Below are 72089 nucleotides of genomic sequence, written 5' to 3' on the forward strand. Positions count from 1 at the left end.
GTGGGGGTGGGGGTGGGGGTGGGGGTAGGGGTGGGGGTGGGGGTGGGGGTGGGGGTGGGGGTGGGGGTGGGGGTGGGGGTGGGGGTGGGTTGAGTTACCACATTAGGGTCACAGATAGGGACCACGAGGAGAAGGAGAAAAGAGAAAGGCAGAGAAGGAGCTCAGAGGAGGAGAAGACAGAAGAACAGGTCTCCATTACTCATGATGGAGCAGCAGCATGGGCCAGAGTGAAATGCCCCCAGTCCGCTGGGCAGACTGCTGGAGTAGACATAACCCAGAGAATTGCAAACAGCAAGTATTTGGGGTAGTAGCAGAGAGGCTTCAGAGATTTAAATTAGGGGTAAATCCTCCAGTAATTGTGCACTAATAAATAAATAAAACTATAGTTGGAGAGTTGTTCATTTGAAGCTAGACAGGGGTTAAGTTTAGTTGACAATATTTTACACTGGCGCCAAAAATGCTAAAGTAAATTTTATTCTGCTTTCTCCCTTCCACACACACACTTAGCCCGTATAGTTCCCAAATAAAACACGCAAAACCTCTAGTTTATAATAAGCCTTAAAGCATTAGCGCTGGGCAGTCCTCTAAGCTATTTTGTCTACTGCCCTTACTCGCCAGGTTCTGCCTGGGCTGCTCCTACCCCAACAGGCCAGTTCTTATGGGCAGGCTCACCATCTACCTCTTCCATGGCGACTTCCTCCTCTCTCTTCATGGTCCCTGCCTGAGACTCCATCCAGGAAACTTCATTCTGCCCCTTCTCTTAGGCCCAGCCCAGGCTGCAAGCATCTTTTTTTTTTTTTTTTAACCAATCAGGGATAACATGGGGGCAAAGTTTAAGAAGCATCATTTGGTGTACATGAGAATCTCCTCACAGGACCAACCAGATATTGGGGGCCAGCATTGAGTATTTGAACACAAAGCAGCACCAGACCAACCCCCTACAGAGGAGAATTTCTGGAAGCGCCCAGGTAAGTTAGCTTAGAGGAGGCAGTCTTACACAAAAGACTCTGCCTCAAAAAGCTGGAAAATGAAGCTTGACATCTGAAGTTGTCCTCTTGACTTTGTAAGCATGCTGTGACACACACACACACACACACACACACACACACACACACACACACATGTAAATGTAATTTAAAACTTTTTTTTAAAGATTCTGGTGTTTATTCTGGTGTTTGGGGACATATTTATTCATTCACTCATGTATTGAGACAGTGTCACTGTGTAGCTCTGGCTGTCCTGGAACTTACTGTGTAGAACAGGCTGATTAAAAGGCTTATGTCACACTTAAATATCCATCTGCCTCTGTCTCCCAAGAGTTGGAATTAAGGTATGCATCACCATGCCTGGCCTGGTACTGGAATTTTAAAATAGTTCCAGTCCATCGCCTTCACAGTTTCAAAACAGCAATTCCACTTTGAAGAGCCTCTCAGAACATTTGCATGTGCACAAGTGCAAATTCACAAGGCTCATTGAATCGCTGTGTGTCACAGAGAAAACTGAGAGATCACCTCAGTGGGAAAGACTTTCTCCAGACTGCTATAAGCATGCTCTTTTCACTGTATGGCTTCTGGAATCACACGGGTCTACACTGTGAACATGGAGACCATTTCTACTATGCGTTAAGCAAGAACACAAGCTGGTGGGCATGGCACAAATCCACCCCTGATTTCCTAAACTCTACCAATTTTATATTTCTTAGCGGTCTTCTCTGAGAAAGCCTGGAATTAAAGCTCGTACACCAGTTCCCAGCACCCCTCACACGTACATGGTGGCACCTAAGTGTCATTTTTCATGACAAGGGAAAGGGGCCCTGAGTCTGACCTACCCAGAACCTAAGGCACAAAGGGGCTGAGGTGGGCTCCTGCATCCCGGGTGCTAGGAAGTTAGGAAACTTAGTGACTTTGTGTTTCAAAAGGTTAGGATGCTTGCTGCCAATGAGGGGATCTGAGTTTGATTCCTGGAGTCCACGTGATAGGTGAGAATTGACTCCTGTAAATGCTCCTCTGACTGTCACACACCCACCTCAGCCCCCGAGCTCTCCTACCCCTCCACACAGAATACATAATTGTAAAACAAAACTGTTTTTATGTCTGCAGAACTTGAGGTCAACCTAAGGGGCTCCTGATGGTTCAAAGAGAGAAAAATTGACTTTTAGTGATCGTGACAGCTGTAATGGATTCATCCGGAAATATAAAAACATAAAGCTTCTAAATGACCCGAAGAAAGAAAAGAAATTAGCTTCTTAATTACCTTTGGGGGTTGCTAGGATACCAAGTTGTTTTTCTTGACATCAATAGTAAAAAGAACATTTATTCTGCCTTTCCTGAACACACACTGTTTCTAAGTCATCAAACAGTTGATAAGGATAAGTTCTTTTCACGAGGACTTCAGCCCACAGTGGAGGGGGTGGGGTAAGCTGGATGTCCTCTGTGTGGCTGCATGATCATCAAGGAGAATAACAGGTGTCACAGAGACATTGAGTTACAGTGTCAGCGTGTGCTACTGAGACCCGGGCCTCTCTAGTCTCACTGCGTCTCCTGGTCTGATAATTTGGGGAGTCCTGGACCCTGGCCAACAAATTTTCTTCTCATATGGTGCGTTTATACCCAACGAGGAGTGTGATACTACTGAGGAGGAGGAGTCTGGCAACAGAGGAACATGTGGGGTGTGATTTTCAGTACACAATCAGCCAAGTTCATGTTTCAAGAAATTCTGCAGGACAAAACGCTTATGTGAAGGAAGAGAGATTTAACTATTATAGCTAGGCCAGATTAAAAGAGATTGTGATGTCCTAGACTCATCCCACTTGGCAGTTTGTGGCTACAGCTCTGGAGAGAACTTTCTTTGCAAAAAGGGTTTTTATAAAGAGCATTACATAAAATTAAGGTGACTAGGGAAGAAGACCCTGACCATACGCTCAGTGTCCTTGTAAGAGGGGAGTTTGGACCAGAGACATGGCAGGGGAGGAAGGTATGAACCAGAACACTATGCCTTCCAGAGACATTGAGGCCAACCAGCTGACCCCGTTGGTGGGACAGCGTTGTCAGAGTGCCACTATCACCCCTTGAACTTGACAATACCTTTCCAGTTGTTTGAAGCTATCTTATTTGTGGAACTCAGTTACAGCTCTCAGGAACTAACAGACTGAAGGAAGAAGATAGGTTTTTCTGCCTTCTATAGGCTTGCAGGATTGGGGAAGGTTTGCTATGACCTAGCCTGTGTGTCAGGAGTCAGGTAGGCACTGATAGGGACTAGCTATAACCAAGACCACCTTTGACAGGGCAGTGAAGGGAAGGGGACCGTAGGTGCTCGGGGAAGGGGAGGAAGATTACAGCAAGATTATATGCTACATGGCGACTCTCCACGTGAAGAGAGAGAAGTTACATAGGGGTGTGGCTTGAGTTTGAGGAGAGAGTGGCAGCTAGAGTGGCTGCAATCTGAGAGACAGTGCTTTCAGTGTGGTGAGATAACTGGGGTGCATCAGGTGGTTGGTTTATTAGACAGCTATTCTACTCAAGTTACATATTGTCTGTTCTACTGTGGTAGTTGATATTCTATGGTTTACAGGCTCTAAAATAGCCTAGGAGACAAACCTCTGGGCACATCTAGGGGCGGGCGTTTCCAGATTATATTAGGGTTCAAAGGTCTACCTCTACAGGATAGTGGGTGGCACCATCCCACGGGTGGGGTCCTGGACTAGATTAAAGAGTAGAAGACAAGGCGAGCACCAGCATCCAGAGCTCTGATTCGGACTGTGGATGCAGTGTGAACAGCTGTCTCCTGCTCCTGCTGCCACGCCCACCTGTCACGAAGGTCTGCGCCACGATCTGCAAGCTGATAAACCCTTTCTCCCTTAAGCCGCCTCTGTCAGGTGTGTTGTCATAGCAACAGGACAAGTAACTAATGCGTGTACTCTTTGGGGATATAGTAGGAAACAAAACAAAGCCAGGACAGTGAACTCTGTGTGTCATGGCTAGGCTAGGGTTCCAGTCCCTACACTGCCCACGGGCACACAGTAGGAATTCTCAAGGCGCACAGTAGGCATTCTTGGAGCTGCCGCTATGGTCTCAGTGAAGGGAAGAATGAAGAGCCCCCGGCAGAATAACAGGCTATAAATTTATATATATACATAAAGTGTCTATCTGGGAAACTTCAATGAGGAGTAAGCAGAAACGTTGCCAGGGAAGGATAAGGGAAGAAGATTACAAAGTGCAAAAGCAGCTGAAATGCTTTCAAGTGATTCGTAATCAGTCGCATCTATTCTAATGACCACCAATTAAGCCGTCTCCTGCCGGCTCTCAGAGAGAACGCGCTTGCCCCAACAGGCCAGATGAAACCGCCTTCCAACACCTTCACTACAGTGCCTGGCAGGGATGGTAATTGCTGAGAGAGAGCAGACTGCATATATGTTTCTTTTTGTTGTTGTTGTTCCATATCCTCTTTTCTCTGGAGAAATTTTCACACAATTCTTGGAATGTAGGTATGTAAAATAGGCACATGAATCAAATATCTTCTGATGATAAACCATTAGAAAATATTTTAAAACCGTTCTTTGATGTATATATGTAATTTTGCCATTGATTAAAGATAAAGGTGAATTTGTATATTAATGTAATGCATAAGCTATTTTATTTTCTACATAAAGAAATCTTTGAGCAGGGTGTGGTGGCACATGCCTTTAATTCCGTCATTTAGGAGGAGAGGTAGGTGCAATTGCTGTGAGTTCAAGGCCAGCCTGAGCTCCAGGCCAGGCAGAGCTATGGAGAGAGGCCGTGTCTCAAGAAAAAAAGAAAAAGAGAAAGGAAGGAAGGAAGGAAGGAGGGGGGGAGGGCAGAGAGAGAGAGAGAGAGAGAGAGAGAGAGAGAGAGAGGGAGAGAGAGAGAGAGAGAGAGAACAGATATGAAAGCATTAAATCATCAGACTCAAGGCCCTTGACACAGGCCAGGCTACTACTGTTCATGCCTGATACTATAGACATGACCAAGAACCTCTGGCTGGGAAACTTATCGGTCTAGGGTTGAACCTACTGTTAGCGCCATATCAAACTGTCTTCTAAATACTTGTCTTGAATTCTTCGGTTAGTGCAGCTCTTAGATGTCATCAGAGACTCTTCTTTTTGCTAAAGGTAGAGGCTCCTAAGTGGCCAAAGTGCAGAGAACAGATGATGGGATATGTACGTCACAGCTCCTCCCCCAAGGCTCTCAGACCACTTTAGGAGAGCAGACAGATCGAGAGAGCCAGATGTTAGCAGAGCTGCTACAAAAGTATCCCCTGCATCGGACAGGACCACTGCACGCAGGACCTCACAGCAGCTGTGGCACAAGGCTGGCTCAAGAGCAAGCCAATCATCATCCCAGCGGGAATGGAAGATTGGCTCCACTCCCTAGCTGAGGTGCTAGGGATGTGGATGGCTGCTGGGGAAAGAGAATCAGTTTTCTTCAGGGAGATAGGGTTGTGGCTCCTGGTAGGCCAACCATGATGGCCATTACACTCATGTGCGTACAGGCATCATTAGCTGGACTCAGTGGGTTATTTAAAAAAAAAAAAGACATGAAGTAGTGAGGTATCTGGGAGGAGTTTAAGGAGCATAGCGGGATGAGGACATGATCAAACGACATTTTGTACACGTATGATATTCTCAAAGCATAAATACAAATGTTTAAAGAAAGAACTAGATTTGAAAGCTGGGTGTGCTGGCACATGCTTTTAATCCCAGGGCTTGGGAAGTAGCTTCAGGAGAGACAGGAGTTCAAGGTTAGCCTTAGGTATGTGGCAAGTTCCAGGCTAGCCTGGGCTACTTGAACCTGTCCCAAAGTTAAATCCTATCTAAACATTTGATACCACAGGACACAGAGCATCTTCACCATTTTCAGAGTGAATAAATGTTTATAACAGTCAGTGCTGAGAAGTCCTCTTACCAGAAGTACCTAGTACAAAAGAGCAGGAGTGTGTCTAGGGCCATTTCAGAAATTGTTGGAAATTCTGTCCTAATTCCAAACTAGCATTCATTTAACAATTAAAAAAAAAAAACAAGTCAACTACTTGAACAGCAATTTTTAAAATCAAACACTCTAATACAACACAAACAAAATATATACTAATTTAATACTTACAGGCTGAGGACTGGCAGGAGGGAAATATTAAAAGTCAGTATCCTCTGTAATTAAATGTTTCTATAAGAGCAGAGGACTTTGTGCATACAGTATAAACACTACTGTTTATAATGTACAGTATCTCCGATCTGAGCTGAGGAGTCTCAGGCAGTGTTCCTTGGTGTTACATGTGTGTTAGGAACCGAGGCTGCGATAAGGTTGATGACTATAACACAGAAGGGTGCTCAGAGAAACACCCCAGGTACGTTAAGTGTTCGATTTGAATTTATTTTTGGTCACTGTTTCCAAATGTCTAGGGAAGACTATTTGCATTAGCTGACTCCATAAAGGAGTCAGCTTGCTTTTTATCTAGCATGGTGGTTCTTAGCCTTCCTAGTGCTGAGACCCTTAACATAGTTCCTTGTCTTGTGGTGACTCCCCCAACTGTAAAATTATTTTCATTGCTAATTCACAACTGTAATTTTGCTGCAGTTATGAACTGTAATGTAAATATATGACCTGCAGGATATGGGACCCATAGGAAAGGGTTGTTTGGCTCCCAAAGAGACTGGAATCCACAGGTTGAGAACAATTGGTCTATCAAGTCTCCTCCACAGGGCTATTTAATAACAACAACAACAACAACAACAACAATAACAATCATAATAATAATAAATATAATTTTTATTATTTTTGAGGCAGGGTCTTACTTACTCTGTTATCCTGGTTAACCTGGAACTAATTATGTAGACCAGGCTGGCCTCAGATTCACAGAGATCTGCCTGCCTCTGCCTCACCAGTGCACATGTCATCAGCTGAAGACTAGATGTTTCAGCAGTTAAGAGCACTAGCTGCTCTTCCAGAGGATCATAGTTTGGTTTCCAGGATCCAGAGGACACCACTCCAGTTCCATGGGATCCAATGCTTTCTTCTAAACTCTGGAGTGCATTTGCAAGAGAAACATCCATTATTCCTGTGGCTTGTCTCTCTGAGTTTCTGACTCAGGAGCAAAGGCCAGAACTCTTCTGAACCTTTTGTTAAATGCCTCTTCTCCCTCAGACATCCAGGGCTCTTTGTTCTGCTTCACAGGTGAACATGTCTGTCTCAGCAGTGTGAGACCCATAGAAACCAGTCCGCCACAATTCTGCAGTGTAAGATCTCTGAAAAAAAAAAAAGCCTAAAAGCAGGGTCTAGGCCTTCCCATTCCTCCGGCATTAAGTTCAGTTACTGATGGGCACCCGAGATGGAAAGACATTCACAACAGAAGTTTGAAAGCTGTGTCCTTACGAGCAGCCCCAGAGAGCCCATCCCTTGTTCTACTCCCACCTGTTTCCCAGCCCCGTGGCTTTTCTGAGCTGGGACGTTGTTCCAGGGCCAACTGTCTGTGGTTCCTGCCATGAGCTGCAAACTGGTGACTTTCCCAGGCTGCCCAGCCGCAACTGCCTCCTCCAGTTGCCTTAACAACCCCAAGAAGTAGCTGTCTTCTAGACACGAGAGAGGAAATGATTTTCCGTGGCCAAACCAGAAGTAGAATGTTGGAATTGGAACCTGCTTTCCCTTTTTCCCAAGAGCTCCTACTTGGCCATGGTTACATGGGACAAGCTTCATGCTTGATGGAACAAATACAGTTCTGGCCTTAGAGGACCTCGTTATTCTATGGGAAGACACAATGAATGAATGGTTCGAAGGCAGTACGGCTAGTGAAGAACTAGAAATAGTAGGTGTGTTCTGGGAATCACAGTAAAGAAGAAAAGCTCCCTCCTTAGGTTGCTTGCATTGAGAGCATATTTTTCCCCCCGAAGTGACGTGTGAGGTGATGGATGTGTGGAGTTTGTCTACAAGCACAAGGTCTGGTTATGAAGGAAGGAGCATGCCTACCTTGTGCTTTCAACACTAGGCTAAGCTCACCTCCACTTATTTCACAATCAAATGTTTTCTGAATGCTCTTTTGTCTACCAGAGCTTTTGTGGAAACAAACAAACAACAAACAAATTGACTTAATACCAGTAATCAACCCAGAGAACTTTACATAGATCCTTTTTTTTTTTTTTTTTTTTGTAGATTTTGACCCTAACGATTTTGAAATGAGCCAGGAATCTGGACTGTGCCCCAGGAGATAAGGCTGTGTGGACAGGCAGGATATATCCTGCATGGGGGACTCGGCAGAAACTCTGTACAGAGGTATCCAACCACGGAGCACTCTGGCAAATTTCTAGGGAGCTCTCTAGGTGTAAAAGTTAGCATTAGAAAGCTCTGTATACAGAGGAAGGCACAAGTCTCAGAAGGACCAGTCTATGGGATGGAGTGAAGTTCACTTGGTTTTAGACTTATAGCTATGTTAGGAGGAAAACGGGATTCTAGAAGATGTTTAGCCTTGTCCCCAAGTATTAGAACCAAAGAGTTTACGTTCTATGAGAAATGACAGAGCATTTACACTACTATGGAGTTCCCGTTATGTATTAGAGACTGGGAATCCACAGGATCCTCCAGCGAAGCCTGTGGGGGTGGGAGTGGAGATGCTACTGCTGAGCAGGGAAGCAGGATGTAGGCCAGCTCTGGGACAGGACTAGGAGTCAACCATGCTTACCACAGTCAATGGAATAGTAAATACGGAAATCCAACAAAAACACAGTGTGCTATCTTCTTCCAGGGAGCAGATTTCGTTGTATGGATAAATCTCCAGCACCACATAAACTGTGTATGAATGGCACATGCCTTAATCACGGAACTCGGGAGATACCAGCAGGGTCAGAAGCTCATCACCATCTCCAGATATACATACATATATATATGTATCTATATCTATATCTATATATATATATGTATATATGGAGTTTGAGGTCGGCCTGGGGATGTGTGAGAGAGTACAGGTAACTGGCAGGCAGATGGCATGTAAGGTGTCCCTGTCAGCACAGAGGGCCATGTGCACAGGCAAATTCCAGTGCTCCAGCATGAAGCACAGGGGCCAATGGGGAGATGGGCATCAGCTGAAGCAGGGAATGAGATGAGAACCAGACTAGGAATCAAAGAGTGAGAATAATGGAGATATTGAAGTTTCCATAGGAACGATTTCTATCTCTTGGGACCACACCAGCCACGGTATAAAGGATGGACGATAAAAAGCAGTTGTGGATGGCAGGAGTGAGTGCTGGGAACTGCTGTAGGCTTCCCAGGGATGGTGATGAGGGGCAGGGTAAGGGGGCCGGGTAGGGGAGGATTAGAGGTTGGACAGTGTGGTGGTTTGAATGAGAATTGACCCAAATAAACTCAGGTATTTGAATACTTGGTCCCTAGTCTGTTTGGGAAGATGGTGCAGCTGGCGGAAGGATGTCACTGGGGTAGGCTCTGAGAGTTCACAGCCATAACTACACAGTCAGGAAGCAGAGAGGGACAGATACTGCTGCTCATCTGTCTTGGCTTTTGTAACCATAATTTACCCAAACTTGCGATTCAAATGTCTTTCCTGGGAGCAGGCCGCACACTCTGCTTTTATTGGTCTTACGTTTTCCATATTAACATAAATAGATCTTCCCTCTGGAACCACAAACCCAAATAAACTTTCTTTTATAGGTTGCTTTGGTCATAGTATTTGTCACACAACAGAAAAGTAACTGATACACACAGGAAGGGTCAGGGCTTGAGGGAAAGGGAAAACCCACCATTCGCCCATGGGATTTTACTGGACCAATAGGTGACATTATGCTGTGAAGAGGAAGAATGGCAGAGGGGACCTCTGTGTGTTGGTTTGGAATGGTGAGGTGACGGCTAATCTCCGTTGTCAACGTAACTAGGCTTAGAATCAGGGGGCTCCCATGGGGCATGTCTGTGAGGGCATTTCCAGAGATATAGCTCAGGAGTGGAGACCCACCCTGAATGTGGGTACCACATTCCTGTGGGCTGTGTTTCTAGCATGAATGAAAACAGAAGAGAGAACAAACCAGGGGAACATCAGGGAGCAGTCATCCTTCTCTGTTTCCTGACAGCAGATGCTACGTGACCAGCCACCCCATGCCTCTCACATCACTGTGAGAAAAGAAAGAAAGAGAGAGAGAAAGAAAGAAAGAAAGAAAGAAAGAAAGAAAGAAAGAAAGAAAAAGGAAAAAAACCCTCTTCCTCCCTTAGTTGCATTTGAAACCACACACACCTGAGGATGTTTCCTGGACGTAGGTGAGTGAAGCCCGTGGGGATATTTTAGACTAGGCACACACATTTTAAAGAGATTTTGTATATATGTGATATTTAGTACCAACAGATGACACAACCTGTTCTCTTGATCTAAAATATTCTGTGTAGACATTTCTGACAACCTGCACAGAGCCCCCTTAACATTTTAGATGGCTATGTGGTATTCTTTTGAAATACACCAGTGCTTTTGACATCTAAAATTGTGAAGATTTTAAAAATACAAATATCTACAGTGTAGAGACCCACACGCCTAGGCTCAGCAGGTATACTAGTCCCGACCATGCTATTCCTGACTTGAGGGATTGGGGGGCAGCTCAGCCCCTGCTCTTTCTCTGCCCTTTTCTGTCTCCCTGCTCTTTAGTGCCGACGGATTAACATGATTTCGGGCCATACTCTTGGGTTTTCTAAGCACTATCAAAGTTGTCTCTTTAAACTGTGTGTGTTGGAAGCACAATGATCCTTGCACCCAAAGATCTCCAGGGAAATTAAGAGTGTTAGACACCCAGGGTTGTCCTTTCAAAGGGGAGGATGCATACCCTGCTTTCCCACGTAGCTGGGGGATAGGAGGTAGGTGATAGCCTGGTGATCTGCAATACCTATCGGGCCAGGCCATAGCAAGCCTCCACAACCAGGGTCAGAGGCTGCTAGTAATCTCAATGACTTTTATGGCCAGGGGATCCCCTAAGTTCCCACAACCAGGATGAGAGGTGGTTATTAGCCCCAATGGCCTCTACAGTAGTCATGTGACTGAGACCAGGCCAGATGCTTCTTTAGGCCCTTAAGCTAGCACACGTAGCTTATCTCTAGAACCCATCTTCTTGGAAGAAGTGGCATGTACTTTCAATTAGGGTTTAATATAATTATTACTTTCTTATGCACCGGGGATTATGTTAGGCCAAAAGACTGTTTTCCAAATTATATTGTGTTTAAATATACTGGCAATAAACCACTTAGCATCAGACTCTCTAGAAGTTTGATCCAGCCTGGAAGACTGAATCTAGTCAGGCTGAATGGAGTTTTTACTCTTACCTCTTCATGGATCATTTCCCTTCCTGCCAGGGTACCTGCAGGGGCCCCCCTCACATACGTAATATTATTTAATTTTTCCCATTAGGAGACTGGTAAGTGGTTCAATGGCTAAAGGCAATCCACTCTCTTCATTCGATACCACATTCACTATAGTTATCCATCTTTAAAAGAGTAAGTAGAAAGATGGCTCACAAGTTAAGCGCCTGGCTGCTCTTCCAGAGTGGGTTCAATTCCCAGCACACACACCTGTGATTCATAACTCTCTGCAACCCCAGTCCCATGGATCCGAAGCCCTCATGGCCTGGCACACACATGATGCAGACATACATGCAGGCAAATCCCCACACACATAAGTAAATCTTTTAAAAAGTAAAGTGAGTGCTCTCGTGATGAAGACTATCATCACACTGTTGATCACTGAGAACAGAGGGTGGCTTGCATGAAGAGGGCCTCAGAGATGAAGCCTGGAGTACTCCCTCACCAGGTACCTCAAGAACACTGGGAGGAAAGCCTTGGGCTGTTTTCTCCTGACCTAGACCAGGAATGCTGGCTCTGGCTACTGACAGCAACACCTGCAGCCTCTGGCAGAGCCAGTGTTACGTAATGTTACATAATGGCTAGAAGGTTCTAGAAGCTGCTTCATCATCACTGTTGGTTCACAACAGAAAGGGGCTGGGTGAGGAGCACAGAGGAGGCTGGAGAGGCTGGGAGGACGGACCTCCTCACTTCCCTCTTCTATTGCGCACAATTCCCTGAATCCCGGGCCCAGCTGGTTCTTCCATCAAATACTCTAAGCACAGAGGGCTTTCCTCCTCTGCTTCTTTTCTCTTTAATATTCACCCAGAACCTTCCTGGGGAAAGAAAGAGAAAAAAAAAAAAACCAGAAAAACAAACACTTCTTAGTGCTTTCAGTCTCAGACAAAGCTTTATACATTTGTTGGCAGGAAATCCAGGGTGGAATTTGCCATTAATCTGTAGTAAGGCAACCCTTCAAACACCCCGCACTGAACAATCAAACACTTTTAAATGTCACTCCTCAACAAAAGCGGGCATTGTCCCTGGAGATGCCCCTGTGGCACTAACCTTTTCAGAATGGGAGCGTAAATCACTTCACTTCTCAGGCTGAGAGCTAGACGGAACTTTCCAGAGTTTGTCACAACCAGGCCTCCTGCAGGCACATTTCAGCTCAAGTAGCCCCTTAATGGACAACAGTCATGTGTGTGTGTGTTTGCGTGTGTGTGTGTGTGGTGTGTGTGTGTGGTGTGTGTTGGGTGTGTGCACATCTGTGCATTCTTTTTAAAAACTGAAATGGTTCTTCATGATGCCAAAGTCAAGTAGAAGGTTTACCCTTCAACTCCCAATACTTCCCAGCCTCTGGAGTGTAATGGTTAAGATCACTAAGCACCTACTACACACCAGCGGCTGTCGTCTCAATCCACAGCATACCGCACATGTAGTTGCTGACTCTGCTCTCTAGAAGATGGAACCGTGGTGCTGAAAGAATGACCACATCCAGGTCACTGGCGCATGGGGGAGGGAAGGAGAATGTAACCCAGCCAGCCAGTTCAGTTTTGAAGCAGATGTTCCAGGGCTGTATTGTTATTGTTGTTACTTTGTTGCTGTGAAAAATTACCCTACAGAGAAGATTCAGAGAAGGGGGCTTTCCTTTGGTTCGCAGTTTGAGGATAGAGTCCATCATGGCTGGGAAGGTGATGTGAGTGAAGTATAAGGCATGTGGCTGTGCTGTCCCTGGTCAGGAGGCAGAGAGAGAGAGATGGATACAGGTGTTTAGTTCACCGCCCTCCCTCCACTTTTAGTTTAGTTCAGGACCCTGGTCCATGGGCTGTGGTCACCCATATTCAGGATGGATTTTCCCTCTTCAGTCAGACCTCTAGTCACACCTTCACAGACATGCCCTGCAGTTTGTCTCCTATAAGATTTTAGGTCTGTCAAGTTAACAGTCATGATTAATCACCACAGTTACTGGAAAAAAAAGATTTCTCATTTTTCATCTACCAGAGAAAAGACTAACAAGAAACGAATGCCCACTAGGGTCCGTATTATACCAACACTTCTGTGTTTAAGTTTCTTGACATGTTTAGCATCGGATGTCTTCTTGACTAATTATATATGAGGCGTCTCTAAGGACTCATCTGTCAATAACAGACAATAACTAGTTGGCTTACTTCTGGAGTCCAGGTGCAGGAGACACAGCTAGACTCCCCAACTTTAAAACAGGCCTGAGCACTGGGAAGTGAGGCTTTAGATTTGATGAGTCTCCTCCGTCTTCTCTATCCCTCTCTTCTTCTCTCTCCCTTGCTTCCTCTCTCCTTCTCTCCCATTACAGCAGAGAAACAAGGTAGATACCCCAGGCTGGCCTCAAACTTGTGACCTTCCTGCTTCAGCTTTCTAAGTGTTGAGATTACAAGTGGGGGGCCACTGTGCCTAGCTTCTAACTTAAACGCTGCCAGTTTGTTTGAGTAAGAAAAGTATACATTTACCCACTGAATGGCTCTATCCACTGAGTGGGAGAACCTAAAAATAAACGGATGCACATTATCTGAGGTCAGAAGAGAGTAGCTGGAGGAGGCCTCACAACCTTGAGGATTTCCCTGCTACAGGTGTCATTCACCTTCTCTGACTCCCGTGCCCCTGGAAAATACACACTCAGCCTGAGAGGTGTCTGCTGGGTAAGCCTATGACAGACAGCTGGGAAAACCTCCTGCCCAGCCATGGGAATTTGGCATTTCCCTGACTTTGTCTGCTCTTCTCCCAAATCCCCAAGCATCTAAGTTCAGAGGCCTCCCAGGGAGTTATTTTGTACATGAGCCAAAGTTATGTAAGGTTATGAGACAGAAGAAAGGCCGTGTGAAGCCTGGAGTCTGACACAATCCTGAGGGAGCTGCTGTATGAGGCGGGCCCAGTCCCGGCATGAATGGAAGGGAGGCGAATCTCCACCTGTTTCACAGGAATTGCCTTGGATGTGATCTCAGGCCCCCTCATGAGACCTGAGTGGAGGCCTGGCACTGCTGAGGGGACAATGAGCTCTTGAAGGAGGGCCTCGGTCAGAGGGCGGAGCCCTGTGAGGGGCTGTAGCTTGTGTAGTCTCCTTGCTCCACCAGGAAACAGACCTCTCATTTGTTGTTCCCATTTCAAGGATGGAAACGGGGAAGTGGGCGGATGGTGGAGGAGGAAAGGGTGTTCTAGACCCTGAGTTGGGTCAGAAATGCTGCTAGAAAAGTAAACTGGTCTTGGCTCAGCTAGGGATGACTGGCCAATGAACGTCAAGGATCGGTCTCTACCTCCCTCCCTCTCTGTATGGGAACTACAGGCCAGCGCACCTTCCCAGCTGGTTTTTCGTGCGGGTGCTGGAGTATAAAATCAGTTCCTTATGCTTGTGGGGAAGTCAGAACCTATGCAGCAAGCATTTTACAGATCGAGTTGCCTCCCCAACCCCTGCTCCCAGTCTTCTCTGCCCAGGGCTTGCCCTGTCTTTTATGAGGTTGACATTTTAAAAGTGCACACCCTTCTTCTCTCTGTGTTAGTAGGATGGATTTGTCCCAGTGGCATTGCTCATGAGGACACTGTAGAGATGGTACGTGATGTGATTGTATCAGGAGCCGTGATGTCCCCCTCTCCCCATGCTGAGATTAACTGTGGTCACCAGCTAGGCTGTTGTTTGATTTTCCGACTTATTCCCCTTCTCTCCTCTCCTTACAACTAGTGATGGGTCTGAGGGAAACACTTAGGGATGGTTTAGAATATCTCACTCTTCGTCCAAATATCTCCCTGAGTTTTCATTGGTGGTTCTTGTCTAACTCTGTCAAGGTGCTAACAATTTGCCAACTGTAGCACTCTCTCCACTTTGGCCAGCATCTAACTTGGCATTTTACTACCCCCTTCACTCATTTATTCACTGTTAGTGAAGAACCTGGAATTCTTCCTTTCAGTGTTTTATATATAATTCTTTACTGTCCCTAACTGATGGGGCCAAATGGAGTCCCTCTAATCTGGCTCTTGTGTCCTCGTGATGCCTCCCCTCCCCCATTCCTTCCTTGGTTTCTAGCACACTAGGATATGTTAGGTTCATCTTGTCTCTCTTCCCGACAACCCTGAATAAGCCCTTTCTGTATGCAGCATTGTTCCTGTGGGCAGGACTCACACATTCCTCAGTTTTACATACACACTTGTGTAGGAGCACTCTCACCTGTCACCTGTCACCTGTCTCATCATGGTACAAACTCATGGGAATGTATGTTTTGTTCTTTGTTTTAAACTTCATGGAAATTTTAGTGGTTAATTGTGAACAATCTGTAAACAATAACAACAACAACGACAACAACAATCACCACCTCCTAAGAACTTAGAACCACTTAAAAGCTGTTATCAGGACTGGCTGGATGGATGGCTTGGAGGTTAAGAGAATTTGCTGTTTTTCTGGAAGAAGTGAGTTCACTTCCCAGCACCCATTCAGGCAGCTCACAACCTCTGTGTCTCCAGCTATAGAGGATACAACAGCCTTTTTGGTCTCCGAGGGCATCTTCAGGCACACTGAAATAAATAGTAAAATAAATCTTTAAAAAAAGAAACAACCTGTTATCAGTCATAAATGCAAGTCAGTCCACATCATGCTACTGGATTTGAGGTGTTTTCTTTCTGGGGTGGGAAGGCAACTGGAGTTTCCCGGGAGCAACTTCTAATTGACAAGATGTTTGCAAATACACTGTTCGTTACCAGAGTTCACTCCAACAGGCACTTAGGCTCAGTAAATCTTACGGTGTCCTGTTGGAGCACGCCAGCAGACAGCAGGTCCACCCACCACATTTCATTATGACTGGCTGCACCGAGCTTCTCACGGCAGTGAATGGAGAGTTCAAGGAAATAGGCCCTCATCCTCCTTCTGCTCAGAGAGGCTAAAATCTAACCATCTTCCTCTTACATCAAAAAAAAAAAAAAAAAAAAAAAAAAAAAAAAAAGCAGCAGAGGCAACCACAAACTGTCCTAAATAGGTCCAGACCATTCTGGAAAACAAGCCAAGCCCAGGCCACTCCTTCCTGGTGATTTCTTGAGTCCTCTTCTACATTTTTCTCATTTTACTGATTGCAAGCCCCTTCCTTTGCAGATGTCTTGCCTCGATGTCAGGAGGGTTTAGCAGTAGAGAGAGGCCCAGGATGCTGGAAATGGAGAGAACCTCTTGCACGGATGTCAGTGGGTCTGCATGTGCAGAAATCTGCAATTCCTTACCTTCTTTCTTACCTGATTGAGAGACAGATGCAGGGCTGGAATGGGTGATATCAACACATCCTTATCAATAATCAAAAGTAGGCTGTGGCAAGGGAGAAGTTGTATCTCTATGTCTCCTCTCAAGAAAGACTGAATCATCCCACAGCTTTAGGAAGGTTGCAGATCCCTCCACACAAATGTTACTCATGGGAAACCATCTTCCTCAAGGTCACACCTTCCACATGTAGCTTGTACCCAGGGATTTATCCACGTGGGCACATGAAATCCAACTCCTCCTTTTCATTTGAGACATGCCTACGAAGTCACTGAAGCCTTCCAAAGTCACTTCACAGTGCACAGTCCTCCCTGTTTTGTCAGCTCTTCTCTCTTTCCAACAGTTACCCAGGCCAAGAACAACTGCTGAGGACCTTCCTATGCACCACTGTTGGAATTTGTTCCCCAGGATATGAAACCAGGGGTGCAACTAGCCAGAAAAGGCAGAGGCTGGGTTTAGGAAAGCTTCAAGTGAGACAGGTAAATGAACAATGTGTTATTTGTTTCAGGGATCGACCCATGTGAGGCTCAGGGGACTTCAAACTCTTTGCCAATATTCTTCAAACTTTTCAGGTCCTGTCTGGACCTAGAAGAGTCTTTGTTAAATGTATTGATAATGATGGCTGTCTCCTTTCCTTTTTTTTTTTTTTTTTTTTTAGATTATGGACCTGTGTGTTCTGTTTGTTTACAACAAAAGAATAGGGGCAAACCATATCAAACAGAAAGAATGGCAGCTGAAGTGGGAGAAGTCAACTATCCCACCTGAGGGACATCTTTCCTCTGGAAGACTGGGGTTTCTATGGCAATTGTATCCCTCCATCTTTATCTGGATGACAAGACAGTCCTTAATGTTATGTACCTAGTCTCTTTGGGCACCCATCATAGCACATCCATGGAAGCATCAATACAACCCTCTTGAGATTCATACTTTGGGCATGATTCCCATGTTTCTGTACATTAATATATTTTATGACCCCTGTCTCATAACCAACTTCAATTCATTTCAGAGTAAAACTATTGAACCTTCAGAGGGAAGAAAGAAAAGTTAAGTTCTCTCTATATTAGCATCTACTGAGCTCTTACTATGTGCCAACCCGAAATGATCTCCATAGTCTCATGTTTTAAATGCTTGTTCATTAGTTTGTGCTACTCTTTTTGGAGGCTGTGGGAGGTGAGGTCTAGCTGGCAGAAGTGGATCATTGGAGGTGGGCCTTTGAAAGTAATAACTAGACTGTGGTTCCTGCTGCATTGTCTGTTTCCTGGTCTGTTGTGATATGAATAGCTGCTGTCACATTCTTCCTCATTGTGACATAACCTGTTCTGCTGTGTCTTTACCCACCAGGGTAGATTAAAATCATGAATCTTTCCTGCTTCAGTGGTTTCTATCAGATATTTTGATCTCTAATATGTAAGTAACTAATGTGGAGAATTGATACCAGAAGTGGGGTTGTTAAGTAACTAAATCTGACAGTGTGGTTCTTAGGACTTTGGAACTGGCTTGTGAGAAGAATTTGGAAGTGTTCAGAGATGCAGGATAAAGATCTATGTGTGTGTGGCCCATACATATACAGCCACCAAACTAGAGAAGATGGATGAAGCAAAGAAGTGCAGACCGACAGGAACCGGATGTAGATCTTTCCTGAGAGACACAGCCAGAATACAGCAAATACATAGGTGAATGCCAGCAGCTATCCACTGAACTGAGAACGGGACCCCCATTGAAGAATCAGAGAAAGGACTGGAAGAGCTTGAAGGGGCTCGAGACCCCATATGAACAACAATGCCAAGCAACCAGAGCTTCCAGGGACTAAGCCACTACCCAAAGACTATACATGGACTGACCCTGGGCTCCAACCTCATAGATAGCAATGAATATCCTAGTAAGAGCACCAGTGGAAGGGGAATCCCTTGGTCCTGTCAAGACTGAACCCCCAGTAAACAAGATTGTTGGGGGAGGGTGGTGATGGGGGGAGGATGGGGAGGGGAGGCCCATATAGAAGGGGAGGAAGAGGAGTTAGGGGGATGTTGGCCTGGAAACCGGGAAGGGGAATAACAATCGAAATGTAAATAAGAAATACTCAAGTTAATAAAGAAAAAAAAAAGATCTATGTGTGGTAGGCAAAGCTTAAGAGGCAATACTTGGGGTTGGGGATTTAGCTCAGTGGTAGAGCGCTTGCCTAGGAAGCGCAAGGCCCTGGATTCAGTCCCCAGCTCCGAAAAAAAGAAAAAAAAAGAGGCAATACTTGTTGGATTTGGACAACCAGAATACTGATAGAAATGTGCAGTTTTGGCCAAGCTCAGGAGGGTTCAGATTGGAACAAGGATTCTATTGAGAATTAGGATAGAGACCATTTGTTTTATAATCTGGAAAGATGGGTCTGTTTTGTCCATGTCCTGAAAATGTGAGTGGAGCTGAATTTAAAAGTTAGTGTTTAATGTGGTTAGAGGGAATTTCAAGAAACCATATAATTCAGTCTGTGGCATAATTACCGTTAGCTGCTTTTGGCTAGATTTATAGTGAATATCGAAAAGAAGAGCAGAAAGATTTTTTTAAAGTACACTTTGGTGGAAAAATGAGCATGTTTGTAGTGGCAGAAGAAGAGTCCTTAGTTCTCAAAGAGATTAGCGTTGTTAATTAAAGACCAAGCAATGTGCACTGAAATGCATGGAAAATGTATTAATGTGTAGAAACATGGGAGCCATACACAAGGATGAAGCCCAAAGGAAGACTAGATAACTGTGCTTCTATAGTGCTAAGTAAAAGTTATCTAAAGCATGTTATACTACTTTATTTCACAGCTCCAGTATTCCAAATTCATTTCACAAACCAGTCCCAAAGGCTTAAGAACCACATTGTCAGACTTAGTCACACAACAAGGCCACTCCTGGTACCAATTTTCTGTAGGAAAATGATAGAAAAGGTGCTTTGACGACATTCCAGGATTGCCAGTCTGATGAAACTCAATCATGACAGTATATGCTCTAGACATGTATGCTCTAGGTACTACATGTGGAACTACAGAACTTAGTGTCTGTGCTGGCAAATTTCAGTCTAGTTTTAGCCCAAACTTTCCTTGCCATCGTCCTGTCTGTCCTTAGGGATTCTAAATGCTTACTCTGGCTGTGGTACATTAGAGGTATGAAACGATGCTTTTTATTTTGCAGAGGCTCACTCACAGCTAAGAGATAGCCCAAGTCACAGAAGATACTGAGAATTTTAATAATACTGGCCTGGTTAAGACCTTGGAGACTGCATTGGTTACTTTTCTCTTGCTGTGACCACAAACCTGAGAAGAAGCAACCTAAGGGAGGAAGTATTTATGTTGTCACTGTTTGAGACGTGTGTGTGTGTGTGTGTGTGTGTGTGTGTGTAGGGATAGGGATAGAGATAGATGGATGGATGGATAGATAGATAGATAGATAGATAGATAGATAGATAGATAGATAGACAGACAGACAGACAGACAGACAGACAGATCATCATGGGGAGGAAGGCATGGTGACGCAGCTGGTCCTCTTTGCCTACAGTGTGGAGACAGAGAAAGATGAACGCTCTGTCCACTTCCCCCTTTCCCAGCTTTTATTCTGTCTATGCTTCTGGCTCCTGAGATGGTACCGTCCACACTCATGATGGATCTTTACCTCAGCTAAACCTCTCTGAAATCCTACCACGGGTACATCCAGAGATGTGATTCAATCTCTTAGATATCTCAGTCTAGTTAAATAGACAATGCAATGCAATGATGGCAGCCATGCTTGATGTTGGACTAAATGTATTTTGGATTACAGGTTGGCTGTGTACCTTTGGGAGTTAGGGAAGAATAGTACACTTCGAATCTGAGATGTCCCCTACATATTTGTGACTTGAATTCTTATCTCACAGATGGTGATGCTACTTAGAGAGGCTCTGAAATGCTTAGGGGACATAAGTAGGTCAGTGGGGGTTGTACCCAGTCCTGGGTTCCTGCCATGCACACTGCTTCCTGGTTTACAGTGATGTGGACTGTCTCTGCCACACGCTACCATAACCTTAGACTGAACCTGTCTGCCATGCCTTTCTCACCACGAGGAATCCAAGCCCTCAGAAACCATGAACCTTCCTCTCTTAAATTGTTTCCAGCAGGTGGTTTGGTGGAAGCAAGCATAGCTAATACGTACGTATTTTAAGGCTAGAGAGATGGCTCAGTGGTTAAGAGAAATCGCTCTTGCAGAGGATTTGGAGTTCTAACCCCAACACCCACACGGCGGCTCACAACAATCTGTAACTCCAGTTTCAGGGAATCTGAAACCCTTGTCTTGCCTCCATTGGCACCAGGCACTCACGTGGTACAGATGCATGCATGTAAACAAACAATGATACACATAAAACAAGTCTTAAAAAAAAACCCTTAAATCCACTCACATATTCTTTTACTTGTGTTCCTAATGATCCTAAGAGGCAGCCACCATTGTTATTCCAATTTTATAGATAAGAGAGTTAAGGCTTGGCCAAGTTAAGAAACTTGAGTCTGGTCCAAGGGCTGTGAAACTCTTAGCCACATGTGCTGCAGACTCCCTCGGGGACAAAGTGGAGAGCATCGGAGGACAGTTGCTAAGTTCAGAAGGGTTGTGACCTATCACCAGGTGAGCATGGGGTCCAACCTAAGAGCTCGGCTGCTGTAGGAAACTTGCTGTTGGGAGACCTAAGACCAGTCTTTGCCTTGTAAGCTTAAGGCAGCCCCAAGGAAGTGCCCAGCTACTGGTGAAGAAGCCCATGGCTCAGAAGCTGCAGACAGTGGCTTCTGCTGCAGCCAAGGGGAACTGGATAGACCAGTTTTTCTTGCCCTTGGAAAAGTTGGTGCAGGCATAAGGACAAAACTTAAGAGATCAGGCAGAGATCCACCCCCAGCACACACACCTTTGCAGGAAATCATGAGTGTTGAAGAGGGTGTGTGATGAGGTACAAGAGGGTAGGGGTACTTTGTAAAAAGAGAAGGCTTAACTGTAGACTCTCCTCGCAGGGGAGATTTTCTGTACACAGCTCCTCCCAAGTCTTTTGGTTCTTTTTCCCTCCTTTCAATCATTCATTCAATATTGGTCAAATACCTATATGTCAGATGCAGCCCATATGCTAGAAGGCCAGGCCTACTTGATCCTAGTTGACCACTGCCCTGTCCTATCTGTTTAAGCGCAATGTAACACAAACATGGACGGCCCCATGGCTTGCTCAAATGTTGTTACCTGGAGTTCTTCACCATCATGGACAAAGAGTGTGGGAGGGTCTGTTGGCCAGTCTCACTCCGTGTTCCCTGTGTTGGAAGATTAGATTCCACATCACCTTAGCATTAAGGGTCAATGCTGATGCTCTCAGCCTGGGCCCAGGACCCTTGCCTCCAGCCTGTGGCAGGCATCACAAGTTAGGTCAAGCTGACTCATCAAGTGTATCAGAAACTGCTTGACTGGCAGTGGATACTGCGTGCCTATGCCATCTCATCTTGGTGATAGAAGCAGAATTGGAAAGGTAGCGCTCAAAGACTGAGCAGACTGTATGGCTAGACTCCTCTACAAAACAAAATGAAGGGAGGAAGGGAGGGAGGGAGGCCTTAGTGACCTGCTCTGTTGTACAGTCAGAGAACTGCAAACAGCTGGGCTAGTAGTGCTGGTCACAGGCTGGCATCTCCAAACATTGTTCCAGGAAGCTGGGTTTTTTACCTCTTTACCCAAGGACTTCCTTTGGATCGAGTCACACCTCTTCAAGCCCAGATCCATTACTGGGAAGCAGCTAGGCTAAGCAGCCACGCTGAGGAAAGGAGCCTCAGCACAAAGCAGAGCACAGGTTTGAATCCAGCGTCGCCTGCTTGCCGCATAACTTCTCAGAAAAGCATCTTCCGTCAAGCAGCAGGGAATACAGAATCGCCCACAATTCCCAAGGCAGCAGAAGGGCTAAGGAGACCTTCCTCCCTTCCTACTGGGATTAAAGGTGTTCGCTACTACACCGGGCTTTAAAGTTTGTTCTTGTTTATTTGTGATTCTTCCTGCCTCTGCCTGCTGAGTGCTGGCATTACAGGGGCGTATCACCATGCCTGGCAAGTTTTAAAATGTCAAGGTGGAACCGGACAATCTTGGCACTCCCTCCCCTTTAACCCCAGCACTCTGGAGATAGAGGCAGGGAGATCTCTGTGAGTTTGAGGCCAGCCTGGGCTACAGAGTGACTTCCAGGATAGCCAAGGCTACACAGAGAAACTCTGTCCTGAGAAACCAAAATAATAAATAAATAGATAACTAAATAAATATTTTTTTTTAAAAATTACCAACCTAGTATCACTACAATAAGCACGCACACACGTAGGAGTGGGTGTCACCTGTGTGCTCAGGGAACTGCAGAATGAGACAGGAATGAACACTGAGTGAACAAGTGGGCAGTGTTAAAGCCTTGTGCCTTTTACAACAGAGCACCTAGTGATGGGGTTGTGCAGAGACTTTGGTATAAAAGCTTCTGAACATGGGGCTAGAGGGTAGGCTGGAGGCCTGGGGGTCTCCATCTGCTTGCAGCAGTTAGAGGTCTACACCGACCTTGCCTCCAGTGTGAGGCCAAGCAGATGAGCATTAACCTTTGACAGTACAGCTTGATTAGCAAGTTTCTACTGAAGAGACAAAGCTCCTATTGTGAGTTCCTTGGGTGACCACAAACAAGGATGGGGACCTGCAGGGTCGCAGAAAGAAAAGACTCTGCAAACCAGAGGGCCAACAGCCTCTGCTCTTTCTGCTTCAGTTCAATTGTAAGAAAAGATGTACCCAATAGTATAGTCAGAACACAGTGACCTACAGCCCAACACATCACGGGGAGGACACGTGGAAGGGCCTCAGGGGTAACTGCAGACAGAATTTAGACCAGAAATAGGTAACAGACTGCTGCTCTTTGGCTTGCCCTAGATAGGAGGAACATGGAGTGAACACCAGACCCATGCGTTTGTTTTAATTATGTGCCATTGTTTTGCCTGGTGTAACTATATTTATCCTCAAATTAACAGCTTTGCAGGGTTCACCATATATTGTGGACTCAGTCATTTAAATGACAGTTTTGTTGGCACACCCCTACAGGTATTGCCAAGGACAGGACACATGTGGAAAGGTCCCATCACTATGGAAGTCACCTGGTGCCACATGGGCAGGCAGGCTGGGCATGGCTAAGGGTTGGATATGAATTTAAAAAAAAAACATGTATCACAGATTTCTTCCTATGTGGGGGAGGGGAGCTTCAATAAGCCCAGTGTGTAAATAATTGAGAACTTCTCTTTATGTGAGGGTTGACAGCTGCTAGGTAGTAGGTCTCCGTTTAATAAATATTCAGAACTTTAAGTTGTCTCTAACTAGCTTGCTACTTGAAATCATTATCCTTATAAAACCTTCTAGAATGCGATGCTCTCTTCTCCCTTGGTAGGATATAGAAGGAACTGTTTAGTTTCCTTGTTTACCAGCTTTCTGGTGTCCCAGTGAGCAGCCGGCCACCTATAGAATCCTGACTATAGGAAAGATCCCAATGCTGGGAGAAAAGTCAGTCCTGCCCACCCTCCCAGGTGGGAGCAAAGAGTTTCAACTGATTCCCTGAAGAAGGCCCTGTCTACTAGGAATATGGTCCCCCTCTCCCTCCCCCATTTGTAGATCAACTTCAAAACACTCTCCAGGAATAATTTCCTCACCTCTCCAGCCTGTTGTCTTGATTTACTGGGAAATAGGAACAGCCATGTCTTCAAAGACAAGGAGGGATGAATCTAAACAACCCAACCGTAGCTTTCTGAAATTGTTCACCTTGTTACTGAGAGCCTAATATGTGCCGGGCTCCATGCTTGGCACTAGAAATCCAGCACCCTGCCCTCATGGAGTTTATACGTTAAAGAGACAGAGATGGTCGAGAGCTCTCATAAGAGAGCACTGAGTTATGAAGGTGCACTGTAGCCTGCACTCCGTTTCTAAATGCAGGGTATTATGAATGGGAAGAGCTGACCTAGCTGGAGTACAGAACAGAAAGAGAGCGTTGACAAGGGAGACATTGAAGACTCTGGGGTGGGGAGGTTGGAGCAGAATGCACAAAAGACCGGAGGCAAGAGGAGCAGGGCTTGTTTCAGGATCCAGATGAATGTTGGTGTCGTAAGTTGTATCGTATCCTCTGAAGAGTGACATGTTCAAGTCCCAACTGCTCCAGTTCCTCATAATAGTCTGTTTTCCATTGCTACAAGGCCTGGAACATTATAAAGAGGAGATGTTTGTTTAGTTCTTGGTTCTGGAGGTTCAAAGTCATGCTATTGGCATCAGCTCTTCTCTAAGAATCTCATGGTAGATAGATAGATAGACAGATAGATAGACAGACGGACGGACGGACAGACAGATAGACAGACAGACAAATAGATAGATCACACGATAACTAAGAAACCAGAAAAGGAAATATAATAGCCAATGATCTCTCTTACAAATCCCATGTCTTAAGGGCCCTGACACCTCTCATGTCACTTCAGGGAGCATCGAGATTCTAGCATACGGAACTTTGGGAGGCATGCGCACTCCATCACAACATACTTTGAAAGAGGATTATTGCAGATGTAATTAGTTAGGGCACTCCGGAGTACGTAGGCCTCCCACAGAAGGGCATGTGACAATAGAGATGCCAGGGGAGTGGCAGGTGACAGGGCTCTGAGACTGGAGTGATACTCATCCAAGTCAAGGAAGGCAAGGGTTGCTGGTCAACAACCAGGAGCTAGGAGGAAGCGAGGAAGGGTCTCCTTGCAGTGCACGGAGGACTTGATTGATGACTGACAGCCTCCAGAAGTCTGTGGAACTTTGTTACGGTCACACCCGGAATCAGCATGCCTGATTCGTGCTATGGAGAGGGGAGAAGGAAGATGGCAAAGGTCAGGCCACCCTTGCTCAAGATGCTGCTCTTCACCTTGTAGCACTGAGGTCGCACTGAGGAGCTTAAGCAAGAGAGTGATGGTGTTTCACCTTCTTGGTATAACACTTGCACTGTGCGGAAAGAGGGGAGTAGGGGAAAAGATGTGCTGCAGCCTGGGCTCCCCAGGAGGAGACCCTAGGTAGAGCTGAGGCCGAAAGCTCTTACCATCCTGCTGGGGAATCCTGGCTGATGCAAACTGCCATTGTGGTCAGACACCTGGCATGTGACACCCCATGAAGGGTGTGACTGAATGAGGTGGCTGTACACAGTGGAGATAGGTTGGACCCACCATAATAGGCAATAGAACTAAGATGATGATGAACTCAGCCAGTTTGTGGCTCTGGAGACCCAGAAACATGGACGGCGTCAGGTAACAGGACCTGATGGAGTCGGTGCAGTGAGAGGACTGTGTTGCAGGAAAAGGAGTGTCAGTGGTGGCTTCCAGAATTTGGCTTTGCCTTACAGGTGGAGTGGACCTCCATAAAAGAACAAAGACGAGCAGTGGAAAGACGGAGGGATTTTTAGGGCTTGATTTTTTTTGTCTTATTAAAACAGAAACTTCTTTTTTTTAAATTTTTTTTTTTATTAACTTGAGTATTTCTTATATACATTTCGAGTGTTATTCCCTTTCCTGGTTTCCGGGCAAACATCCCCCTCCCTCCTCCCCTTCCTTATGGGTGTTCCCCATCCAACCCTCCCCCCATTGCCGCCCTCCCCCCCATAGTCTAGTTCACTGGGTGTTCAGTCTTAGCAGGACCCAGGGCTTCCCCTTCCACTGGTGCTCTTACTAGGATATTCATTGCTACCTATGGGGTCAGAGTCCAGGGTCAGTCCATGTATAGTCTTTAGGTAGTGGCTTAGTCCCTGGAAGCTCTGGTTGCTTGACATTGTTGTACATATGGGGTCTCAAGCCCCTTCAAGCTCTTCCAGTTCTTTCTCTGATTCCTTCAACGGGGGACCTATTCTCAGTTCAGTGGTTTGCTGCTGGCATTCGCCTCTGTATTTGCTGTATTCTGGCTGTGTCTCTCAGGAGCGATCTACATCCCGCTCCTGTCGGCCTGCACTTCTTTGCTTCATCCATCTTGTCTAATTGGGTGGCTGTATATGTATGGGCCACATGTGGGGCAGGCTCTGAATGGGTGATCCTTCAGTCTCTGTTTTAATCTTTGCCTCTCCCTTCCCTGTCAAGGGTATTCTTTTTCCTCATTTAAAGAAGGAGTGAAGCATTCACATTTTGATCATCCGTCTTGAGTTTCATTTGTTCTAGGCATCTAGGGTAATTCAAGCATTTGGGCTAATAGCCACTTATCAATGAGTGCATACCGTGTATGTCTTTCTGTGATTGGGTTAGCTCACTCAGGATGATATTTTCCAGTTCCAACCACTTGCCTACGAATTTCATAAACTCGTTGTTTTTGATAGCTGAGTAATATTCCATTGTGTAGATGTACCACATTTTCTGTATCCATTCCTCTGTTGAAGGGCATCTGGGTTGTTTCCAGTTTCTGGCTATTATAAATAAGGCTGCAATGAACATAGTGGAGCACGTGTCTCTTTTATATGTTGAGGCATCTTTTGGGTATATGCCCAAGAGAGGTATAGCTGGATCCTCAGGCAGTTCAATGTCCAATTTTCTGAGGAACCTCCAGACTGATTTCCAGAATGGTTGTACCAGTCTGCAATCCCACCAATGGAGGAGTGTTCCTTTTTCTCCACATCCTCGCCAGCATCTGCTGTCACCTGAGTTTTTGATCTTAGCCATTCTCACTGGTGTGAGGTGAAATCTCAGGGTTGTTTTGATTTGCATTTCCCTTATGACTAAAGATGTTGAACATTTCTTTAGGTGTTTCTCAGCCATTCGGCATTCCTCAGCTGTGAATTCTTTGTTTAGCTCTGAACCCCATTTTTTAATAGGGTTATTTGTTTCCCTGCGGTCTAACTTCTTGAGTTCTTTGTATATTTTGGATATAAGGCCTCTATCTGTTGTAGGATTGGTAAAGATCTTTTCCCAATCTGTTGGTTGCCGTTTTGTCCTAACCACAGTGTCCTTTGCCTTACAGAAGCTTTGCAGTTTTATGAGATCCCATTTGTCGATTCTTGATCTTAGAGCGTAAGCCATTGGTGTTTTGTTTAGGAAATTTTTTCCAGTGCCCATGTGTTCCAGATGCTTCCCTAGTTTTTCTTCTATTAGTTTGAGTGCGTCTGGTTTGATGTGGAGGTCCTTGACCCACTTGGACTTAAGCTTTGTACAGGGTGATAAGCATGGATCGATCTGCATTCTTCTACATGTTGACCTCCAGTTGAACCAGCACCATTTGCTGAAAATGCTTTCTTTTTTCCATTTGATGGTTTTGGCTCCTTTGTCAAAAATCAAGTGACCATAGGTGTGTGGGTTCATTTCTGGGTCTTCAATTCTATTCCATTGGTCTATCTGCCTGTCTCTGTACCAATACCATGCAGTTTTTATCACTATTGCTCTGTAATACTGCTTGAGTTCAGGGATAGTGATTCCCCCTGAAGTCCTTTTATTGTTGAGGATAGCTTTAGCTATCCTGGGTTTTTTGTTATTCCAGATGAATTTGCAAATTGTTCTGTCTAACTCTTTGAAGAATTGGATTGGTATTTTGATGGGGATTGCATTGAATCTGTAGATTGCTTTTGGTAAAATGGCCATTTTTACTATATTAATCCTGCCAATCCATGAGCGAGCATGGGAGATCTTTCCCTCTTCTGAGGTCTTCTTCAATTTCCTTCTTCAGTGTCTTGAAGTTCTTATTGTACAGATCTTTTACTTGCTTGGTTAAAGTCACACCGAGGTACTTTATATTATTTGGGTCTATTATGAAGGGTGTCGTTTCCCTAATTTCTTTCACGGCTTGTTTCTCTTTTGTATAGAGGAAGGCAACTGATTTATTTGAGTTAATTTTATACCCAGCCACTTTGCTGAAGTTGTTTATCAGCTTTAGTAGTTCTCTGGTGGAACTTTTGGGGTCACTTAAATATACTATCATATCATCTGCAAATAGTGATATTTTGACCTCTTCTTTTCCGATCTGTATCACCTTGATCTCCTTTTGTTGTCTGATTGCTCTGGCTAGAACTTTAAGAACTATATTGAATAAGTAGGGAGAGAGTGGGCAGCCTTGTCTAGTCCCTGATTTTAGTGGGATTGCTTCAAGTTTCTCTCCATTTAGTTTAATGTTAGCAACTGGTTTGCTGTATATGGCTTTTACTATGTTTAGGTATGGGCCTTGAATTCCTATTCTTTCCAGGACTTTTATCATGAAGGGGTGTTGAATTTTGTCAAATGCTTTCTCAGCATCTAATGAAATGATCATGTGGTTCTGTTCTTTCAGTTTGTTTATATAATGGATCACGTTGATGGTTTTCTGTATATTAAACCATCCCTGCATGCCTGGGATGAAGCCTACTTGATCATGGTGGATGATTGTTCTGATGTGCTCTTGAATTGGGTTTGCCAGAATTTTGTTGAGTATTTTTGCGTCGATATTCATAAGGGAAATTGGTCTGAAGTTCTCTTTCTTTGTTGTGTCTTTGTGTGGTTTAGGTATAAGAGTAATTGTGGCTTCGTAGAAGGTATTGCGGTAGTGATCCATCTGTTTCAATTTTGTGGAATAGTTTGGATAATATTGGTATGAGGTCTTCTATGAAGGTTTGATAGAATTCTGCACTAAACCCATCTGGACCTGGGCTCTTTTTGGTTGGGAGACCTTTAATGACTGCTTCTATTTCCTTAGGAGTTATGGGGTTGTTTAACTGGTTTATCTGTTCCTGATTTAACTTCGGTACCTGGTATCTGTCTAGGAAATTGTCCATTTCCTGAAGATTTTCAAGTTTTGTTGAATATAGGTTTTTATAGTAAGATCTGATGATTTTTTGAATTTCCTCTGAATCTGTAGTTATGTCTCCCTTTTCATTTCTGATTTTGTTAATTTGGACGCACTCTCTGTGTCCTCTCGTTAGTCTGGCTAAGGGTTTATCTATCTTGTTGATTTTCTCAAAGAACCAACTTTTGGTTCTGTTGATTCTTTCTATGGTCCTTTTTGTTTCTACTTGGTTGATTTCAGCTCTGAGTTTGATTATTTCCTGCCTTCTACTCCTCCTGGGTGTATTTGCTTCTTTTTGTTCTAGAGCTTTTAGGTGTGCTGTCAAGCTGCTGACATATGCTCTTTCCTGTTTCTTTCTGCAGGCACTCAGCGCTATGAGTTTTCCTCTTAGCACAGCTTTCATTGTGTCCCATAAGTTTGGGTATGTTGTACCTTCATTTTCATTAAATTCTAAAAAGTTTTTAATTTCTTTCTTTATTTCTTCCTTGACCAGGTTATCATTGAGTAGAGCATTGTTCAATTTCCACGTATATGTGGGCATTCTTCCCTTATTGTTATTGAAGACCAGTTTTAGGCCGTGGTGGTCCGATAGCACGCATGGGATTATTTCTATCTTTCTGTACCTGTTGAGGCCCGTTTTTTGACCAATTATATGGTCAATTTTGGAGAAAGTACCATGAGGAGCTGAGAAGAAGGTATATCCTTTTGCTTTAGGATAGAATGTTCTATAAATATCTGTTAAGTCCATTTGGCTCATGACTTCTCTTAGTCTGTCGACATCACTGTTTAATTTCTGTTTCCATGATCTGTCCATTGATGAGAGTGGGGTGTTGAAATCTCCCACTATTTTTTTTTTTTGGTTCTTTTTTTCGGAGCTGGGGACCGAACCCAGGGCCTTGCGCTTCCTAGGTAAGCGCTCTACCACTGAGCTAAATCCCCAGCCCCTGAAATCTCCCACTATTATTGTGTGAGGTGCAATGTGTGTTTTGAGATTTAGTAAGGTTTCTTTTACGTATGTAGGTGCCCTTGTATTTGGGGCATAGATATTTAGGATTGAGAGTTCATCTTGGTGGATTTTTCCTTTGATGAATATGAAGTGTCCTTCCTTATCTTTTTTGATGACTTTTAGTTGAAAATTGATTTTATTTGATATTAGAATGGCTACTCCAGCTTGCTTCTTCTGACCATTTGCTTGGAAAGTTGTTTTCCAGCCTTTCACTCTGAGGTAGTGTCTGTCTTTGTCTCTGAGGTGTGTTTCCTGTAGGCAGCAGAATGCAGGGTCCTCGTTGTGTATCCAGTTTGTTAATCTATTTCTTTTTATTGGGGAGTTGAGGCCATTGATGTTGAGAGATATTAAGGAATAGTGATTATTGCTTCCCGTTATATTCATATTTGGATGTGAGGTTATGTTTGTGTGCTTTCACTCTCTTTGTTTTGTTGCCAAGATGATTAGTTTCTTGCTTCTTCTAGGGTATAGCTTGCCTCCTTATGTTGGGCTTTACCATTTATTATCCTTTGTAGTGCTGGATTTGTAGAAAGATATTGTGTAAATTTGGTTTTGTCATGGAATATCTTGGTTTCTCCATCTATGTTAATTGAGAGTTTTGCAGGATACAGTAACCTGGGCTGGCATTTGTGTTCTCTTAGGGTCTGTATGACATCAGTCCAGGATCTTCTGGCCTTCATAGTTTCTGGCGAAAAGTCTGGTGTGATTCTGATAGGTCTGCCTTTATATGTTACTTGACCTTTTTCCCTTACTGCTTTTAATATTCTTTCTTTATTTTGTGCATTTGGTGTTTTGACAATTATGTGACGGGAGGTGTTTCTTTTCTGGTCCAATCTATTTGGAGTTCTGTAGGCTTCTTGTATGCCTATGGGTATCTCTTTTTTTAGGTTAGGGAAGTTTTCTTCTATGATTTTGTTGAAGATATTTACTGGTCCTTTGAGCTGGGAGTCTTCACTCTCTTCTATACCTATTATCCTTAGGTTTGATCTTCTCATTGAGTCCTGGATTTCCTGTATGTTTTGGACCAGTAGCTTTTTCCGCTTTACATTATCTTTGACAGTTGAGTCAATGATTTCTATGGAATCTTCTGCTCCTGAGATTCTCTCTTCCATCTCTTGTATTCTGTTGGTGAAGCTTGTATCTACAGCTCCTTGTCTCTTCTTTTGGTTTTCTATATCCAGGGTTGTTTCCATGTGTTCTTTCTTGATTGCTTCTATTTCCATTTTTAATTCCTTCAACTGTTAGATCGTGTTTTCCTGGAATTCTTCCAGGGATTTTTGCGATTCTTTCAGGGATGTTTGCGATTCCTCTCTGTAGGCTTCTACTTGTTTATTAATGTTTTCCTGTGTTTCCCTAAGGGAGTTCTTCACGTCTTTCTTGAAGTCCTCCAGCATCATGATCAAATATGATTTTGAAACTAGATCTTGCTTTTCTGGTGTGTTTGGATATTCCATGTTTGTTTTGGTGGGAGAATTGGGCTCCGATGATGCCATGTAGTCTTGGTTTCTGTTGCTTGGATTCCTGCGCTTGCCTCTGGCCATCAGATTATCTCTAGTGTTACTTTGTTCTGCTATTTCTGACAGTGGCTAGACTGTCCTATAAGCCTGTGTGTCAGGAGTGCTGTAGACCTGTTTTCCTCTCTTTCAGTCAGTTATGGGGACAGAGTGTTCTGCTTTCGGGCGTGTAGTTTTTCCTCTCTACAGGTCTTCAGCTGTTCCTGTGGGCCTGTGTCTTGCGTTCACCAAGCAGCTTTCTTGCAGCAGAAAAGTTGGTCTTACCTGTGGTCCCGAGGCTCAGGTTCGCTCGTGGGGTGCTGCCCACGGGCTCTTTGTGGTGGCAGCAACCAGGAAGACCTGTGCCGCCCCTTCCGGGAGCTTATGCAGCCTCAGGAGTGTCCTCCTGACCAGGCGGTGAGGTCTCTTTCCCACGGGGTCTGGGAGCAGAGAGCTGCTTCGGGCCGGGATCCGCGGGTGTGGGACTTCCGGTAAACACAGGACGTGCCCGGTCCTAGAGGAGTTCTGCCTCTGTGTGTCCCGATTTCACCAGGCAGCTTTCTTGCAACAGACAAGTTGGTCTTACCTGTGGTCCCGAGGCTCAAGTTTCCTCGCGGGGTGCTGCCCATGGGCTCTCTGCGGCGGCACCAACCAGGAAGATCTGTGCCGCCCCTTCCGGGAGCTTCAGTGCACCAGGGTTCCAGATGGCCTTTGGTGTTTTCCTCTCGAGTCCGAGATGTATGTACAGAGAGCAGTCTCTTCTGGTTTCCCAGGCTTGTCTGCCTCTCTGAAGGTTTAGCTCTCCCTCCCACGGGATTTGGGTGCAGAGAACTGTTTATCCGGTCTGTTTCCTTCAGGTTCCAGTGGTGTCTCCGGGCTTGATTTTTTTGAGAACACATGTATGTGCATATGTGGGAACTCATACATATGTGCACACATGCGCACGCGCACACACGCACACACACACACACACACACACGCACGCACACACACACACACACACACACACACGCACGCACACGTGCTTTGTGGTTACATGCTTGCATTGCTTGCATCTCACTCTTAAACAGACCATCTAGGGGCTGGGGAGATAGTGCACTGGGAAAGAGTGCTTGCTGTGCAAACATGAGGACCCGAGTTCCAAGCCGTATTACCAGCATCCATGCAAAGAGCAGTGTGTGCCCACGTGTGCTCATGATCCTAGTGCTGGTTGGGCAAAGACAAGCAAATCGCTGAGGCTTGCTGGTCACCAACCTAGCTGGAAACTGTCTAGTTTCCGATTCAGTTTCTTAAGGATATAAGATGGGCAGTGATAGAGGAGACACCTGATATTCTCCTCTGGCTTCCAAACATAGACATGGAAGGACGCACACATCCATACCCATGCCTGCACACCTATACAACCCACATGCATACCCATATAACACACACACACACACACACACACACTGCAGACACACATCCATACACACTACAAACACACACACACATCCGTACACACTACACATACATCTATACATACCACAGACACACACTTAAACAAAATCACGTGTTTCTCACTGTATGTTCCAGATTTCGCCGCCTTCTGCTCTAATCTGAATAGGTTCCCACAACACACATGATAGAAATGACAAATTTAAGCAAAAATATGTGTGCAGGTGTGGATGTTTGTATCAGTAAGAACAAGTTTGGTTGTGTCATAAGAACAAACATCTCTTGGGCCTAAGATTTGCACAGGCTCATTTCTTTCCTACAGGTTCCCTCTTTCGGCGACTCTGTCTCCGTTCTGCGTTTGCTCTCAGAGACCCGGGCTTCCCAGCTTGCTGACCTTCAGTTCTGACCCAGGCCAGGTGCACCCTTTCCAGGCTCCACATCACGTGACTTCACATCACGTGGCCTCACATCACATGACCTCACATCACGTGACATTCTGTCAGACCTTGTTCGTGTCTCTGCTTCCTTCAGTACAGAAGGTGTTGATACCACCCACTTGAATGACAGGGAGTCCTCCATTCAGAGCTCTCTTTCCCGGTTGGTGAAAATGGGAAATATATTCCCTCAGGGCTCTGAGGAGCCATGTGAGAGAGGAGGCAGAAAGATCGTAAGAGCCAGAGATAATGGCCAACACCACGGACACTAGGTGCCTTGTAGACCCCACAGGACCGACACACATATGAACTCACAGAGACCATGGCAGCATGCACAGGACTTGCACAGGTTTAAAGCAAGGCAGGGTCCCCCAGCACACTGAGAGGGGGAAGCGGGCATAAGTTCCCACCCCTAACTAAGAGCTATCTCCAGGTGACATCTGCTTGCGAAGGAAAAGTTAGTTTTCTCCAATGGGGCCTCACTGGGTATATAAACCGCTTAAGGGTAGACCCATGCCCAGCAGTAGACGCCCAACACGTAGTGAACTCGATTTGTCTCATAATACTTAGGGCAATTTTTGTCTTACTGATCTTTTGCTTGTGCATTATAGTTTGTGATTTTTATGGGTGTGTGTGTGTGTGTGAGTGTGTGTGTGTGATGTCTTTCTTGTGTTATTCTTTTTTCTTAAAATTCTGGGCTTATGTTTTGCTTACCTGTTTGTTCTAAAGGGAGAGAGAGAAGTTGTGGAGTTGTGGAGTACCTGGGAGCAGTCTGGGGAGAGGAAACTATGATCAGAATATCATATGTATGAAGAAATAGTTTCAATAAAAATAGAAATTAATTTGCAAATCAATGGCAACAGGAGCAGGTCTCTTTACTCAGGTTCTCGCCTTTGTTTCGGTTTCTTGAGGTAGGGTCTCTTATGTCACTGAGTCTGGTCTCGAACTCACGATCCTTCTGCCTGAGTCTTCTAGGTGCTAGGATGCTAGGCATTCACTCCTGTGCCTAGCTCCAGGCAGGCTTTGGAAACAATTATCAGCCTGAATAACTTTTATTTTTCAAATAAAAAACTTAAAAATTGAACTACTGTTCGTATGTCATACTACCAAACTACAGAGGATTGCTAACAGAGGTAATTTGCTTTTTAAGTCTAAGCATGGCTTTATTAAAAAGACAAAGAGGGCTGTGTGATCTTGAGCATCTAGCTTGTGAAAGCAAGGATTTGAAGATTCCCAGTGACGTCCTGGACTCTGCTTGCAGGCATCATGTTCTTTCTCCAGGCCTCAGAGGTGAGATGATTTTTAATGAGACTTCAAAGGAGGAGGCCTTACTGATGTCCCTTATCATGCCAGATAGAGTGATGCCAACAGGCCTAGGAAAACACAGCCTGGGGAAGCCAACTCTGAGATAACTATTGGTTTGCCCAGAAGGAAAGGAGCCACCAAGATGTTCTCTTGAGACTGTCTTCCTCAAGGCCTCCTGCTCACATGCATGCCATGTTGTCACCTGTGTCTCACCAGCCCCTGACCCACCAAGCCCAGCAGCTGCCCCAGATCTCAGGTTCAGCCACCACACTGTTTGAAACTAGATTACGTCTGAATCAGTGCTTGCTCTAAATCTTTGAAGATAAACATCACAGGTAAACCCGTGGTTTGCAGTTAGTTTAAGAATGAATTGCTGGATTGGGTGCCCTTTTAGGCCCTGCCCAGTCTGCTCAGAACCTGCAGGGTACTGGGAGAAGTACCACACCTAGCTTTTCACTCTTGGGATGACAGAATACCTTGTCTTGCTAGACATAGTTTTAAAATATAGCCAAGGCTCCACCGGATTTGAGTTTCTGGATGTCAGTGACTAAGTGATTTAGCTTCAAAGTAATTATTGCATTTTATCTATTTACTTAATGTATGTGTACGTGCACATATCGCAATGTGTTTGGAGGACATAGGACAACTTGGAGGAGTTAGGTCCCACCCTTCACCATGTGAATTGTGGGATCAAACTCAGATCGTCCGGCTTAGAAGCAAGCCCCTTTACCAGCTGAGCCATCTCATTGGCACAAGTGTTATAACTGTTAGAAACTGGTCAAGCTTTGAAGAGTCAAGAGCCTTTTTGTTGTTGTTATAATCAAATGTAGTCAGGCTAGAGATGTAACTCATGGAGCAGCAAGTGCCTAGCATGTGTAAGGCCCTGGATTTTATCCACAGTGATGAAAATTTAAAGACCACATTATTCAGGGCCAATGGGGAGCAGTGACTTCCTTCAAAGCTCCTATAGATGGATTCGAAGGCATTTTTCCTATATAAGTTATATTTCAGAGAAAGGGAGAGAATTGGAGAGGCCACCTCTGATGGGGATGGAATGAGAGGGACTGGGTCTACCTCCTGCTTAGAAGACTCAAGAAAAGACAAAATACATAAATATATAAAGGAATAATTTTGAAGACAGATAACAGACAATGGGAGAAAGAGAAACTAGATAAGCCAGCTTAGAGTCACATAGGCCTCCCTAGTCCTGAGCTCTGCAGGTCTCAGGTAATCAGCAGGAAGGGCAGTCATGTACCCCTGAGGGGAAGACTGCAATCTGGAGGAAGGGTATCCACAATGCTCAGTGAAATGGCTCCCAGTGTGCACAGTCGCTTCTCCATGCTCTGCAGGAGTAATGCACAATTCTCCAGGTAGTGAGCAGATGATTCGAGGTGTTGCCTCAGAAGCAAGTAATTAACCCAGTGTGGAGCATTGCTCTGGACCCTCTAATGAGTCACAGAGGGAAGATGTGAAAATGCCTAACTGTTTCCAAAGAACAAACCCAGCTTTAGAATGGTCTTGTCAGGGAGTGCTTGCTGCTCTGGCAGAAGACCTGAGTTCAATTCCCAGCAGGAAAACTTAACAACTGTATGCAATTCCAGCTCAAGGAAATACATGTGGCATGCCATGCATGTGTGAGCACACACACACACACACACACACACACACACACACACACACACACGCACACACACACACACTGAACACAAAAGTTTGAGCAGTGCTGGCTAAATGAATTCTTAAGTGCCTTTATTCTCTTGTTCTAAAGATTTCTGACAATTATTTCCTCTTTCCAAGTAAGCACCTGGAATTATATTTGGAATCTTTTCCTGGTCCTAAATTCCCCTAAATGGATTCAGTTAGGCTCTTTCAACTCGTGCAGTATTTCTTCCCCCCCCCCCCTTTTTAAATCTTTATTAACTTGAGTATTTCTTCTTTACATTTTGATTGATATTCCCTTTCCCGGTTTCCGGGCCAAAAACCCCCCAACCCCTTCCCTTCCCTATGGGTGTTCCCCTCCCCATCCTCCCCCCATTACCGCCCACTCCACAACAATCACGTTCACTGGGAGTTCAGTCTTGGCAGGACCAAGGGCTTCCCCTTCCACTGGTGCTCTTACTAGGATATTCATTGCTACCTATGAGGTTGGAGCCCAGGGTCAGTCCATGTATATATAGTCTTTGGGTAGTGGCTTAGTCCCTGGAAGCTTTGGTTGCTTGGCATTGTTGTTCATATGGGGTCTCAAGCCCCTTCAAGCTCTTCCAGTCCTTTTTCTGATTCCTTCAACGGGGGTCCCGTTCTCAGTTCAGTGGTTTGCTGCTGGCATTCGTCTATGTATTTGCTGTATTCTGGCTCTGTCTCTCAGGAGAGATCTACATCCGGTTCCTGTCGGCCTGTCGTGCAGTATTTCTTTCTACTCTAATTAAGCAGCATAAACGTTCGAGGATAATTGTTAATCCAGAGGCTCTGCTCACACAGCACCCGTCTGCAGAGATACCCAGATCCCAGCACAGTAAATATAACGCCATCTGGTTATGGTCTATGATCTTGACCAATATTGGCACACAATCTCCTATGAAAAGGAGCAGTCAGGAGAATCTGCCATGCAAGCCAGCAGGCCTCCCTTACCTCAGTCTGCAGAAAAAGTGGTGGCCATACCTGGTCCCTAGAGGACTGGCCCTCCTAGGTTTCATGAAGAAAGCTTTGGGTCACTGTGGAGAGATTTCCAGCCTCTTTAAAAGGGCCACTCATCTGCAGCAGGAAAAAGACAAAGGCACCCTTTCTGTTGGCAAGGCAGTTTCTGCTGTACACAGGCTGGCTCAGATATGGGAAGTGACAGACCTCCAGGGCAGGCAGGGAGTCTGGAGCCAGTTCAGAGCAGAGCTGTTCATGAGGTCAGCCTCTCAGGGGAAGATGGCAGACTGAGAAATAGGTGCTGTTGGAAGCTGAGCATCTGAGTGTGGCGTGTGAGGACACAAGTGTTATCATTGCAATTCACCGGAAGGGACCTTGACTAAAGAGAATTCAGCTTACTGAAACCCTGAACTAAATTAGCTGCAATTCCACTCTGAGTAGTATTCCTCCTGTGGCAGTGCATGCCTTCCCAGGTCCATTTGCATCACTGTTGGTCCATGGAATACGAGGAGTTTATCCCAAACATCTCGTTAACTTACATAAACTGCATTTGGGCACATACTGTGTCGAGAACTCCTGTCTCCACTCAGGCATCCTGCAAACATGTATTACTATTGCCAGAGACATAGACTTAGTCTTTAAAATGCCAAAATAAACCATGGGGTGTTGTGGGCATTTCCAGATACTGCATGTCAGATGTCTATAAACTGATTAGACTTTGGAGAAACAGGAGGGAAGGAGCTTGTCTGCAGGGCTCTCTGGACTTGGTGGGTCTCTGTGTGGAGATAGACAAATTCCAAATGCCAGCAGCAGCAGCAGCAGCAGCAGCAGCAGCAGCAGCAGCAGCAGCAACAGCAACAGCAGCAGCAGGACCCCATGCCTCCAACCTCAGCCTGATCCTCAGTTACTCATTCCTAAGTTGAGTTTTGGTATTTAAGTACTTCTGGAAGCTCTAGAGGAGAGAGCAGCACATGAGACAGATGCCAGAATTTACATTTCAGGAGGAATTACAGAAAACAAAGACGCATCCATCAAGTACAAACGTAACACAATTTCAGATGGCGATCAGTACCACACTCCCCTCCCCCACAATGTAAAATAACAGAAAGAAACCACATATAGCATATTTTCAGTCAGTGGGTCCGTGTCTAGTTGCTTGTGATGTCACTTAATTGAGTGTCACTTCTTGCCTGTGTTCTTTATATATGCTCATTGCTTCTCCCTTTTGAATGCAGTGGTACATATTAAAAGCCCACAATGGGAATCTGTGAGGATTGGAGCGTTGGATGGAAAGTGAGTGGCAGGTACATTATACATACATTACACTTCATCGGAACAACAAACAGAAGAATTCTGGGTAAAGATTAGAGGAATGAACCAGGAGGGCTCAGGAATGTGAGAACAGCCAGGACAGGAGTAATGGCAGCCCTTAGGGAGCCACCTTTTCTGTTCCAGGAACAGTGAGCGGGGAGCAAGAGTGGGGCCCAGTGGAAGTAAGAAAGGCAGTGAGGCAGGCTCACAGCTTCCTGTGTGGACTGACTGTTGCTCTGTGACCAGAAGTGACTTTCGAGCTTGCAAGCCTTTCTTCTTCCCCTATCCTAAGCATCAGAGACAGGAGTGGAAAGTCAGCTGAGGGAAGCTCAGAAGACTGGGGTCCTTCACTCAGTTAAGGAGAGAATTTGACACAGTATAAATCAAGTGACCTGAAGGTGATTCCATAGACAGTGAACTTGACACTTGTTGGCTACGTGGATTGAAATGTTACCAGTAAAAGTAGCACAATGTGCAACAGTGACGTGTCAGCTTCCCCCACCCAGCACTAAGCAGAGCCTGGCTGCTGTGGACAGCTGAGGAGTGAGGACAGAGGGGAGTTCTGGTATACAGGAAGCCCTGCAAGCCAAGGAGAGAGGAAAGTAGAGGAGAGAAGACTAAAGAGGCAACTGATTTTTTCCTTTGGCTCTATAAAGGCCCCCGGGGGTGGGGGGGGGAAGAGATACATACATACATACATACATACATACACACACACACACACACACACACACATAAAGGCTGGAGATATAATCAGTTGGTTACATCTAGAACCTAGCACTCATGAAGCCCTGAGTTCCATCCCCAATACCACCTAAATCCAAGGATGGTGGCACATGTCAGTAATCCCAACACTAGGAAGGCAGAGGTAGGAGGATCTCTTATGAATGCAAGACCAGTCTAGGCTAAATAACAAGTTACAGGCCAACCAAGACTACACAGTGAGGGGAGGAAAATGAGGAGGAGGAGGAGGAGAAGAAGAAGGAAGAAGAGGAGAAGGAGGAGGAAGAAGAGGACATCTTTGACTGGATATCAGATTCAAGGCCACTCTCGATTACGTGAGACCCTGACTATAAGTGAATAAGGCAGAATCATTTAAGAACTAGTGCTAACAGATAAGAACAAAATCATAAGAAACAGTAGAAAAATAGATAAATTGAATGGTAGCTCAGAAACTGGGAGGAAGTATTTGCAAAGCATATAACTGAGAAGAGACTTGCATCAAAGTATATGATAAATAATACAATTCATCAAAAGGTAAGTAATTCCACTAAAAATGGGCAAAAGGGGTTGGAGAGTTCAGTGAGAGCATACTCACTTGGAATGCATGAAGTTTTATGTTCAATTCCAGGCACCAGCCAATCAATCAGCAGTAACAATAACGGACAAAGGATTATGGTAGACATTTTCCCCAGAGAAAATATGCAAATAAACGGTCAATAAACATATAAAAAGATGCTCAGTATTAGTCATCAGGAAATGCAAATCAAAATCACACTGAGGTATCGTAACTTCAGACCCTCTAGTCAGAAGATAACCAAGGATAGATTAACTAGTGCTGATGAAGTTTGCAGACACTGGAACCTTCATGCCGGGAAGGACATTAAGTCAGGCGTGGTGGCACATGCCTTTCACCTCAGCGCTTGGCTGGTAGGGTGAGGATCTGAGTGAGTTTGAAGCCAGCTTGGCTTACATAGTGTGTTCTGTGCCAACCAGTGCTATATAATAAGCCCCTGCTTAAAAATTAATTAGTCAATTAAAATGAATAAATAAGCACCAAATAGTACATGTGTGATAAAATCAAAACTGCAGATTCAGACCAGAAGAATAGTTTTAAGAATGAGAATCAGCCTGTTTCTCTTTTGTATAGAGGAAGGCAACTGATTTATTTGAGTTAATTTTGTACCCAGCCACTTTGCTGAAGTTGTTTATCAGCTTTAGTAGTTCTCTGGTGGAACTTTTGGGATCACTTAAATATACTATCATATCATCTGCAAATAGTGATATTTTGACTTCTTCTTTTCCGATCTGTATCCCCTTGACCTCCTTTTGTTGTCTGATTGCTCTGGCTAGAACTTCAAGAACTATATTGAATAAGTAGGGAGAGAGTGGGCAGCCTTGTCTAGTCCCTGATTTTAGTGGGATTGCTTCAAGTTTCTCTCCATTTAGTTTAATGTTAGCAACTGGTTTGCTGTATATGGCTTTTACTATGTTTAGGTATGGGCCTTGAATTCCTATTCTTTCCAGGACTTTTATCATGAAGGGGTGTTGAATTTTGTCAAATGCTTTCTCAGCATCTAATGAAATGATCATGTGGTTTTGTTCTTTCAGTTTGTGTATATAATGGATCACGTTGATGGTTTTCCGTATATTAAACCATCCCTGCATGCCTGGGATGAAGCCTACTTGGTCATGGTGGATGATTGTTCTGATGTGCTCTTGAATTGGGTTTGCCAGAATTTTGTTGAGTATTTTTGCGTCGATATTCATAAGGGAAATTGGTCTGAAGTTCTCTTTCTTTGTTGGGTCTTTGCGTGGTTTAGGTATAAGAGTAATTGTGGCTTCATAGAAGGTATTCGGTAGTGATCCATCTGTTTCAATTTTGTGGAATAGTTTGGATAATATTGGTATGAGGTCTTCTATGAAGGTTTGATAGAATTCTGCACTAAACCCGTCTGGACCTGGGCTCTTTTTGGTTGGGAGACCTTTAATGACTGCTTCTATTTCCTTAGGAGTTATGGGGTTGTTTAACTGGTTTATCTGTTCCTGATTTAACTTCGGTACCTGGTATCTGTCTAGGAAATTGTCCATTTCCTGAAGATTTTCAAGTTTTGTTGAATATAGGTTTTTATAGTAAGATCTGATGATTTTTTGAATTTCCTCTGAATCTGTTGTTATGTCTCCCTTTTCATTTCTGATTTTGTTAATTTGGACGCACTCTCTGTGTCCTCTCGTTAGTCTGGCTAAGGGTTTATCTATCTTGTTGATTTTCTCAAAGAACCAACTTTTAGTTCTGTTGATTCTTTCTATGGTCCTTAGAAAAAAATTAGGGAAACGACACCCTTCATAATAGACCCAAATAATATAAAGTACCTCGGAGTGACTTTAACAAAGCAAGTAAAAGATCTGTACAATAAGAACTTCAAGACACTGAAGAAGGAAATTGAAGAAGACCTCAGAAGAGGGAAAGATCTCCCATGCTCATGGATTGGCAGGATTAATATAGTAAAAATGGCCATTTTACCAAATGCAATCTACAGATTCAATGCAATCCCCATCAAAATACCAATCCAATTCTTCAAAGAGTTAGACAGAACAATTTGCAAATTCATCTGGAATAACAAAAAACCCAGGATAGCTAAAGCTATCCTCAACAATAAAAGGACTTCAGGGGGAATCACTATCCCTGAACTCAAGCAGTATTGCAGAGCAATAGTGATAAAAACTGCATGGTATTGGTACAGAGACAGGCAGATAGACCAATGGAATAGAATTGAAGACCCAGAAATGAACCCACACACCTATGGTCACTTGATTTTTGACAAAGGAGCCAAAACCATCAAATGGAAAAAAGAAAGCATTTTCAGCAAATGGTGCTGGTTCAACTGGAGGTCAACATGTAGAAGAATGCAGATCGATCCATGCTTATCACCCTGTACAAAGCTTAAGTCCAAGTGGGTCAAGGACCTCCACATCAAACCAGACGCACTCAAACTAATAGAAGAAAAACTAGGGAAGCATCTGGAACACATGGGCACTGGAAAAATTTTCCTAAACAAAACACCAATGGCTTACGCTCTAAGATCAAGAATCGACAAATGGGATCTCATAAAACTGCAAAGCTTCTGTAAGGCAAAGGACACTGTGGTTAGGACAAAACGGCAACCAACAGATTGGGAAAAGATCTTTACCAATCCTACAACAGATAGAGGCCTTATATCCAAAATATACAAAGAACTCAAGAAGTTAGACCGCAGGGAAACAAATAACCCTATTAAAAAATGGGGTTCAGAGCTAAACAAAGAATTCACAGCTGAGGAATGCCGAATGGCTGAGAAACACCTAAAGAAATGTTCAACATCTTTAGTCATAAGGGAAATGCAAATCAAAACAACCCTGAGATTTCACCTCACACCAGTGAGAATGGCTAAGATCAAAAACTCAGGTGACAGCAGATGCTGGAGAGGATGTGGAGAAAGAGGAACACTCCTCCATTGGTGGGATTGCAGACTGGTAAAACCATTCTGGAAATCAGTCTGGAGGTTCCTCAGAAAATTGGACATTGAACTGCCTGAGGATCCAGCTATACCTCTCTTGGGCATATACCCCAAAGATGCCCCAACATATAAAAAAGACACATGCTCCACTATGTTCGTTGCAGCCTTATTTATAATAGCCAGAAGCTGGAAAGAACCCAGATGCCCTTCAACAGAGGAATGGATACAGAAAATGTGGTACATCTACACAATGGAATATTACTCAGCTATCAAAAACAACGACTTTATGAAATTCGTAGGCAAATGGTTGGAACTGGAAAATATCATCCTGAGTGAGCTAACCCAATCACAGAAAGACATACATGGTATGCACTCATTGATAAGTGGCTATTAGCCCAAATGCTTGAATTACCCTAGATGCCTAGAACAAATGAAACTCAAGACGGATGATCAAAATGTGAATGCTTCACTCCTTCTTTAAAAGGGGAACAAGAATACCCTTGGCAGGGAAGAGAGAGGCAAAGATTAAAACAGAGACTGAAGGATCACCCATTCAGAGCCTGCCCCACATGTGGCCCATACATATACAGCCACCCAATTAGACAAGATGGATGAAGCAAAGAAGTGCAGACCGACAGGAGCCGGATGTAGATCGCTCCTGAGAGACACAGCCAGAATACAGCAAATACAGAGGCGAATGCCAGCGGCAAACCACTGAACTGAGAATGGGACCCCTGTTGAAGGAATCGGAGAGGGAACTGGAAGAGCTTGAGGGGGCTCGAGACCCCATATGTACAACAATGCCAGGCAACCAGAGCTTCCAGGGACTGGGCCACTACCTAAAGACTATGCATGGACTGACCCTGGACTCTGACCTCATAGGTAGCAATGAATATCCTAGTAAGAGCACCAGTGGAAGGGGAAGCCCTGGGTCCTGCTAAGACTGAACCCCCAGTGAACTAGACTGGTGGGGGGAGGGCGGCAATGGGGGGAGGGTTGGGAGGGGAACACCCATAAGGAAGGGGAGGAGGGAGGGGGATGTTTGCCCGGAAACCGGGAAAGGGAATAACACTCGAAATGTATATCAGAAATACTCAAGTTAATTAAAAAAAAAAAAGAATGAGAATCAGTAGGAGGCAGAAATGTCCTGAGGTTTGATGATGGCCGTGCCATCTTGAGGACATCTGTGTGAACGCTGAGCTGAGTGCTTGGGTGAATTGTGCAGCATGTGAATTGTGTCTTAGTAAAACTGGTCTTTCAAATGCTATCACAATCCAGAACAAACCCTGAAAAATAACGCTTGGGTTTTTGGCACCACCAGAAAGTCAGGCAAAGGAAGCCTCCTGAATGGAAAAGTGAGGAGTCATTAGTGATAGTCACCCTTCGTAGGAAATGCTCGATGGAAACTTGCTGGTAAGCTGGGCCCCTTTCCTGTTGGCCTCACGGAATCTTTCCACTCTCCTTGGGTCCCAGGAGGCAGGCATCACTGTGCACATCTCAGACCTGAGGGACCTGGGGTTCAGGGAGTTTAGGGGTGGGTGAGATGATCTGATTGTCATTAGCAGAACTGGAAGGCCTCACCTGCCTGCCTCCAAAGCTGTCACTCCCTGGAGCCTGGTAGGGCGGGGGCCATGCTCAGACTTGCTTGCTGAGACTTCTTTACTGCTTGCCAGGGTGACTGGGAGATGAGTGAGTGACAGGATGCTACTCTTTGAACTCTGCAATTGAATGCTGCAACACATGGCTCTTCCTACGAGAAGGAAGGTTTTAGCAGGATGGTTTGGAGGGGAGACACAGGCTAGGGCACAGTCCAGTGGGTGATGATCAGAAGGTGTGTCTCCAAAAGTTCCCCCTCCAGGGCAAGAGGATGTCTGAGACTGTATCAGAACAGGAGGTGTTATTTCTCAGGAGCACCCAGATCACCTCAGCCGCAATATCTTGAATTTTCATTTTTTAGCGTCTGTACCTGGATCATCTGAGTTTGACTTCCCAGCATTCATATAAAAAGCTGGGTGTGGCATTACTACCCTGTCATCTCAGCCCTTGGTGGAGGACACGGGCAGATCTTGGGGCTTGCTGGCTAGCCAATCTAGCCAAAGTAGAAAGCTCAAGGTTCAGAGGGGGAGGAGGAAGAAAGGGGTAGAAGAGAAGGGGGAGGGAGAGACCTTGTCTCAAAAAGTAAGATGGCGAGAACACTTGAAACTGTCCTCTGGTCTCCGTACCTACCTGCATACATGTGAACATGTAGTTTCCCACAGAGAGCGTGTGCATGTGCACAAAGACGTCACAGACTCATGAGGGAGGCTCACAGAGTTACTGTTACCAGTGGCCTGAGCAGATAGTGAGGGCTCTTTTCTCAGTCCTTCTGCCTAGCACACCGAGGTGGCTGCTGGTTGAATTTGGCAGACTGAGTTTGGTTGTATTTCAAATGGTCAGAGGTAAAAAGCAGCGAAGACACCCCAGTGTGTTTGCTGAGATTCCCACCTCTCCTTGGGGCAGACACTAGAGAAGTTGGAGTCATATCAATCTGAATATGTGTCTGCCATTGACTTTGGTGTCTCCGAAGCCAAGCTCTTTTTGACCAAATGGGAGCCTCATGGGGCTCTGAATGAGAAGCAACTTATCCAAGGCCATGGCCAATCATGGCGGAACTTGGATCAATGGTTGAATCTGATCATGCCGCAGAGAAGAGATGTGTAAACCACAGGCAGGATCATTGCAGACACTTCTGTAGGGTTTGGGGCTGGGAAAGAGGGACAGAAGCAGATGCAGTTGTATTCCCATTAGTCAAGGTAAAATGTACACTCATACCCCGCAGAAGGTTCAGGTTTGAAAGAGTGTTGCAGGCCCACAGGGGCTGGGCCCAGAGGGCTCCTGGGATAACAGAGATGCTGCTCAGCCATGATGCATCCTTGTCCAGGCTCCCACTCTACAGCCTAGGCTGCTTTGGGGCTACAGCAGTAGGGTTCAGAGGGGCTTTGGTTTGTTTGTTTGATTTTTAGTTTCTTTGGCCACTCCCCTTTGTGGAGCCACCTAGATCAAAAAGGTTTCTTTAAATCAGTGGTTTTCAACCTTCCCATAGCTGGGACCCTTAAATGTAGTTCTCCATGGTGTGGTGACCCTCAACCATAAAACTATTTTTATTGTTATTTCATAATTGTAGTTTTACTACTGTTATGAATTGCAGCGTAAATCTCTGTGTTTTTTGATGGTTTTAAGTGGTTCCTGTGAAAGAGTCACTCAACCAACCTTCAAAGGCGCCATGACCCACAGACTGAGAACCGCTGCTCTAGATGGTTGATCCAGCAGGGATGGGATTGGGAAATTACTGTGGTTAGAAATTAAGGTGTCAGCCTTCAAAATCAGACACCCCACAACCACCTCCCACTGCCATTTAATCCTGGCCACCCTCATTATTTCTGAGTGACCTTCAGTCCCAACCTTAGGTGCTAGATTTCTCATGAGCATAGCTTCCGGTTTCTCTCCAGTTCTGACGCTTTCCCCTCGCTCCCTATCCAGCTTCTTTGAGATATTCTGAACAATAGAAACTGTATTAATTTATGGTGTCCACTTTAATTTATGCATATGGTATGAAACTATTTATTCTCTCAAGCCAGTGAGCCTACCCATCGGCCTGCAAAGCAGCTTCCTTTGGGTGTGGGTAAGAACAAGTGTCAGCTATACAATGCAATACTGATCGTTAGAGCTCCATTTTATACTTCAGAGCATATTGGTCCTGCATCACTGAGGATACAACTTTTATCACCTCTACCCCCACATGCACCATTTGCTTTAATGAGCTGAAATTTTTTATGGTTCTACATAGAAGTGAGATCACATGCTATCCACTTTCCTGTGTCCAGCTTACTGAACTTACACAATATTCTCTAGGTCCAACCATCCTGTCACAAGTAACAGGATGTCCCTTTAAAAGACTGTGTGTGTGTGTGTGTGTGTGTGTGTGTGTGTGTGTGTGTGTGTATGTGTGCGCGCGCGCGCGCGCGCGCGGGTGCGCACGCAGATGATCCTACCCAGGGTTGTTGACTTCACAAGGCACCAAAGCAACATCAGTTCAGTAGAAACCATATTTCACATGTTGAGTTCTGATCTTGCCCCCAGCTAGTGATATGTGGCACCACTCCGAGAGCCACCATTCCCAAACAGTCACAAAAATATCACAGGGGAGACACTGACCCTCCACAGGGCACTGTATGGCTGAGATGAGAGGTTGGCAGATGTCCCTAACACATTCATCATAGGCTGTGCTGCCAGGACTCTGCTCCATTGCAAGTCAAGTGAAACAGCTCACAGCCCATCTCTCCTCCACACCCTTATATGAAGAACGACCTCATCTACAAGACAAGCCTCTTACCATCCTAGTCTTAGCCCCTTGGCCCAAGTCCCTGACAACACTTTCCTCTCTCCACTAGATTTCTGTCCTTCTTCAGCCCTTGTAACCTCAGTGCTACAGTGACCCATGATGCCATGCAGCTGAGTCACCTGGGGATGTTGCCGTACATCAAAGGGCAGGGAAGCAGGTCCAGAGGAGTCTCTAGCCCTCCCTGCACGTCATCCCTTTGCTTGTACAAGCACATTCATCTCACCTGGTGATGTCACTGGCCTGGATGTATATGGGTCACAGAAGGTGGCTGATGCCAGGCCTCCTAGGCAAGGGAGGAGGACTTCTGTCTGGTGTCACTTCAAAGAGAGGTGATTAGGTACAAAGAAAGATGAAATAGCCTCCTTCCACATCCCTTATGAGTAGAAATAAATATGCAATCTTTGATCAATAATTCCACTCATAGCAAACATAGCATTTGCTTCATAAATCCTTACCTGGTACTTTCTTCCCTCCAGGCACTGTTGTAAGCAGCTTATGCCAACCTGACTCGTTTAATCTTTCACGTCAGCTCCATGGAGGTAATTGCTCTGATTCCCATTCTTCGGCAAGGAAACCAAGACAGAGGGAGGCTAGGAAGTGAACTTGAAATCACACAACTAGTGAGTGGTAAGGACAAACTTTGGCTCCGTAGTTTGTGCTCAGTATCCTCATGTTATTTTGCCAACTCCCTTGAATTAGATCCTTCCCTTGCCAGCAATTGCATCATCCCCTTGGGGTCCCACAGTCTCTGGTGCTTAAAAATGCTCCAGGATCTCAGGCCCTGAATGTGCTTCTTTGGCCTCTCAGCTTGGGTGCTGCCCTTTAGTGATTTGCATGGCAAGGAATCATGGCCTGTTTTGGCCAGGTTTTGGCAAGACTATTTTGTGGATGGATGAAAATATTTCCACAAAGCAGCATATCCATGATAGGATTGGAAACTGAGTGTGTCCATAAATGCTTCATTCTGCTGCTTAGGCAGAAGCAAGCCCAGGCATTCCATCCATTCCTTCTAAGACATGGTGATCATGGAGACACTCATGCTTCCCAGCCTGGGCTATGGCATAGGTGGGTGGTGGGTTGGTGGATCACGGGTATAGGTTACTGTTGAGTGAGCAGAGGAAGAGGGAGAGAGTCGAGGAGTGGACAGAACAAAGGGCAAGCTGTGGAGATGGTCATCACAGAGGAGATGCCAAGAGAGCAAGGACAGGACGAGTGGGTGCTTGGGAGGGTTGACTCCTAGTCACGCATCTATGGTTCTCAGTGGTTCTCCCTTCTGCTACCCCACAGTGCACACTTCACACACACAGACAAGAAGACCTCCTTGTGGTAAAGAGGTCACAGTGGATGCAGGGATTCAAATTCTGGTTGAGTAGCAGGGTGAGGTTTGAGGAGAAATTGGTCAGTCAGCAAAAGAAGCAGAAGGCTTCTGGAAGACTGTTTTCCTCTCCTTTTCTTCCTCTCTGCCTAGAGTCTTCTGCTTGGCCTATTCTCAGCCCCCATGAGCTCTTAGGCCCCTTGGTCATTTCTGCAGGTCTCTCACTATGTTGTCTCTACCCTGTCACTATTTCTATCTGGGGATGGGAGGCATTGGTCCTTCGAGGTTTGCTTATTTACTAAGATTTTTACGTGGCCTGTTTTCAACTTAAAAAGCAGAATTAGGATGTTTTTATTTTTGTTTTTTTCAACTCCAGGTGAGTTTTTATAGTTAAACCTGTGTGTGACTCTCCCAAGACAAAGGCCACCAATTTCCTCACCTTTTTGGAAGAAGCTAAATAGAAAGGGTAGAATTTCTGGCTGAGGCAGAAAGGAGGCCGTGCCTTTCACGTTCACTCCAAAGGAGACAAGCTCTTTCCTATGATGAGATCACCCAGCATGCTCAGCAAGGTGCTAAAAAATAATTGCCCTCAATGAAGACATACAAATAAATCATTGTGTTTGGCAGCCAAATTTTGAGTGTGTCGGCAAAACATGCAGGGAAAGTTCCCCTCCAGCTACTGAGCTTGGAACACAGCAGTGCTCTGACCTGCCCAGGGCACTCGGGGCTGAAACCCTCTGGGACAGAAGCGCTGCTGGGGAGCCTACCTTTGTGGCATTCCTCCCTTCCCAACTCGTTCTTGGAGACTGTGCCCCATTCAAACACATATTCTGCAGGTGGGTTCATCAGCACCTCTTTGGCAGGGACTTACATAGGATGGTGTTATCAGGAAGTAATACCATGAGCCTGTATGCCTTTTATTTGGAGTGCTGGAAAACAAACCCATGTGTTCTAAGCATGTGCTCTACCACTGAGTTACACCCCTGCTAGGTGACTGTTTGGGGGCAGTCTATTCATAGTCACTGCAAATAAAGTAGTCAATGACACGATTTCACTCAAGTCTAGCTTGGTGAAGCAATGAGTTTACCTGAGGTTATCTACAGAAATGTGGACGGCGGCTTACATACAGGGAATTAAGTAGACAACTTAAGAGCAGATACATGGCTGAAAAAAGGACCTCCCAGATCCCCCAGGAATTGTTAACCGATTACACATTCTCAAGGAAGGGAAGGATCGCCTGTGTCTTGATCCCTCCCCTTCATCCGTGAGGGATTTGTTAGTGGGTCTGAATCTGGGAGGGTCTCATCACAGCTGCTCTGATTTTGAGACAGCCATGGTTATGTTGTATTCAGAAAAATAGAGTTCTTCAGTACTTCCTTCTATTCTTTCTTTCTCCCTCCCACTCTTTATCAACGTTCCCTGAGCCTTAGAAGAGGATGAAATAAATGCACGAATATTTTCTTCCATTTAGGGCTAAGAATTAGTTTGTCATGTCATGGCAATTGGTATTTATTTATTTATTTATTTATTTATTATTTATTTATTTATTTATTTATTTATTTATTTTAGCATTTTGACCAATCTGAGTGTCTTCAGTGACTGTCACGAGTTTGTGCATTCAGCATAAGGACAGCAGTAGCTCTCCCACTAGGGCTTATGCCCTCCCCAGACACAGGTTTTTGTTCTGTCTCATGGTTCTAACCATGGCTTCCCTTCTATTTAACCCCTGTCCCCATGGTTTGTTGTTTCCAATCTAACCGGGGAGCAGCTGTTTTCAGCCATGTCAGTTATACCACTGTTGCACCAGTAGACACATCTTCTCAGAATGAGAAGATCTATTGCTGAGTAGTGAAAATTCTTCCCCAGTAGCCTCTAACACTATCGGTGCAAGCCAGCAGGAAGAAGATTCTAGCTCTGTCCCGGCCTGATTCTTCTCATCCTCCAACCAACATGTACAGTGTCATCAGAAATAGAGACTTGCCATCTAGTTCTGGTGTGTGACCAATAGCAGTGGTGATAGGAAGGTCAGGACCCGCCCAGCCAAAAACTTGTATAGAGGTAGCCCATACTTGGCACTAGGAATTTCATTTTTTCAAAGAAAATTTGTGCGTATGATTTCTTCCCCACTCGTACAAACTCCATACCTTTTGAGTTTGAATTACTTAATCAGTGTTTTTACATTTATGAGTACAGGCAATGGTAGTTTCCCTTCATCACCGTGTTGAGTACTATCAGTGCTTTATCCAACCCTAAAATGTCTGGGATGCTCACAGCTATGCCTAGACCCTGAACCCTGCATGGATTGACTTCCAACCCTCACTCCATTAAGTGTGTATGTGTGTCTTTCAAATGATTTTCTGAATCAGTGAAAAAAACCTCAGAGGTTAGCATTACACAGTGTCCCTGGATAATTTTTATTATCAGTTTGATACTACCTGAGTCACTTGCGAAGAGGAACCTTAATTGAAGAATTAGAAGATTTAGAAGATCGAAGAATTGGATCACTTTGACCTGTGGTCATGTCTGTGAGAGACTATCTTGTTTAATGTTGGATGTGAGAAGGCACAGTCCACTTTAGATGGTTCTATTCATACATAGGTGGGCTTAGGCTGTCTAAGAAAGCTAGCTGGGCATAATTCAGGGAGCAAACCAATATGCAGTGTTTCTTTATGGTTTTTGCTTGGGTTCCTGCTCTGAATTTATTCAATGATATATTGTAACCTGAAGTATAAGCTAAATAAACCCTTTCTTCTCCAAGTTGCTTTTGTTCAGGGTGGTTTATCACACGAAATAGAAAGGCAAACTAGAACAGTCAGCTGGAATCCCCGAGTAGACACTCTACCTTCAAATGGAACCGTCTCAGCCGTGTTTCTCATCATGAGTGGTGGGGGCAGAGCCACGACTACTGATCTATAAGGGACTATAAGGGAGCACATTATTTCGTACCTCATGGGGAAGAGCAGCACAGCAGAACTGGTACCCCAGAGGCTCCACCCTCAGATGACTTCATTTCAGTCATAAATCCTACATCCATCCCAAGGGCCATGCAGCTGATCTGCACAAACCCATCTTGGCTTCTGCCATGCTCCTGTTTCTGTGCCAAGCATTCTGTGAGTTCCTCTGGAGTTTCTGCTCACTCCAAAATAGAGAAGGCAACAACAGAACCAAGAAATGATTCTGCCTACGTCTAGCTTGCTGAACCAATGAATTTAATTAGGGTTCTTTATAGGATCGTGGCTGAGGGATAATTTATAGGTCAATTTATAGGCAGCCACACCACCCAAGAAGAGTGGCCCCTCCATCCCTCCCAGCAATAGCTAATTCCTTATCGTTACTCCCCTCAGGAAGGGGAGTACTCACAAGCCACCTGAGAGAATCTCAATAGAACTGATCTTGTGCAAGCTGTCAAGTGCACTCTAGTTTCAGGATGCCAATCATGGCTGGAGAACAGTCTGTGTATCACAGCACCCTCCAGTCTCTGAACCTTGGGGTTACCATTCTTTCCAGCTAACATTGGTTTTTAATGGGTGTAACTTTGCTGCAAGGACAAGTCTTTTCCCTTCAGGCCACACCCACCCAAGTCAGTGGGTAGAGTTTTGCATAACCTTAGGAATGTGAACACACACACACACACACACACACACACACACACACACACACACACACACAGTTCTGACAGGCTTGGAGGCAGGATGGGGCAATGCTTTCACTAGGACCCATCACTGCTGTAGTTTGTATTTTCTTGGCTTCATTTGAGGCCCTTAAGTCAGGCTTGCCAATATTAAATAACGAATTAGTCATTACTTTGATTGACACAGCTGACAGAGATAAAGGATTGCCTGTCATTTGACAAGAGAGAAGAGTGTGTAGGCTTAACTTTGGGTCTGTTTCCTGGGAGCAGTCTTTAGTCAGTGAATGGTTTTGCTGACTTCCTTCCAAAGGCCTAAGACAATTGTTGGCATGGTGAAATGGGCCACAGGCAATGATAGGCTGGCTCTCAGAATTAGAAAGGGGTTGCAGACAACCCCTCAGACAGGCCAGCACCAGACTGGGGCTGTAGGCAGAAAGAGAAGTACTAGCTTCCAGCCTCTAGAGGTAGGGAAAAGGCAAGAAGTCAAATGAAGTAACAGGGGAGGAAGGGGGAATGAGAGGGCACACTCTTCTGGTCCTTTCTTAGCTGCCTGCTTCTAGGTTGCAAGATTCCCTGTCTATATACGCAGCTTGAGAGCTGAGGTGGGAATGTGTCTGTGCTGGAAGCTGGCCTGAGCCAGAGAGTCTTTTGAGCCATCTATATTTTCATGTTAGTTTCTTAATCGACTTAGAGAACTTGAGTTTGGATTTCTCTGGAAGCATGTCGTGAGCTGATAGCACCCTGCATGCCAGAGGAACAAGGGCACTGGGCCTTTTGGCCACCAGCTCCTGCAGGCTGCTGCTGCAGGGAAGGGAGGGTGTTGGTTCTCTGCACCTGGCCTGCTCCAGGTGTGCTCACGCAGCTGGAGGAAGCCTCGGGCGCAAGGCCTAGGTGCTGCACTTGGAAGTAGGTTAGCAAGCACAGAGAGAGAAAGGGCAGAGCAGCTACAGGTGAGACACTCACAGCCTTTGCCAGGGTGACTTTGGCATGCATGTGGCCTGCAGCCAGGAGAAACAAAACCACTGGTACAATCACCTGGAGCTTCTAGACAGGCCCCTTCAGGGTCTCTGGTCTCACTGAGTCACTTAGACACAGGTGGGGAAAGGAGGGAAAAAACATCAAACAAAAAGAGACAACAGAAACTGGGAGAGGATGGGGTGGGGTGGCAGAGACAGAAACAGAGACGGGGGGGGGGGAGAGAGAGAGAGAGAGAGAGAGAGAGAGAGAGAGAGAGAGAGAGGAGAGAGAGAGAGAGAGAGAGAGAGAGAGAGAGAGAGAGAGAGAGGTGTGGGAGAGGCATACCACCCACAAGAAAGTGAGTATGAAACAGGAGGTAAGCAATGTTCAGGTCAGACAAGAAATGGGTCCCGTGAGTGCTGCCGCTGGCTGACACTGGGCAGCCCAGAGACAAGCAAGTAGCCCTTGTGAAGAGATTGTAGATGGGGTCATTCAGCTCAAGACACTCCCCACCCCAAGGTTTCCCCTCTTCCTTGTCTAGGTCTAAGAAGATGCACAGAGATCTATTACGGAGAGCTGCACCATCATCTTTATGGTGGTCCACCTAGCAAGAGACCTTAATAAAGCAACAGAATCAAAATGCCACCTAAAAGCCCTGGGGCTAAGAAGCTTGAGCAGCAGAATGTAGGTTCAGAGTATCTCCCAGTGAGAGACAAGTCACCAGAGTTACTGGGATTCTGATTGTGGTGGGTGACAGATGTCCCCAGTCAATGCACAAGCAACATGACAGCCTGGCATGAGAGTCTGGGAGAGTCAGCACTGATCATCACTTAGATTTTTGTTTGAGGGTCCCAGGGCATCAAAGCTAGTGGTATAAAATACTGTCAAATGAAATCCCTGATTGACCCAAAAATTCGACCAATGAGCCACAGGTTGAAGTCACAGGTGTCCAAAGTGCTCATATATACTTAGTTACATAGTTTGCATAGATTTTGGATAACATATTATTGACTTCAAGGTGCCATGCATATCCATACCCTACTGGAATTCCCAAAGATTAGCAAAAATAGATCTAGCAAATGTTAACTTATCCAGAGTTACAGGTAAGAAATGTGAATGCGGCCGTTTAGGAGAGGTGCTGAGATAAAAGACTGTCAGCTTCACAGGAAGTGCCTTGGTGTGTCCATTTCCTGTTAGATCCACACCCAGGGAGGGGCTGACAGACACTAACTCTGGAAAAACACTGGGCAGAAATCTCAGTCATCAGGAGCTGCAGACACTGTGAAGCCACCTGGAATTATTAGGTCCCTGGAGTTTGGGGGTTTTCTGAACAAAGATAGGGCGTCCTTCCAGCCTCACCCCCTAAAAAGTTTAGGGCTAGAGGGTGCTGAACTCTCTCACTAATCCACCGTTCAGAAAGTGAGTGGAAAACAGGCCAGCTTTTGTGTAAAAGGAAGTGTGCATTTTTTCCTTTTAGGATGGGGGAGTTGTTAGAGAGTGCTTGCCTGGTGTGCTCAGATTCCTGAGTTCAAAGCTCAGTACTGCATAAATCTGGGGCCACGGCACACATTTTGTAATTTTACTACTCACAGGTGGAGGCAGGGAGATCAGGAATTCGAGGTCACTCTGGTTACATAGAGAGGTATATAGCCTGAGCTATATGGGACCTTGTTTCAGAGAACAAATGAAAAAAACAAACAAAACCCAACCTAACCCATGCTTCATGAAGATAACAAGGACAGATGGGGTTGAGGCCTGCCAGTGGAGGCTCGACAAGGAAGGCTGTCAGGGTGATGTTGGGTGACGTTTCTGAGGAACTTGCAGTGACTAGGAGGTGCCCCCCCCCCATCCAAGAACCCATGGCCCTGTCATAGAGTATGCTTTGAATACCTGTGGCTCCTGGAGAGGTAGCTGGAAAAAGGAGGGCTTCTGCAGAAAGGGGTAAAAACAGAGGTAAACTTCCCTGCCTAGCCCTGGAGGCAAGAACAGCAGGAAGGAGGGAAAGTGAGGAAGAGGAGAGGAGCCCAGCACTCCTACCCAAACCTCCATCCCAGCTATGGTATCTCTGCTCTGAGCTTTGAGTATTTACAGCAGTAGGCGGGAGGGCCTCTGACATGAATGTGAGATTAAACATGCCAAGTTTTAGATCAGAGCAAATCCGTTAGGCCCACGAGAGTAGCCAGAGAGTCCTGAGGGGAAGCTGGTATGACTCAAGGAATGGGTGAAGAAGCCTAAATGATTTTCTGTTTGAACAACCATGGACCAGTTTGCAGAAGCAGAGTTCTGAGTGGTGACAGGGCTTTGCCACTGACCCAGGTGGGGGGGGGGGACTGTAAGTGTATGCTTATAAACACAATTCATAGTTTACTCCACAGTGTGGGCTCATTTCATAGTGACGGACTATGTGTTGCCTTTAATTTGTGGTCCTTGGTAACATATCCTCCTAGGTAGTATTCAGAAGAGGAACTTCAACCAGGTGAACCCACCTATAGTCCTCATCTGGGGTCTCATGTAGCAGAGCAGCAGGTACAGCAAGCCTAGGCAGACTGCTGGAGTGCGCGCGTGCGTGTGCCTGTGCGTGTGTGCTTGTGCCTGTGCCTGTGCCTGTGCCTGTGTGCGTGTGCCTGTGCCTGTGTGCTTGTGCCTGTGCCTGTGTGCGTGTGCCTGTGCGTGTGCCTGTGCCTGTGTGTGTGTGCATGTGCGTGCGTGTGCCTGTGCATCTGTGTGTGTGAGGTCTTTAGGTCTAGGCAGAAGAGGCCATAGGCTTTGAGTACTTGAGAAGAAAAAGCCCACACCTTAGCTCTTAAGTGTTCATAAGTAGACACAAATCACTTTGGCTCTTCAGGAATCCAGGTGAACTTGTCCCCCACCCTAGCCTGTTTGTCACACCTCCTTCTCCCATTCCCTCACCCTGCTCCAGCTCAGCTCCGATTAGAATCAGCAGGGCAATTAGCAATCGTTAACTATTTCAAAAACAGGCAAATGCGAGGCTGGAGTGGATGGCTCAGTGTGACCCGAGCAAGCATGAGGACCTGAGTTCAGATCTCCAGGTCCCATATCAAAGCTAGACATGGATTTCACATGCCTGGGTAACCCCAGCAAGGGTCAGGAAGGGGTAGGGACAGATAGATCCCAGGAGCCTGCTGCTAGCCAGTCCAGGCAAAATGGCAAGCTTTTGGTTCAGTAAGAGGCTGAGACACTACCTTGAAAATTAAGATGGGGAGGAGATAAAGGAACGACATCTTGACATCAATGTCTAAGCCTCACAGGCCACATGTGGTTCATATACACATACAGACACGCACACAGAGACACACAGATACACACAAACACTAACACATAAACACTGACACACACAGGCACACACACATACAGACAAACACACACAGACACAGACACACAAACACTGACACACACAGACACACAGACACAGAAAAACACACACACACACACACACACACACACACACACACACACACACACACACACCAGAACAGAACAAAACAGCATAAATACCAAATCTCCCTCCCGTCCCAGCTAAGCTCTATGGCAGTTCATTTCTAGCGTTTCTTCATGGTTCTTATGCACAGTTAATATCTAAAAACACTGTAAAGAGTGTCAGGCAGAGGCCACTTTACCTGGTTAGGCAGGCAGAGCAGAGCTCTATGGAGCCCAGCTCCAGGCTGCTGCAGCTGGTCCTGGTAATTCTGAGGGCCCAAACTCTGTCCTTTGTACAACCAAGCCTTCATTCCCTCATCCAACCCTCTTGACTGTGTGCTATCAGCAACGGCCACAAATGGAATACTTAAATATGGAGAAAAGGTGCACAAATCAAACAATTACTGATGACAAATCACAAAGAAATTTATCTTAAAACAATTCTCTAGTATGCGCATAATTTTATCACTTATTAAAGACAGAAATTTGCATACTAACGAAACAGGTGTGTTTATTTCTATGTGGAAAATTAAATTGTGGCTGAATATTTGGTTATTCAGGACACAGAGAATCATCAATTTTTTTCAGCACTTCCTGACGTCTTGGCTTTATAATTGTCAAATGCTGAAACCATTGCTTTGCGTAAATATGTAGTATTAAATGGCAGTGGTATGTTCAGGGCTATGTCAGAACTCAGTGCAAAATGAATTAACTGAACAACTTAAAAAAACTCTGTGTGTGTGTGTGTGTGTGTGTGTGTGTGTGTGTGTGTGTGCATGTGTGTGTAAAGTCAAAGTGTTTGACTTTGAATTAATTGTTTGTTCATTATATATTCAAACACACCATATTGTGGCTAAGTTTCACAGCCCCTACACTCAGGACCCACTATTTGAGGAGCTGAGGTTTGAACTAGTGCCACACAAAGAAGGCACACCATGGGCAAGAAACTTGGAGCACCAGCGGGATGACCCCGCATCATCCTGTGCTGAGGATGGAGGTGTTATGACGGGTGATACTGATGATGGTTGAGGTCTTCCACTTGTTCGAACTGGGAGGCAGAAGACCGTGCTGTCCTTGAACTGGAATCTCCCAGTCGCCTTCCCGGCAGGATCCTCAGTTGTAGCACCCTCAACTGCCTCTCACGTGGCTGTAGTTGAAATTCTTTTCCAGATAAATTCTGCAGGAGTTGACATTTCCGAGACCAGAGAGAGGAACAAGATCCTAGGAACTTGTTTTGTGCCTTTTGGTTCCAGGTTTAAGAACTTAGCAGGTCCGTCCTTTCTGCTGCCGATCTCGAGGGAGTGTGTGCTGTGCCAATAGCCTCCAGGATCAGAGGCAGATCCGATCTCCAGGCTCCTTGTTCTTTATCACCTCCTTCTTGGTGAGGTGGACAGACGTGTGTTTCTAATGGGAAGTGTAATTAGAGCTTGGCAAGGCCTTGGAGGGCTGAAGCTAACGAGGCTGACACTGAGTAAACAGCTCAATCCCAGCTCAGCCCTGCCTGTGAGCTTGGCGGAGTAGAATAGGAGGGCATCCGGCTCTCATAAACTTTGTCCTTGCCCAGAAGAGCCTTTAGTCGCTGCCTCTGCCTCTCTCGGTGGGTGTTCCCACCCCTGTTTCCTCTGTTCTCACCTAGACTCTCATCCTTTCCCACACCTTCTCCTCTCCACGGCTGGTATTTCTGTCCAGAGCCTCTAGTCTGGAGTTTTGAGTAGCTCCTGTATCTTTGGTCCAGGAGATGGTTGAGCCCTTGGACCATTCTGCCCAACACCTGAAAGTATAACCTTTGTCATTCTGCCCCAGAGCCCTACCCGTACCTCTTTGGGTTCTGTGTACCAGCTGGGAAACATCCAAGGCTGGGTGGAGGAGAGGCATCACCCCAGCTATCCAGGGACCAATGAGAACTGTGAACAAAAAGCCAAGCTCTGTGCCCCATTCCCCATCCCCCCCACCATTCCCTCCTCTTCACACAAAGATCAAATTGCCTTTCGCCCATTGCCTGTCATTGGTATCTGTGTGCTGGGTGTTGAGCTAATTTACATGGATGGTCTCACCTAGTTTCCAATTGTAGATGAGAAAATACAGATACACAAACGTGTTAAGGTTATGTTTCTTTCCCAAGACCATACCACTAGCAAGAGCTAGATTCTTTTTTATTTGGTTTGGTTTGGTTTGGCTTGGCTTGGCTTGGCTTGTTCTGATTTAGTTTGGTTTGGTCTGTTCTGTTAAGTTAGGTTGTTTCCATGGAGCCCTGGCTGCCCTGGAACTCATACTGTGTACTAGGCTGTCCTTGAACTCAGAGATTGCCCCACCTCTGCCCCTGAGCACTGGGTTGGAGGTGGGTGCCACACTATGCCTACCTAAGATCTAGATCCTTAAAAGTCCATGCATCTGTACTGGGTGGGCTGGGGCTAGAGAAACTATTCGAAGATAAGGGATTTAGTCATCCAAAGGAAACAGGGAAAATATAGAGGTAGAAAAACAACTTCCAAACTCATCCTGACCAGTGGGCAGGGCAAACCTCCGTACCCAGGTCGAGGGGTATGCAAATGGATCTGTGGGCTGAGGAAAGGAAGGAGACCAGCCTGGAGGAAGATCCAGAATCTAGGTCAGCAATTAGACCTTCGCCACTGGCTAAAATGCCCATCAGGGTCTGTGTTATTATTATCTAGGAGGAGGTCACCCCTCTGAGAATGCAGGAGAAGGCACCTAGGTAAAGAACCAGTCTTTAGGGTGAGCCAACACATGATAAGGCACAGGGTAAGTGTCCTGCGATAGAGCATGGAGGACACACAGGTGTCCACAAGTACTCCTGGCTCAGTTGTTGTTGGATATGAAGAAACGAAGGGAAAACTAGAGCGGGAGCCTCCCCTCTACAGGACCAGACACTGGATCCAAAGCTGGATAGCAACTGCATCCTAAGCCATGCAAGATGGAGGTCACTGGCAAATGTCCTGCTCCCTTTTAGATGAGGCAAAGCCATGGGAGGCATGACCATGCCCAGATTAAGAAGCCCAGAAGGGCAAGCTATAGGGTAAGGAAGTGGGTCACACCTGCGAAGATCCCAAAGAAAGCTCCCTTAAAGTGTGTCTATCACTAGCTAACAGATGAAGCCCCTGCGTTCCTGGTAGGACAGACATTAGCTTAAGGATGAGCTTAAGGAGAGCCCAGGCCATCTCAGGAGACGAGGGAGAGTTAAGATTTCCCCTTCTCCATTTCCTTATTGGTGGAGACGTCCTTATTTAATGGTGAGTAACAGTTAATAATCCAAAAGGGATGATGACCAGACAATACAAGTCAATAGATACTTGTCATCGTATGCTATATGTCATTTGGAAACTATGATCATTTTCAGTGATGGAGAAAGTGAAGCTTAGGAGGTAATGACTGAGTCAAGGATGTGTATGATAGATCAGGACTGTCAGTCCCAGGATTTGAACTCAGGTGTAAACTAACACTCCTAACGAAGGTCTCTTGCACGTCTGTTCCCTGGAATTACAACCTAGGTTGCTGAGTCCACAGGTAGATGGATGAATGTGCTCTTCAAAGGAGCCTTCCTACGTGTCTGACGCCCAGACAGACCTATGGTGCGTTTGCCGCCCTTCTTGTTGCCACGACTAATTATCTGACATGAAACAAATTAAAAGAGGAAGGTTTTATTTTGCCTCCCAGTCTGGGGTCATATAATCCATCACAGGCAGGAAAGTATGTCAGCGAACAGAGATCTGTGATGGCAGGATTGTGTAGCTGGGACGCCTCACCTCTTCATCTTGGTGGAAAAAGAAACAGAGAATGGCCAGGATGTCGGCTTGGTCTATAAAAAAAACCAAAACCCAAAAAACAAAAACAAACCTCAAGGTCTACCCCAAGTGGCCCACTTCCTCCAAAGATGCTCTATCTTGTAAAGACTCCACAGCCTTCTAAAATGGCACCACCAGCTGGGGACCAAGTGTTCAAACATGAGTCTGTGGGAGACCTCAGACCTCAGTGAGACAATAAAGTTCCAGTGAGATCAAGCCTTAGGTTCTCGAGTGACATCAGAATTTGCTGGGAGATATTCTAACATGAGATCAAGGCCACAGGCCCATTGGCTGGAAATGAACAGAGGATCACAGCACCTTGTGTGTCCTAGCCATGAGCCTCACTAGAAAACACAGCCTAGGCATCCTCAAAGCACCAGGCTTGCTTCTGTGGAGTTTCCAGTCTTGTCTTTAGTATATCATACTGTTCAATGTAAATGTTTAAATGGGTAACCTCTCTCTGAGTTGAAAAAGCAAAATTCTGGTTATAGAATGGACAAATTAGAATAACCCCCAGGGCAAACCTAGGTCCTAGAAGCCTTTTTCTCCCTAGACATGAAATTCTTTGCACATATTTTAGAACTTCGTAGGCAGAAGTGAACACAGGGGATGCAGGAAATGGCTTGCAACTGACTCTAGCAGCAAACCAGGCCTCATCTCAGGGTTCAAGAATTATCAGGTAGACAGACCACTTGAGGCAGAAGACCCACGAACACTGTTACAGGATGGTGACACAAGAGACGACATGTGCTTAGAGGCAGCTGTCTATGATGCTTGGAAGATGAAGTTTGAGTGTAAAATGTCCCCTACAGAATCATAAGTTTGGTGGCATTGTTTGGGATGGCTGTGTAACCTTCAGAAGAGGAAGCCTTGTTGAAGAAAGTGGGTCACCTGAGGTGGGCCTTGAGTTTTACAGCATGGCCCCACTTCATGTCCTTTATCTGCCTCCTGACTGTGGACATGATATGGCCAGTTGCTTCACTCTCCTGACTTCCCACCATGATGGACTGTATCCTCCTGGAGCATGAGTCAAAATTAACTCTCCCTCCCGAGTTGCTTCTTGTGGGATGTTTGGTCACAGTGAAGAGCGAAGTAACTATGGCAGAGGAGAAACACGTTCTCAGGGAGTTTGGGGGATGGAGTAGGACAGAGAGCTGTGCATGATACGTTCTCTACTCTCCTCCACCTGTGAGCCCGCCTCTTGCCACACTCTATACTGTCTCCGTTGCTATGTGCTGGGAGACACACTACAGCCCTGGGAAGAGTTTTGCTCTTCTCTGATTCGGAAGGGAGCTGCATCTGAAAAGCAGCTTGCTTCCTTTTGTAGAATATGGGCCTGAACACTTCCTTCACTGACTCCAGGGCTCCCTCAGTGCCCACTCCCAGCAGCTCTGCACCCCTGTTAGCTCACTCCCAACCCAGGACTGAGGGTCCTGCTGCAGCACCCCACTGCCTTCTCTGAGCCAGTTGTTTCTCCAGGTGTTGGGCCAGGTGTTCTGGTATTCTCCAGGTGTTGGACCTTCTTGGGCCAGTTGTTTCTCCAGGTGTTATTTCATCATCTTCAGGCCCTGTAGGCTTTGCCCCTCTTTTTCCTCCCATTTTCAAGGACAATGTTGGATTCTTTTTAAGAGCAGAGTACCAGGAAAAGCAAATATCCAGAGCTAGTTTTTTTCCTGCTCTTTCCAACTCTTCTTCTTTCATTAATCTTTGCTGATTTTCCCCCCTCCACTTCTCACCCCACTAATCATCCCAGTTTATAGAATTTTCCAATTATCTGCTCAGAAGTATCACACCTGATCTTTTTCTGTCATTCTCCTCTTCCTCCTCCCTTTCCTCTCCCGAGCTCCTGAAGACAAGTCACAGTGCCCAGGACGGGTATTAATGGGAATAAAAGTTACAAGATGGAGTTAAAGAATTTGCAAGTTCAGCATTTTTGTTTTGCTTTATGACTATCCTCCTATAACTCGATTGTTTATTTGCTAATTCCAAGACAACCTGGCTAATTACAGACCAAACTATTCAGGTCAGAGCGCACACAGGTAGTCACCCTGTGAAAGTACTCTCTGTACCTGAGACCTGTTGCTAATTCCAAGCAACCCAAGGCTTGGATTGCTCCATAGATTCCTGTGCCTGCTCTTGGGCCACTGAGAGGGAGTTGTCCTTTCCACTTTCTGGGTCATTCCAGGGCATTCATGTCAATGGAGGGGTCCAGAGTCCTTGAAGGACTAACAAGTGCTAAGACCCTGGAGAGTTTTACCATGACAGCCTCAATCTTAGCAAACATGCGTGGGATAGGGCAGACCCGCAACTGAAAGATATGGTTAAAGATCACACAGTTTGGGAAACAATAGTGGGACCCAGACCTTGAGTTGGTCTCAGGCCGGGGCAGGACAGACGCCTTGATTTTATCTTGGCATTGAAGAGACGCCTGGCTGCCTCCTAGTCAGCCTGGGTCCTTGCCTGACCCACTTTGGAAGACTCTCTCTCTCTCTCTCTCTCTCTCTCTCTCTCTCTCTCTCTCTTTCTCTGTGTGTCTCTCTTTCTCTGACTCTCTGTCTTAGACTCCATCTCTCTCCTCTCTCCTCTCTCTCTCTCTCTCTCTCTCTCTCTCTCTCTCTCTCTCTCTCTCTCTCTGTATCTTTGTTTCCCCCCTCTCTCCTTACCAATTCTTCTATGGTTTGTAAAGATTAAGAATCAAAGGTCTGGAGAGACGCCTCCATGGTTAGGAGCACTTGCCACTTCCAGAGAACCTATCTCAGTTCTCAGTACCCCCATGATCATTCACAATTATCTGTAACTCCAGTTCTAGAGACCCTCTTCTGTCCTCTGTAGGCACCAGGCACATGGCACACAGATACACATGCCAGCAAAACAACCATATACATACAAATTTTAAAAGTTTTCTCCCTTGCTTGCTTACCCAAGATTCCCATATTCCTAGTCCCACAGAAGTAGCAGGACAATTGTGCTGTGTACCCAGATGGAGAGTCGTATCTGTACATAGCCCTTGTTCCCTCTCCCTACAGCCCTGTTCTCTGCCACAACTGCGTATGAACTGCTGGATCACCAGACAATGTATTCCTTCCCATCTTACCTCCCGCTACAAAGCTCTTCACTCTGTGCCTGTGGAAATGTGGGTTACATGATGTTCGAGAACCCCTCAAAAGAGGGTACCTGGTCAGGCAAAATGAATGGCACATGCCTTTGACTTGGGAAGGTGAGACAGGAGGACTGAGATCCTGAGACCAACACAGAGTACACTACAAGTCCCTTTCTAAACTAACCAACCAACCAACCAACCAACCAACCAACCAACCAACCAACAAACCAACAAACCAACAAACAAAAAAAGATGGCAACCGGATTCTGTGCTAGGATGGATACCTGCTAGGATAGCAGATAGAGTAACAGTGGGTGGGAAGAAGACTAGGGCAGGGGAGGAGTCTTGATAGAAGGAAATGGTCTAGCCAGGTGAAGTGGAGTGGGAGTGGGCAGATAGAGATGGTGCCCATCGATGAAGGGAATCCCAGGGCTTCCTCATTTGTCCAATAGCCCTGAGGCCCCAAGCTTCCAAGTCCTGGAAGCTTGCCTTTTGCTACCAGCTCTCTCCCTCACCAGGGCTGACTGCTCAGGACCAAAGGGTTTTCCCTTTTTTGGGAGGACAAAACAGTTACCAATATTGCCAGTCACAACAGAATGGAGGGGAGAAGCTGGGGATTGAGGGGATTGGGAGACTATCCAGGAAGTCTTGATAAACCATAGAGGAAGAATGGTTAAAAGAGAGGGTTGGAGAGAGAGCTCAGTAGGTAAGGGTGCTTGCTGCCAAATCTAATGACCTGAATTCAGTCCCAGAAACCTACACGGCAGATGGACAGAACTGACTAATCAGAGAAACCCAAGTTGGAGAAGGATTCTGTTTAGAAAGTTGTCTAGTGCTGGGGTGGAGTAGGTCACAGGGCAACGTCCTGAGAGCAGGCTTTAGTTACCAGCCAACAGCCAGCAAGACATCAGGGACCCCATCCCACACTATTAGAGAACCAAAATCTGTCCCCAACCAGGGGAGCTTGGAAACACACCCTTCCCCATCCAAGCTTCCAGATGAAGACACAGCCTGCTAAATTGTTATTTCATCCCCATGTAACCCTGAGCAGACTCAGCTAAAAGCCATCGGACTCCTGACCTACGAAGACTGGGGTGTAAACTGAGGTTCTAAAGGGCCACACTCTGGTGGCTTGCTACACAGCACTAATAAACTAAACCTCCAAGGCTAGTCTCAGTAGGTAAAGGTTCTTGCTGCACAAGCCTCACAACCTGAGTTCAAGTCTCAGAACCCACATGAAGGTAGAAGGACAGAACTGACTCTACACAGTCGTCCTCTGATCTCCACACACATGTCCCTCCCTACCATGACACACACACTCGTAATAATAAATGAAAAATTTGAATTTCTTAAAAAAGTTATGTAACCACTGACTTCTTGGACTAAGAATATATTTCCTGTTAATGTCTGGTTTGGGGCCATATCCCAGGACACTGCAAGGTTATCTATCAGTGGTTGATGGATCCCGCAGAGAAAAGATTTTAAGCTAACCTTGAAGGGCTGGCTGATAAGTGCATACTTAATTCCTTTAATAAATACTGTAATCTATTACTTACAGATACCGACTATCTGCCAGTCATGAGCCAAGTGGTAGTAAATAACTCAAGTAAAAGTATCTGCATTGATAAAGCCATGTTCTAAAGAGAGGGGCACTAAAAATAACTGAAGGGCATAAAGATTATAGCACGGAACTGAGAACTGAGGGCTAAGTGAGCTTGAGGAGAGCTGAGGCTGTTAGGTATGGGGCTCCCTGGCAGGCTTATGGGCGCATCTGACAGGGGGTCTTGGAGCTGCAAGCTAAGATGAAAAGGAAGTCAGCCAGGGCTGAAGAAATAGCTCAGTGGTTAAGAGTCCTGGGTAATCTTTCAGAGGACCCAGGTTTGAGTCCCAGCTCCCACACATCTGTAACTCCAGTTCAGGGGATCTGACACCTTCTGGTCTCTGAGGCTGCTTAACACAACATACACAAACATAAATGCAGACAAAACACCTATACAACAAAATAAAGGAGCAAAGAATTAGAAATCTACGGGGGAGGAGAGGTGGCTTAGTGGTTAAGAGCACTGGCTGCTCTTGCAAAGGACCTGGGTTCTGCTCCCAGCACCCACATGGTGGGTCACGACCACCCACAACTCTAATTCCAGTGGGTCTGACTTCCTCTTTGGACCTTCATGAGTCCCAGGCTTATATATGGTGCAGGCAGAACACTCATAGACATAAAATAAAATAAATACTTCCAAAAAGACACCTCTTTTTTTCTTAAAAAAAAAAAATCTTAACTACAGCACTTTGGAGGCTGAGGATCTTGGGATCAGGGCCAACCTGGAATATACCATGAGATCCTACCTTGAAGAAAAGAAAGACAGACGGGAGAGATGGCCGAGTGGGTACAGTAACGTTCTGCCAAGCCTGATGGCCTGTGTTGAATCCCTGGGACCTACGTGATGGAAGAGAACCAAGTCCTAAGTTGTCTTCTGACCTCCACACACATGCCATGCCATGTGTACTTGTACACATACTACACACACACACACACACACACACACACACACACACACACACAAACACACACACAAATAAGATTTAGTGAGGGGGGAGGGCAGGGAAGGCAAGAGAAGAGAGGGAAGGGGATAAAGAGAGGCAAAGGAAAGAGCAGCTCCAGGCCTTGCAAGCCTCCTCATGGTGAGGCGAATAGCTCCCACTAACACTGGGACACCTAGAAAATCTCCCCAGAATCCTGGAAATCCATTGAGGTCTCAGTATTCTAAATGCATGAGATCCAAGAAGCCAGCTTGGTCTCAGCCTGGGCTCCTAGCTCTGGGCCTTACCCTGGGATCCTAGCTAGCTCCTTTTCCCTGTTCCCGCCTCCAGTATGCTCTGTGGAAGTAGGTGAGACTTGAATCTGAAGTGTTTTCCAGGTAACACTCCCAATTGTGGGGAGATTAGATCCCTGCCAGACAGAAGTGCTCTGTTCTCAGTGCTGACCCATGATGCACTGGGAGAGCTTTTCTTAGAAAGTGTTTGTTTTCCCAGGGGTGCCTGGGTTATCTCAGCCCCACCCTATCTGGGCAGTCCAGGTTCTTCCCGTGTCAGCCCAGGGCTCAGGTTAGTACCGGATTGTGTGGGCAGCTTCTCTTGACTTCTACCTCGGCACATCCTCTAGTGAGACGTCTAAATCCTTGGGAAGAAGGTCTTGGCTGACAAACTGCATATAAATATGACTGAGCCCAGCTCTAGTCAAACACACCTCAGTCAAATTCAGTGACCCACAATGTCAGATATGAATCTGCACAAGGAACAGGATTTCTGGCCTGCAGCCTGGAAACAGTGCCTTCTCTCTCATGCCTGCCGCCATCCCGGGCTGCAAGGGTAGTAGAGTGCCTCAGATTCACACAGACACCTATCTGTCCTTTGTGTCACCTTTATGTCCAAGCTTCAGGTGATGCACCCTCTCCAAACATCTGTCCTTTGGTCTAGGGGTGAACACACTGGGAGTCCTGGACTCATAAGGGGCTCAGACATGTACAACCTAGAAGTGATTAGAATTTCACGCAGGGAAATCAAGGTTCTGGGGATTGAGATCTAGAATGGGGGTGGGGGAACATGTGCATTTGATTGTGCAGCTTCCTCACACCGTGTGGGCAGAAACACATCCAGAGGAAGTGGAAAAGTACAGCTACCTTTTGCTTAGACCTAAGGATGCTGCCGTGTAGAATGGAGACTTTCTAGTGCCTTTTTATAGTCCTGCCTCTCCTGGGCTTTCAAACAATTCCATTCTTAATAGAATTTCACTTAACATTTGTTCTCATACATTCTCAATTTAATGAGAAGATGCAAAAAGAGCTTAATGGATTACTATTTGCTTTCTCTCTTTCTGTAAACACGAACACTGCCGTGCTTGAAGTGACTTTTGCTGAGCTGTTCCTCACCATCTCCGTTTCTCTGTCTCTGTCTCTCTCTGTCTCTTTGTCTCTGTCTCTGTCTCTGTCTCTGTCTCTGTCTCTGTCTCTCTCTCTCTCTCTCTCTCTCTCTCTCTCTCTCTGTGCGTGTGTGTACATGCTAGTTCATGAAAGCATAGCACTCCTATGGAGGTCAGAGGGAAACTTTGGTAAAGGTTCTGAGACTTGTTTTGGGTTTTGATTTGAGACACGGTCTCTCATGGCCCAGAACTTTACCACAGAGGCAGCTTTCCTAGCCTGGAAGCTGCCAGGGACCTGCCTGTCTCTGCCCTGCCTGGCTATGACAACCATGGCCGCCACACCTCCATTTGGGGGTGGAGCCTGAACTGAGGTCCTCACACTTTTCTGACCGAGTGATCTCCCCAGCACTGGTGTGCGCTTTCTGTGGACAAGGGCACCTTTTCACATAAGCAGAACACAGTCATTCAAACAAGGACATTAAACTATGGGAGAAGAGACGATTGTGTACTGTATAGTCTGATTTTTGTCAGTTTTCCTCATGAGATCCTTTAAGCATTAAAAGAATGTGGCATTTGGTTGTTAAATTTCTTTGAATTCTTAATTTACAACAGTGAATAAAAACTCCTAGAAGGTGTCTGTGTCTGTAGAGACTGATGGACAGATGGGAATTTCAGTTCCATGAAGAGACTGATTTTGAAGGTTCGGAGGCTAATTATTTTATCTTGGGCTAGTTTTAGCTTCTGGAGCAGCCATTCCCCTCCCCACCCTGCATCTGAACTAACTCCTCCTGGTAATAAATAGAAACATCCTAGACACTATTAACTCAGCAGAACACTAGCTTCCCCAGTCCAAGAGGTCATCAGAGCATCTCTGGCCTACTGAAAAGCTTCCCCTTTCTTGATGTTTCCTCCTCTGGTGTACCCACCGACATAGTTTAAATTTGCTTTGATTTATGGCTTTCTTTGCTTTGTAAAACTAGAAAAACTTCGTGAAACTGCTTCCATATTGGGACATGGAAGTTGGGGTAGCCTAAATCTGTGTCCCTGGCCCATGGCCTATAATGGGCTCCAGAATAAACTCTCTCTTTACTCCCTTTTAGATGAGAGTTTCATGCCAGTATTACCCTTTCTCATAGATCTTTATCTTATGATATTGATTATTTAAAGGACACGGGCTACTGTTTTTCACAGTGGATCTCAATTTTAATTGTCTGATGTTTCCCCCTGATTAGATCCAGGCCATATATTTGGGACAGAACACTTCCTGAGTGAAGCTGTGTCTACGTACTCTCACCAGGAGACCCATGATGTCACTTTGCCCTGTTATCAGATGTGTGCTGATTTACGTAGAGTATTAAACCATTAAAACATCCTGGTGTTTGATATTGTTTGGAAATATGTTCTTCCCCATTATGTAAATTTTTTTCTTTTAGAATTGCTCTGTCTGGGCTGAAGAGATGGCTCAGTAGTTTAGGGAGCTGACTGCTCTTGCTGAGTTCAGATCCCAGCTCAATCTTTTCAATAATTTTAATTTATTGAAATTAATAATTTCAATAAAAATCAAGTCAAATTGATTAGGGCAATATATCTTCTTTAACTCACATATCCAAAGTATTATCATTTCATCATAAAATAAATACATGATTACACGTATTAATGTAATCATTAATTAGCTAATCAATAATTGATGGGATGTTTTAAAATAATTTTTGGCATTCTGTCCTTCCTGTTTGCTTTTGAGACAAAATTTCCCACAACCTAGCCTGTCCTCCACCTCACCACATAGCTGCTTCTACCTCCTAAATGCATGGATCATAGACATGCACAACTATGTCTGATTAACATGCGGGGGATTGAACCCAGGGCCTCATAAACACTAAGCAAACACTCTATTGGCTGAACTATATCTTTAGTCCCAGATGCTATGCTTTCAGAAGTCCTGCATCTAATGCATGCCTATGGTTCACCTCAGTTCAGGACAGCCATACCATATCACAGGCACTCACCAGGCACATGTTCACCAGTGGACAACCATCTAATTTGGAACTTGCTTTTCAATGTCCATAGATGTACCATGGATTTAACTAACTTCCCACTTTTAGAAGTTATAGTTCTTGTCAAACGTTTGTCTTTAAAAATAGGGATTCAGGGAAGAGTCTTGGGGTTGATTTGTTAAGCTTACCCATGTACAACAGTATATAAGATCCCGGACTTGTAACAACACATGTCTATAACCTGGGGTCCCAGCACTCTAATCTGCTGCTGTTGTAACCTTGCAAGGGAGCTGCTATCTGGGTACCTCTGCTGTGCCCACTTCCTTCTGCTGGTCCCTCCACCTCTAGCCCCCTCATCTGTCCTGTGTGCAGGTTGCTCACTTGAGAGGACAGCATCCATAGTCTTCCTGGATATGGGTTCTGTTTGACACTGTAAGTGGAGAGGAATGATGGGAAATGAGTGGGTGGGGCAAAAGGGAGGTCAGGCAATAACTTTCCCAGAATCCCTTGCACCTAAGTGGTTATGGGTTGGCTATGTCCCTCCAAGAGAGTCCACAGCTACCATCACAGTTTTTCCTAGGCAATCCCTTCTGTGCCTTCCTTACCAGATCTTGCTCTTTGTGACCAGGGCAGATCACTGCTTCCAGAAGGCATTAGCCCAAAGGTGCTGTATTATTGCAGAGAGGTTTCCCTAGCTCTCCTCCCATCTGAAGTGGTGAGCTACTTTTCAAGCTGCCCTTTAATGCCAGTGGTAGCAGTTCATCCCTCCCGAGAGAGGACCTGAGCAGCACTGTCTCAAAGAACGTGTGCAGAAAAAGAAAGTCAGGGTTTGCCAATGAACTCAATTCAAAGCATACATACTTGAAAAGAACGTAAGGGGGTGGCATTCTTGTCTATAATCCCAGCACTCAGGGAGGCTGAGGCAGCAGAATTGCCTCAAGTTTAAGGTTGTTCAAGGAAATGCTGTAAATACAAGGCCATCCAGGGATACATAGCAAGATCCTGTCTCAAAATACAGACAAACCCCAAACAATAGCAGCACTGATGGTGACACTGAAAATAGAGGCAATAGTAATCCCCAGTCAGGCTGAGCTGACTGCTCTTCCAGCTTCTAGCCCTGAGTGTGAAGGACTCCTGTGCTGCTTCTACCCTTGCTGTTCCAGGGGGAAAACAGCCTCTCCCATCCCCTCTCCTCCTCCCCCAACTACACCTCAGAAAAGTGTAGTCTGTCTGTGTCTCTGATTTCACAACCCATGGCACTGAACAACTGTCATTTGCCTCAAAGATGGGACAGAGTTCATCTAGGGACGTTCGTTCCTCACATTCCAGTCTTCCTGGGCCGGACACTGGGGTGCTTTGTTGTTTTGTCTGACAGAGGAAGGGAAGAAAGCACAGAGGTGACTCGGAGTCAGAGATGGCCTTCAGACAACCTACTGTGTGCAGATGTGAAGCAGAACACTGGGACTTCTTGTCCTGCTGGCCATTCGTGAGCTGGTACTAGCCCAAATGGAGTAGGAGGGTAGCTTTCATGTTATCTGCTCTTGCCATTAAAACAGATACCCTCCATTGACCACCCTAGTAAATAGGTACAAAGAAGCTAGACAGCAACTTCTTTGGTAAGTTAAAGCATTACCCACTTTGCATTCTCATGCATTGTACAGTCACGGGTACACGTGACATGAGAAGGTATCATTAACAGTGAGGTGAGGAGGTTGGAGAGATGGCTCATCAGTTAAGAACAAGTTCTGCTCACGCAGGCGAGGACCAGAGTTCTGTTCCCAGCCACCCATATCAGGCCGCTCACAGCAGCCTGTAACTCTAGTTCTAAAGAATCGGTTGCCCTCTTCTGACCTCTGTGGGCATGCAGACTCCTGTGCGAATGCATGTGCACACACACCGGAACACACGCATACATGTGAACATGCACACGTATACAAATAAAAGCTAAAATAAATCTTCTTAAAATATAAAAAAGAAACATGATGGGTATTTTTTAAAGAATTATTTATTTTATGTATATGAGCGCACTGTAGCTGTCTTCAGACACACCAGAGGAGGACATCAGATGCCCATTACAGATGGTCGTGAGCCACCATGTGGTTGGTGGAAATTAAACTCAGGACCTCTAGAAGAGCAGTCAATGCTCTTAACCACTGAGCCATCTCTCAGCCCTGTGGTAGGCTTTTTAAGATATAGAAAACCTTATATATGACAGAATTTGGATTCAGCACGACCTTTATTAAAACATTTGCTAAGGTGCCAGCATCACCGCTGAGGACGGGTAGGCGAAAGGAGCTGGTCCTAAGGAGTGAAGTAGGGGGAAGAATAATGAGTGTGGTGGTTTGAATGACAATGGCCCC

General features: G+C 45.5%; 1 long non-coding RNA gene across 1 annotated transcript; it reads right to left on the bottom strand.

Moving 5' to 3' along the window:
* Positions 1 to 22569: 22569 nt before the first annotated feature.
* On the bottom strand, positions 22570 to 48358 carry LOC147996934 (uncharacterized). The gene is made up of 3 exons (XR_015655312.1): positions 48031 to 48358; positions 25140 to 25440; positions 22570 to 24804 (listed from the first exon to the last, which is right to left on the bottom strand). It is a non-coding gene; the product is annotated as an uncharacterized LOC147996934 (long non-coding RNA).
* Between the last annotated feature and the right edge of the window lie 23731 nt (positions 48359 to 72089).

The sequence above is a fragment of the Rattus norvegicus genome, chromosome 1 (genome assembly GCF_021556685.1).
Source record: "Rattus norvegicus strain SHRSP/BbbUtx chromosome 1, alternate assembly SHRSP_T2T, whole genome shotgun sequence".
NCBI classification, from domain to species: Eukaryota; Metazoa; Chordata; class Mammalia; order Rodentia; family Muridae; genus Rattus; species Rattus norvegicus.